This window comes from Notamacropus eugenii, chromosome 4 (genome assembly GCF_028372415.1).
Source record: "Notamacropus eugenii isolate mMacEug1 chromosome 4, mMacEug1.pri_v2, whole genome shotgun sequence".
NCBI lineage: Eukaryota > Metazoa > Chordata > Mammalia > Diprotodontia > Macropodidae > Notamacropus > Notamacropus eugenii.
This window is the reverse complement of record NC_092875.1, coordinates 110,759,897-110,820,844: the sequence shown is the minus strand read 5'-3', so window position 1 is coordinate 110,820,844 and position 60,948 is coordinate 110,759,897. Positions and strand designations below refer to the sequence as shown.

General features: G+C 37.3%; 1 long non-coding RNA gene across 2 annotated transcripts; it reads left to right on the top strand.

The window, feature by feature from the left end:
* The first annotated feature begins 5,185 nt into the window (after positions 1 to 5,185).
* Positions 5,186 to 53,928, top strand: LOC140498225 (uncharacterized). 2 transcript variants are annotated; one of them, XR_011965026.1, is made up of 4 exons: positions 5,186 to 5,419; positions 10,748 to 10,801; positions 39,720 to 39,864; positions 52,451 to 53,928. It is a non-coding gene; the product is annotated as an uncharacterized lncRNA (long non-coding RNA). The 2 variants fall into 2 exon arrangements; XR_011965027.1 differs by lacking the exon at positions 52,451 to 53,928 and adding an exon at positions 48,713 to 49,267.
* The last annotated feature ends 7,020 nt before the right edge of the window (positions 53,929 to 60,948 follow it).

The following is a 60,948-nucleotide window of genomic DNA, read 5'->3' as shown; positions in this document are numbered from 1 at the left end:
TACCTCTATCTGGACATTTTCAAGAAAGGATTTCTACAGTCAGGTAAACCTTGAGAAATATTAACTATTGAGTTATATATTTTTTTGGCTGATGAAAAGAGGAAGTATATTCACTTTAAATCTAACAGTTTAGATGTTCTAAGTAAATTCTTATCTTAACTAAAACTATTCTGATGCTGGGAGGATGTGTTAACAATAGGGAAATGAAGAATAAGATTGAAACCATCTGGTACCTTACTTGAATACTGCCAAAGAGTTGACCACAACTCAGTAATTCAGTAATTGAGCTTGTTTTAGTGGAGCACTGAGGTCAGCTATTTACATATGGCAAGTTAAAACATGTTTTAGGTTTCAAAATTCCTACAAATTTATTAGTTGAGACTATAATTATACCAAATGGATTTTCAACTCAAAGGACTGCTTTGTTCATCCTGCGTAAAGTAGTTCTTTCTAACATTTTATTCCTTTATTTTTTTCTCCAAGATTTATATGATACTAACATATACTAAAAGAAAAATAATTAAGAGCAGTGTATGTATGTGTGTATTCATATGTGCATAAAACACACATACATGCATGTATTATGCCTTTAAAAAGAAAAAAATGCAACATTATACAGAGGAATATAATCCCATTCATGGAGTAAGAGAACTGTTCCATCTTGTCTCAAATTTCTTACTAATTGTGTGATCTTGTTCAAGAGAATTATGTTCTATAGGCCTCCTCAGTTTTCTTATCAATAAAATCAGATGGCAGGAACTGGGTTTAATTATCTTTAATATCACTTAAGGGAGAGGCAGTATGGTGTAGTGGATAGAGAACTGGCCCTGGAGTCAAAAAGACCTACGTTCAAGTCCAGTCTCTGACTCACAATGAATACGTGACCATAGGTACATGACAAATTCTAAGTGAACTCAAGCAATCTTATGTGATTATGAGGTAATAGAGTGGCTCATCCATTTTGGTGAATGGAATTTCTACAGTTTATTTCCCTACACTGACGAAATCACAGGAGAAACAAAAAGACCTATTCCGTTCTATCAGATTATGATTCTATGGTGAATAGAAGTCAGGTTATATGGTAAATGGCATGTTGTTGGCATCATGGAAAGGATAACAAAATGAGCAGGTGTCTCAGATTCCTGTAATTAACTCAATGAAATTCATATATCTTTTTAATTCAAGGCCTGTCGAATATGGCACTAATCCACATTTTCCCATTTTTATCTCATTTTATCTGCCCTCAAAATATCTACTCTCCAGTTAAACTGAATTACTCTCTTCTCCAGGAATAGGCACTGTGCCCCAACCTCGACCTCCATGCTGTTTACTCATACTCTTTCCTTTGTCTGGCATGCCTCCCACTTTTTCTTTCCCTGTTGAATTCCTACATATCCTGTAATATCCAACTCAAATGTCCCCTTGGAAAAGCTGTTCTGATCCCCTTAGAAGGATCTTTCCTCTTAAACTTCACATATAATCTTGTTTTGTGGCTTTCTAAACTTAAGACAGGATGGCAGCATTATATCTACAGAGCTAGAATTAGCATTAGGAAGACCTGAGTTTGAATTCTGCTTCTGGTTGTATGACTTTGAAGTCATTTAATCTTTGCCTGTCTTAGTTCTTCATCTATAAAATGGGGGTAATAATAATACCTACTTCTCAGAGCTGTTGTGAATACCAAAAGGAATATTTGTAAAATGCTTTACAAACCTTAAAACACTCTATAAATATTGGATATTACTGTCTTATAATACTCTATATTTTAATTAATCAATATTTTTGTTTCTTAGATAGTAAACTAAATTTAGTCTGTCTTTCAGTGCCAATCACAAGATCTTAATAAATGCTTATTGAATGAATTAATGTACAAATGACTTTTATCTTATCTTCCAGGTTTATAGGATCTTTTCTAAGTGCTTGCCAATCTATTATACCGTTTCATTCTCAGAACCATCTGATGAGTGAAACTGAACCACAGTAGGGCTGGAGATCTCTCTTTGGCACGTGTCCCATCAGTCCCTCAAACTTACTTGTCCAAAATATTTTCCTTCCAAATGTGCCCCGTCACCTAACATCTAGATTTCCTTACCTTCCAGTCACCCACACTTGAACTTTAGAATTATCTTCATCTATTCCTTTGCCCTTCTCCTTCTCACCTTAATCACTCTCCTGCCCCATCAAATCAGTTGCCAAATCTTGTTCATTCTAGCCCCAAACATATCTGCCATCCATTTTCATTTGGGTTATTATAATGGCTTCCTTGCTATTCTGTTTGCTTTCATTCTTCTCCTTGAAATACATTCTTTGCACTTCTACCAAAGTATTCTTCCTAATGCACAGAAGTCATCGTACCTGCCACTTTGCTCAAGAGCCTTCTAGACTTCTCTGTTGTCTGTCCAATCAAGAGAAAACTCTTTACCTTGCCATTCAAGGCTCCAAACAACACTTTCCAGACTCTTTTTTTTTTACACCATTCCTTGCCACATATTTGATATGCTTACTAACCAAAATTCACTGGCAATTAGTTGATTATTTCCAATATTCTCCAATCTCTGCGCATTTGTCCAGGATACATTCATACTTAGAATGGATTCTCTACAACGTTGATCTTTGCAAACTGGATCTTTGTTATCTTTAATTTTTTCAAAACCTAGCTCTTTTATGAAGCTTTTCCTAATCTCCCCACCATGATTTGTAATTGGTTACAAATGATTATTCTCTCTGCAAATTTCTTATCCCTTTCTGTTGAATTCTAATAAACTTGAGCATTCTAATATGTATTTTATTTGTTTGCAGGTTTAACTTTGAAGGTGGATTGTGGTCTTTTTGAGAAGGATTATGTAATTTTTATCTCCTATATGTCAGTTTTTAATATATGGCCCTATACTTTTTTTTTAACATGGCACAAATTTATTTATTCAGTTTGTTTTGGAGCTGTGATTCCATTGCCGAAGAAAAATCTCAGTGATAAAATTATCTCTACTAATGCAAATTGGAAATTTGTATGTAATTTATAGTCTTACAGAATTGTCTGGGACAATGACTAGGCCTATAGCCTGAAGAAATGAAAAAAACAAAGAGGACCCATATGTACAAAAATACAGCAGTTCTTTTCATAGTAGTAAAGAACTAGAAACAAAGAGAGTGCCAATTAATTGGGGAAAAACTGAACAAATTGTAGTATATGAATGTCATGGAATGTTATTGTGCTATGAGACACAATGAAGTTAATGATATTGGAGAAACATGGGAAGACTTGTGTGATCTGATGTAGAGCAAAATGGAAAGAACTGGGTAAACAATTAACAACAACAACTTTGAAAGACTTGGGGACAAATAATCAAATACTAACCTCCAGATTCAATATGGAGAAAAAAAGAAACCTGTTTGAATAAAGCTAATATGGGAATTTGTTTTGCTTGACTAGGCATATTTGTTAAAAAGGTCTTCTTTCCTTCCCTCCCTCCCTTCTTCTTTTCTCCTTCCTTTGTTCCTTCCTTCCTTCCTACCTTCCTTCCTTCCCTCCCTCCTTCCATCCCTCCTTTCTTTCCTTTCATCCCTCCTTTCTTTCCTTCCCTCCCTCCTTCCTTCCCTCTTTCCTTCTTTTCTATCCTTCTTTCTTGAGAAGTAGGAAGACAATGTGGAATAGGGATAGGATAGCAAAAAAAAGTCCAATGTAGAAAAAGAGAAATAAAAGAGGGTCACTGGACATCCTTAAAAGAGACGCAGAGAGGAGAACAGAAGGAAACACAGATAACCAAGATAATTTTGAAAACTACTAGGTAAATTCATGCATTTTAAAAAAGATAGTAAGTTGTTCATAATGGAGATCTGTGGTTCCATGTGCAATCCTTTTTCTTACCTGCTATGTATACTGGAACACCCATTTTATTTGGTATTTGTTAAATCCAGAATAAAAATAAATTTAAAAATATTAAAAAAAACTGACAGTGGTTGGACATTCACACTATCACTTACATCAGAAACGTAAAGATGCAATTCATTTAAACATGTTACCCTTCACCAGTGGAGAGGTGTGGAACTCAAGCTGAATAATGAATGCATTTTAGATATGGCCAATGAAGGAATTTGTTTCACTTGATTATGCACATTCTTTACAAGGAATTTGTTTTCTTTTGACGGGTAGTGAGAGGGAAATGAAATAAATACCTGTAAATTAAAAAAAAAACAGTAAAATAAATTTTATAAAATCAATGTTAATAAAGAAAATTGCTTGGATCCCTGAGAGGTTAAGTCAGAATGGAGAGAAGGACATATACATTTATATGAAGTCTTCTAAGTGCCCAACACTGTACTAAACATTTTATAAGTATATTATATTATAATTATTACCTCATCCTATCCTCACAAAGACTCTGTAAAGTAGGTACTATTATTATTCCCATCTTATGGTTGAGGAAATTGAGGCAAACAGAGGTTATGTGACTTGCCCAAGGTCACATGGCTAGAAATTGTCTGAGTGGCTTTGAATTAAACTCTTTCTGACTTTAGACCCAACATAATCTCTGTTGCACCACTTTCCTGCTACTGGGTCACTTGTCCAGGGTCAAGTGCCAGAGACAAAAGTCGAATCCCAATCTGACTCCAGTGCTACCTTTCCCTACTCACAACAGAAACCAGACCCTCAATTTGTTATTCTTGTCTAAATTCAGAGACAGTGGCAGATGCTTCTACCATTGTAGTGTACATCTGCAGCAGACCCCAGTTTCCTGCTCTTGTATTTATAGATTCATAGAATTTGGAGATGGAAGGGACTTTAGAGATCATATAGACCAATCAATTTATTTTACAGATACAATTTGAGACTCAGAGAGGCTAGATAACTTGTCCAAAATTATATGGGTAAAAGATTCTCTGTGGCAGATACATGATTCTGGTTTCTTATTAATCAACATTGTTTAGACTTATCTCCTTCACAAGACATGGATGGCTAAACCATGTCCATTAATTAGGGATTCATCCTGATGTAGAGTCTGAGACACGTATTTTTTTTTTTATTCTGTGGACTATCTAATACTGCATTGGGCAAATAGTAATTATTCCATTAATATTCCACACATTAATTTATATATGTATATGATAAGTTAATCAAATAATTTAATGGCTAGTTAACTAGCCATTAGATCCTCTTTCTGAAATAACTTTTGCATCTTTCTCTTCTCTCAAAGAGCTCAGCAACTTGCATAGAACAACTGGGACGGTTTTCTAGCGAGCTAATGCCTGTGAAGTCATACTTCCTTCTCTGCCTTGTGATTTCTAGCTGACTCAATGCAATTATCTTCTGTTTCCATGGGCCGACCTGTGCTAAGACATCCAAAGTTACTGTGGTAACTAAGGCCCTGTCCAAAGTCCTGCCTGTGCCTCCTGGAGTCACAGACTAACTGCCCTTAACCAGGTAATCCTGCTTTTATTGTCTGGCTTGATTTTATATACATATAATATATGGGCTCCTTTGGTCTAGCAGTGGTAGAGTGTTGAGTCTTTCTACCAGAAGCTTCCAGGTATCTACCCCTTCTCTTTCAAAATGGACTTACCTGTATACTAGAAGTTACATTTAAATCTTATTTCCAATCCCTCCAACTTAATTTCAGCTTTTATTTCGCTTAACAGCCTCTCTAAATCACTCCTCATTCCACTTTTAGATGACTCTTTCTTAGAGAATTATTTCCTTGCTACTAAAGTCCAATGCTTCCCTATTTCCTAACCAGATATATCAAGCTTCTAAGATCTTCCATAATTTGGACTGATCCCAGCTATCCAAATTTATTTCCATACTACCTCTCAGCATAAATCCTTGCTTTCAACAGGCAGGTCTTTTCATGCCCCATGACCACAGCATGCTCATTCTTGCCTTCTGGTAATTTTTCTTCCTCATTTCAATTCAATCAATGCACATATACTGAATAACTTATGTGGGCAGGGGACTACACTAAGCTCTATGGGAGATACAGTTTGTATAAGAAATTATACCCCACTAACAAAAAAGTAGTTCCCATAGATATCAAAATATTTATGGAACATTTTTTGTGATAGTAAAGAATTGGAAACAAAGTAGATGCACATCATTTGGGGAATAGCCAAGCAAATTGTGGTACATGAATATAATGGGATATTATTGTGCTATAAGAAATGAGAAATGTGAAGAATACAGAAAAAACATGAAATGTGCTCCATGAGCTTACATAAAGTAAAATAAGCAGAGCCAAGAAAACAATATTCAAAATGATTACAACAACGGGAATGGAAAGAATAACTACAAAAAAATCAAAAGAGAATAGTGCAGAATTATAAAGCACAGGCATAGATAGAAAGAAGATGATAAAAGAAAATAGTCACCTCATATACTCTTCCAGAAGTAGGTCTACAAGTGTTGTACATTTCATATACTTTCCAACTTCTTAAATGTATAGATCAATTACTTTTTCTCTTCTTTTTTGTCTCTAATAAATGCTGTTTGTTATATGGGATGGCTCTGAAGGGTGGGGAGAGAAACTTTGTGAAACGATGATGATGCCAAAAAAAAGTAAACCAAAAAGCATTAATAAAACCTTTTTTGAAAAAAAAATGAGGTTATCCCAGCTATAATATGGCTTACAACATGAGAAGTATGTATATATATGTATATATGTATATATACACACGTATGTATATATGCATATGTACATATATTATGTATACACACATGTATAGACAAATATTATATTGCATGCGCACAGCACACACATCACTCTTCACCCCTCCTCCTCCTACCTTGGACACATAAAATAGAGTCATCATGCTATAGTAGGAAGAACAAGGGATTTGTAATTAGGATATCTGAGTTCAAAACTCAGCTCTGATATTTACCAGCTGAATAAATGTGGATAAATCACTTTATCTAGAAGTCTCAATGTCTCATCTGTAAAGTGGGGATAGCATATGCAGTATCTGCACCAGCAGTTTACTCTGATGAAAGTATTCTATAAACCTTAAAGGCCTATATAAAGGGATTATCATTGTAGTATAAAACAATAAAGGATATGCTCTAAGAGAAATGAATTCAAGCAATATGTTACCATAGGGTGGAATCAACCAGTGTGTGTGTGTGTGTGTGTGTGTGTGTGTGTGTGTGTGTGTGTGTGTGTGTGTGTGATAAATGGGAATGGTATTCAGAGAAGGTGGAATGTCAAAGGCTTCAAAGTTAGAAAATGTTCCCTGGCAACAAGCCTAAATACACCTCTTTGCAACCTCTGTCCCCACAGTTCCTAGCAGTGAAGTGCACATAATAGGCTACAAAATGAGTACTTGTTGAATAACTTGCCAATTACTCTACTTTATGCAATACTATACAGTCATAACTACTATTAAGTCCCTATTTTATTGCATCCTCATGGCATAGTAGGCATTGAAAGCCTTGGATCATTTGTGGGGATTGATGAGTCTGGACAGGGGTCATTCCTATTCATTCTTCATGGAGTTCAACCAACTACTATACTGACATGGAGATGAGCATCAAAGAGTATGCAGAGGGCTCTTAGAAGCTATTCAAATAGAACTCAACCTGTGATAAGTGCTTGCTAGAAAAATTGTCAGGAAAAGACTGGAAATGGACTGAAAGATGGAAGGGAGATCTAATCTCCTCATTTTATAGAAAGAAAAGTAAGCCCCAGAATGGATGAAGACTTGTTTAAGCTATCACATGTAGCAACTTAGCTATAAAAGACTTGGAAAAATTCAGTAAATAGAGGAGGGATAGCAGTCAACCTAGATTCAAAGAGCAACATGAACATGGATGAAATAAGAAAATTATATGGCATAGAAAAGACCTGGGTTTGAGTACTATCTTTGACATTTACTAACTGTGCCCCTATGAGCAAATTATTTAGCCTCTCTGCGCCTCAGTTTCCTTATTTGTGAAGCAAGGACAATAATAAGTATAGTGCTTATGTTTTATGACTGTTTTGAGACTGAACTAAGGAAGGAAAAGTATGTAAAACACTTTACAAACTTAGAAAAATACTACGCATTGTTATTATTATTTAAACAGAGACCAGATGGTTGCTTCAGGGAGATGTTACAGAAAGGATAATTTTTCAGCAATGGGTTAGCCTAGATGGCTTCTGAGGGGCCTCTCAACATTTATTCTCTGTGAATAAGGTACACATTGGAGGGAATAGTGTGAGATGAAGCAAGGAAAACAGGATGGCTCCTGATTGTGGTTGTCCTTGAATGACAGGCTGAAAAAAACCTTAATTTTATTCAATAGAAAGGAGAAGCATCAAAGGGTTTTGATGAGCAAAATCAATTAATCAACCAGCATATGTTTATTACATATTCACTAGTTATCAGTTACTGTTTAGAAAAACCAGTGATACAAAGGATACAAATGAAACATTTATGAGTTTTTACCTCTGACAACTCACGAAGTATTTTGCTGTGGTATGTAGAGATTAACATCTGCATTGATGTTGAGAATAAGTCACAATGAGAAAATTAGAGGCAGTGTGGCATTCTGGAGAGCACGCAGGACTTGGTCTAAGGAATATTTGGGTTCCAAGTCTACTCTTGACACTCACTGACTCTCTGTTCCCTAACAGTCATTTATCTCTCCGAATCTCAGTTTCCTTATTTGTAAAATTTAATTCATGAAATCTGTATTACTCACCTCATAGAGTCATTAAGATGATCAAATGAGATAATGTATCTAAATCACACTTGCAAATCTTAAAGTGATAATGAAATAACAGCATCATAGATTTAGAGTTGGGAAGTCTAAGAGGTCATGGAGTCTAGCCTCCTCATTTTGTACAAGAGGAAACAGGCTCAGAGCAATGAAGTGGCTTCCCAAGGGTTACACAACTAGTAAACGTTGCAAACAGAATTTAAACCCAAGCCTTCAAGACTCTAAGCCCTCCACTCTATCCGCTGCATCATGAAGCTTCATCCTATTAATTAATCAAGTCAAATTATTGAATTAATTTACACTAATTAACAATAATTATCAAAGTAAGCTATTATTGAAATAAGTCAGTTAGAGACCATTTGGGCCTTTGCTATCTCATTTGGTCACCCTAAACAATCCTGTTAGTACAATTTTTACCATTTTACAGATAAGAAAATTGAGGTCAAAAGATACTGAGGGACTTGCCTAAAGTTGATTAATGAAAAACGATGAGAAATGTCAGCCTTGGTATGATAATTTTGCAAACATTTTCTAGGTATGCATCCAGGGATGGAGATTAAATCTAAAAGAAATGGAATCTAGTTCAACCAAGTTAATCATTTTAAATCAAATAATAGTGAATCAATGCACAGAATATGTAAGTAAAGATTACCATATATACATACATATTTATTATATATTATTATTATTAGGCAAAGGAACAATGGTAATGGACTCTGAAGTTGCATGGCTCAAAGACAATCATGCCAGAGGAGAAAAATGGGATAAAATCTGCAATCATGCATTCAAGTGCATATTTCTCAATAGTGATTGGAAAAACAAATATTCCTCAATGATTGAAAAAGTTCATAGGTATACCTTTCACCAGTCATGCAAACTTCGGCAATGCAATTAGCTTCAGTTATCTAATCTATTGTTGAAATAATAATACTTCACTGGTCTTAAGGTAAAGGGTGGAACCAGTTCATAGGAGTTAGGACCAGAAAGGTCATTAGTGATCATATATTCTAATCCTATGATTTTGCACTTAAAGAAACTGAGGCTCAGAGAGGGACATGTTTTTCTCAAGATTAAACATAAGAGATACAGTAACAGAACTTGGCTTTGGATTTGACTTTGTGGTATGAACCTGATAACTCTTTAGTACAACTATATCTCTTATTCTATTACACCATGTTCCTAATACCTCTTGCTATAAACTTGTCTCTTTAGCTCTTAGAATCCTTCACCATCTGCCCTAACCCTAATCTTTCTTACCAACGTTACTCCCCTCTTCCCCTTTAGTTCTGACTAAACTAGACATCTTTCTTTTTCTCACACATAACTCTTCATCTTCACTCTCTTGACCTTTTCAGAGCCTAGAATGCATAATCTTCTCCCCTCCACTTCATCGAAGCCATCACTTGCAAATACAGTTCAAGCATTACCTTTTACATGAAGCTCTTCCTAATCTCCCCAGTGCTCTTTCCTGTTCTTCTTAACAATCACATAGTCCACTGCTTTGAACTTGTTCTCTTTATAAGCATTCTGCATATATGAATATGATTATTCTGTTGAAATATCAGCTCCTTGGGAGCAGGGATTGTTTCATTCTTTGTGTATGTGTCCCCAACATGGCGCATGGCATAAGGCTTTCTTGGCATAATAGTGTTTGAGAGCTACTTCCTGCTGCTGTTAATATGCTGAAGTGGCCATCTTCAGCATGGTGTAGTAGAAGGAACACTGGACTTGATGCTGTGAGTCATGGATTGAAGACCCCTGCTCCACTGATAATAATAAAAATAATCACGAGAGCCAGCATTTACATTTTGCTTTGATGTTTACAGAGCATTTTATAAATATTACTTCATTTGATCCTCACAGAAATCTTAGGAAATAGACACTATTTTTATCCCTATTTTACAATTGAGGAAACTGAGGCAAGCAGCATTTGAGTGATTTCCCCACAGCTGATAAGCTTATTGGAACTCAAGTCTTTCTGACTCCAGATCCAGTGTTCTATGCACTGCACCACCTAGCTGCTTCAAAAGCCAGTTAGTCTATTCCTCTCATTTTTTTCAGATGAGGAAGCAGATGCCCACAGAGACTGAATGACTTGATTTGGCCACACATGTTGTAAGTAATAGGACAATATTTTGATTCATTTATTATAATTTCAAAATGAATACTTTAGGTGAATCTGTTAGTTCCTTGAAAGCAAGAAACATTTTATTTTCCCCTTTATGTCCCTAGTGTCTTTCGCAGTGTCTAAAGCATAGTAAGTGTTCCTACTATGTTCCATCAATACTTGTTGATTGATTGTTCACTCTTTCCTGTGTTTTACTGTTATTGCTCCCAAATGCTTTTCTGTGAATGTGGCCTGACACAAGCAATTGTCCTATTGATCAGTGTCTTTTTACAGATCCTGGGTCTCTGACACAAATGCCTTTGGAAGGTAGAGTGGTACTGTAGAAAAGATTGTTGGAGCTAGGGCCTGGAGCCCTGAGTTTGAAATTCTTATCAACTCTATTACCTTGCACAAGTCACTTAACCTTTATGAGTCTGTTTTCTTATCTGATAAGTGGGGACAATACAAATAGTACCATTTCACTCACATGAATATTGTGAAGAAAGCATTTGGTAAATCTTTGTTTAAAAGAGCTAAGATTTGAATGTTCCTTATTATTACAGAATCTTTCTTTAGGGGCAGGAATTGGGGGTGGGGGAGAATCAAGTTTATACAATTCAACAAGCATTTATCAAGTGCCTACTATGAGGACACACTATACTAAGAGCTGGGAATACAAAGAGAAACAATAATGATCACTGCCCTAAGGGGTTAATAATTTAATGAAAAGGACAACATAAAAGCAAACATATATACATGCATACACATATATACATACACATATATACACATACATATATACATACATGTATGTATGCATATATGTGTGGGTGAGTATGTGAACATGCACAGACATACACACACACACAAGATAAATAAGGGAAAAATTGGAGGTAGTCTTAGAGGGTAGATATTAGCATTAATGGGGAGGGCTGGGAAGGCTTCTAGCAGAAGGTAAAACTTTAGCGAGACCTGAAAGAAGCCAGAGAAACCAGGGGATGGAAAAAAAGAGGAAGAAAATTCTAGGCTTGAGGGAGAGACAATGAAAATGCCTCGAGTCTGGAGATGGAAGGACTTGTGTGAAGAACAGCGAAGTGGGCAGTATTACTGGTTTACACAGTGCATGAAAGAAAGTAAACTGTAAGAAGATTGACTGGCTACTGAAAAAGTTCAGGGTGGTGGCATTATTAGAGAAGACATGGAAACACAAATGAGAGTTATCAGGAAGAAAGATAGAAAGGACAGGACTTGACTAATGAATGGTTATGGGAGAGTAAGAGAGAGTCAGTAGTTAAGGATGACATCCAGATTCCAAGCCTGAGTAAGTGGGAATATGTTGGTACCCTCAAGAGGGAAAGAGGGAGGGAATAAGATTTATTCCCTTCCCTTTAATAAGTGACTAGTCTGTGTTAGGCACAGTGCAAAGTGTTTTTAAAAATTATCTCATTTTTAACAGTAATATAGGAAAGTTAGAAATAGGGGAGAGATCAGTTTGAAGTTGATGATAAGTCAGAAGCTAGATGGCAAAGAGGTAAGAAGAAAGGAAGTGGACAAATGATATAAATTGATAAATAATGATAGGAGAACAATATATATAACAATGACATAAAAACATGAAAAGCAAAAATACTTTAAACTTTGATCAAGACAATGATCACCTATGACTCCAGAAGACTGATGATAAAACATGATCCCTACCGTCTAACCACGGAGATCATGGGTATAAGGTGTAGAATATGCATGCAGGTGTGCATATATATATATATATATATACACACACACACACACACACACAACACATGTGTATGTATATAAATACCATAAGTGTATATGTATATTATGAACATATTTATATATGTGTGTATACGTACACACATATGTGTACGTGTATATATCTTGATGAGGGAATTCATTTTTCTTGATCATACATTTTTAATAGAAGAATTTTGTCTCCTACCTAAAAAGAAAAAATGTATTTCATTAAAATTAAGTCTTAATTTAAAAAAAAAATGAAAGGAAGTGAAAATACTGATTAAAGATGGTCTTCTCAAGGAATTTAGCCAAGAAATAGGAAAGTTTTAGGTCATTGTTAGTGGGGATAGATAGATCTAGTGAGGGAGTTATCTAGTCCTTAAATTGGCAAAATACTTTACTTATGTTTTCTCATTTGTTCCACAAATATCACCTACTGCTGCCTGTGCAGTAGGTAATATCATCATCCTCATTTATACCCAAGATAACTGAATCTAAAAGAAGTGAAACAACTTTCCCAGGATCACAAAATTAGTAAGTAGTCAAGGCAGGAGTTGAACTGAGATCTGTTCTACGTCCAGCACTCTATTTGCTGTGCCTCCTGGCTTCAATGAGAAGTTGATCCCCTCTTGACTACTTTAATGATTAAAAATTCATCCTTTCCCCTATTCCATGAGAGAACAACTCTATCTGTGGAGAAGGCATTCCTTACATTGAGTTTATATAATGGATCTTGATGTACTCATCTATGAATTTTATATGCTGCTGAAAAGCTTGACCCAAATCATGATGAAAAGTTATTAGGTAAAAAGTAAGTAGATCCAGAATGTAAAAGAACAAAGGGAGAGAAATTTAGAGAATGGGGCAAAAAAAAAAAAATAAAGGGAAGAAAATGGAGACTCCATGTGCTTGTTATTTATACATTTAGAGCAAGGACTTTTTGAATGGAACATAGATATTTATGAAATTTGGCATTTATTTTTATGAAAACGGATATGCAAATTTACATTGAAGATGTACTGGGGGTAAAATCTGTTAGTCTTCCTATTAAAATAAAACATAAGGCTCTCAATTTTCACTTTGATCGTTTATCATCTTCCTGGTTTTTTCCCTTGGAAGCCTAACGGACCATAGTCTGGAGTACCATATGTATGAACAATTTCTTCCTCCCACAAGTACAGCTACAAAACTTCCCTTGACATATCACTAGATAAGAAAAAAGTCATAAGTTTTCCATAATCTTGTTTCCATTTGATTTTCTTTCATATAAGTCCTCTTTACACATATTCATTCATACATACATAACAACACATATATACACAAGCCATTCAATGAGTCCTGCTTAGGTATTCTCCATACATAATATCTTGTCTTCCACCTTTTTACCACCTATACCATGTACCTTGAATGCTGTCCCCTCTACCCCTTACCTTTCTCTAAGACTGAGTTTTCTTTGATGGATACTTCAAGTAGTACATCCTATATAAGGTCTTCCCAGTGCCCTTAGTCTTTAGTACTCTCTACCTGTTGAAATTAAGCTTATTATTTTTATACATAATAACTTAGTACATAGAGTACTAGCCTCAGCATCAGTAAGTCCTGGACTCAAGTTTTGCTTTTATCACATACTAACCACATGACCACTTAGTGTTCTAGGGTCAGGTAACTCTTTGAAATTATAAATTGTAAAGCTGGTTCTAGTCTGTATCCATAAAGGGGGTTTCTTTGTAGGGGAATTCCTCATACTAATGAAATCACAGGTCCAATTCCTATCCTAGCAACAACAACAATTGATAACCAACAACCAACCAACCACCACCCCAACTAACTATCACTACCAACAGTGATCTCTGTGTATATATTATATCTCCCCAGTACAATGTAAACTCTTTAAGGGAAGTAAATGTTCAAATTTTGTCTCTGTATGCCCAATTCCTAGCATAGTGCTTTGTAATAAACATAGTATTTGTTTAATAAATAATACTTGTTAAACTAAATTGCAAAGTGTTTGTCTTTAATTCTGTAATTCTCCTTAAAGGAAACCAGTCCTGGAGAATGTGATGAAATCAGTGAATATTAATATAATAATGGTATTGATAATTATAATTGTAGTAATAGTGAAACACATATCATGTTTATGATTTTTTAAAAAAAGCTTTCCTTTAATTGGGACACATGCATTGCTGGTGGAGTTGTGAACTTATTCAACCATTCTGGAGACTAAGTTCAAAGGGCAATCAAACTGTGCATACCCTTTGATTCAGCAATACCACTGTTAGGTCTACATCCCAAAGAGATCATAAAGAAAGGGAAAATGACCTACATGTACAAAAATATTTATAGCAACTGTTTTTGTGGTGACAAAGAATTGGAAATTGAGGGGATGCCCATCAATTGGGGAACAGCTGAACAAATTGTGTTGTATGAATGTAACATAATTCTACTGTGCTATAAGAAATGGCAAGCAGGTAGATTTCAGAAAAAAATGGAAAGACTTACATGAGCTGATGCAAAATGAAGTGAAAGGAATTAGGAGAACATTGTACATGGTAAATAGTGACACTGTGTGATGATCAACTATGAATGACTTAGCTCTTCTCAGCAATCCAATGATCCAAGACAGTTCCAAGATATTAATGATGGAAAATGCATCCTTATCTAAAAGAAAGATGGAGTCAATGCAAATTTGAGCATACTTTTTTCACTTTATTTTTTTAGTTTCTTCTTTCACAATGTGACTAATATGGAAATGTTTTACATTATTGCATATATATATATATAACCTATATCAAATTGTAGGGAAGAGGAGATGGGGAGGAGGGAGAAAATTTGGAACCCCAAAATTTTGTTTAAACAAGAATTTTTAAAATTGTCTTTACATGTAATTGGAAAAGAAAATACCATTTAGAAGAAAAAAATAAAATGAAGATCCTAAACCAGATCAAAAAAAAACCTTTCCTTATAATAACCCTTTGAGGTCAATAATTCAATTAATAGCTCCATTTAACAAGTGAGGAAAGCAGTGTCAAAGAGGTTGGGATTTGTCAAAGGTCATTCAACTAAAAAATATCAGAATCAGGATTAAAACCAAGGGCTAATGACTCATTGTGTGAAATCCTACCCTTCATAACCCCAAACCTCAAAAATAGAGACTTTTATTTTTATTCTTTATCTTAGTTCCCTACCTTAGTTACCTAAAACTTCTCTTTCTGGTTCCCTTCTTTCCTAGTCTGCCACCCTTCTCTGAGTCCCCTCCAAGCATCTTTCCTTTGTTCAACACTAGCAAGTCTTATCCCTTCCCCACCTTCTTGACATTAGGTACTTGTCAGCTAACCTGGGTCAAATTTGTTAGCCAGCAAGGACTCTGGATATTAAGATTCAATAAAAAAATATGTTAAGTATATACTGCCTGTTGAGTTCTGAAGTTGATAAAAAGATGAATAAAAAATGATTCCTTTCCCCAAGGAATGTACAATCTAGTAGGGAGACTAGGACAAGGACATGAATAGACCAATGACACACTTCTCTCTGATTTCTCCTCTTCTCCCTCTTTCTCCCATGAGCATAGTACGTAGTCTGGCACTAGGGAAGGGAACTGTGAAGAGACAGAATGTGGAACTCAAATATTGGACTACTGGTTCAATCATGTGTGAATATGTGAACTCCTTAGCCTTCTGAACTCTCCAGACATTCCTCTGGCTTTGGTTTCTTAAACTGGTGTGTGTGTGTGTGTGTGTGTGTGTGTGTGTGTGTGTGTGTATGTGTGTGTATGTATGTATGTATGTATGTGTGATATTGACCTTTTTGTAGCCTGGTGAAAACTATAGATCCCTTCTCAGAAGAGTTTTTATAAAATAAAACACATAGTATTGAATAAGAAACCAATTATGCTGAAATTCAATGATCAAAATATTTTTTCATTTAATTTTATGGCCCCCCAGTTAAGAATCCCTGTTCTAGTTGCTTCTGTCTAAAGATGAGTGAAAGGATATGTCAACAATAACTCCAGAATTCACTTGGTTTTCTGCACCCCTAGTGCTGGTCAGTTTGTCATTTTGCTTTACCTCCTCAGCAAGATCCAAAAGATTAATTTAATTTAATTTAAATTGAATTTCATTTCCTGAGGTTAATTGAAAATAAAACTAAAACTGAATGGTGAAGTCCTGTTGCTCTCAGTAAAGTATGAATTTTCAATTCCTCCCAACATCTCTTTCCTTTCTACTTTAATAGACATTGCCAAAGGCCTTTTTTTTCTTCCAAGCATCACTCCTTTCCAAGTGACAAAGGGGCTAAAGAGCCCATTTGCCCATTACTGGTTCCCACAATCTTCATGTTCTCAAGTCATTTTCCTTTTTGAACTCCTGGCTGGTATGAAACTCTACTTCTTGATATCTACATGAGTTTTTCCTGGGGAGTCTAGGCATCCATGTGGTCAAATGCCTTCGTGATGTCTTATCCTTGTGTTGTTGTTAGGCTGGTTAAACCTGCAAGATGCATCACACTGCAAGTACCAACCCTGAAAGACCAAGAGACACAGAGTCAGAGTGAGAGAGTCCCAGGGAAAATGAAATGCAAACAATCGACAAAGTGATTTTGAGATTTTTCTAAATCACAGATCTAAACATGCTTGTCTTCTTCCTTACCCTAGCCAGCATGCATAGCATTCCAATGGCTCTCTGTTACCTCCAGGATCAAATATAAAACGCTTTTTCATTAAAATCCTTCACAAACCTTCACAAACCTTACTTACTCTTTATTGCCCTCCTTAGTATCTGAGGTCTAACTACATATTTTCTGTTCCTTGAAAACAATGCTCCAATCCAGAAAGAGAAACTCCTAGGAACATTGTGGCCAAATTCCAGAGTTCCCAGGTCAAGGAGAAAATATTGCAAGCAGCTAGAAAGAAATAATTCAAGTATTGTGGAAATACAATCAGGATAACACAAGATCTAGCAGCTTCTACATTAAGGGATCCAAGGGCGTGGAATAGGACATTCCAGAAGTCAAAGGAACTAGGACTAAAACCAAGAATCACCTACTCAGCAAAACTGAGTATAATAGTTCAGGGGAAAAAGTGGTCTTTCAATGACATGGAGGACTTTAAAGCATTCTTGATGAAAAGACCAGAGCTGAAAAGAAAATTTGACTTTCAAACACAAGAATGAAGAGAAGCATGAAAAGGTAAACAGTAAAGAGAAGTCATAAGGGACTTACTAAATTTGAACTGTTTACATTCCTACATGGAAAGACAATATTTGTAACTCTTGAAAATTTTCAGTATCTGGGTACTGGGTGGGATTACACACACATAGAGACAGAGTGCACAGAGTGAGTTGAAGAGGATGGGATCATATCTTAAAAAAATGAAATCAAGCAGTGAGAGAGAAATATATTGGGAGGAGAAAGGGAGAAATGGAATGGGGCAAATTATCTCTCATAAAAGAGGCAAGCAAAAGACTTTTTAGTGGAGGGAAAAAGAGGAGAGGTGAGAGAAAAACATGAAGTTTACTCTCATCACATTCCACTAAAGGAAGGAATAAAATGCACACTCATTTTGGTATGAAAACCTATCTTACAATACAGGAAAGTGGGGGATAAGGGGATAAGCAGGATGGGGGGGATGATGGAAGGAAGGGCATGGGGAGGAGGGAGCAATTTGAGATCAACAATCATGGGGAGGGACAGGATCAAAAGAGAGAACAGAAGTAATGGGGGACAGGATAGGATGGAGGGAAATATAGTTAGTCTTACACAACACGACTATTATGGAAGTCATTTGCAAAAGTACATAGATATGGCCTATATTGAATTGCTTGCCTTCCAAAGGGAAGGGGTGGGAAGGGAGGGAGGAAGAGAAGTTGGAACTCAAAGTTTTAGGAACAACTGTCGAGTACTGTTCTTGCTACTAGCAGAAATACAGGTAAAGGGGTATACAAAGTTTTTTGGCCCTACAGGACAAAAGAGAAGATGGAGATAAGGGCAGAGAAGGATGATAGAAAAGAGAGCAGATTGGTGATAGGGGCAATTAGAATGCTTGGTGTTTTGGGGTGGGGGGAGGGGACAAAAGGGGAGAAAATTTGGAACCCAAAATTTCGTGATAATGAATGTTAAAAATTAAATAAATAAAAAAAAATGGAAATGGTAAAAAAAAAAAAAAGAAAAGAAAACAATGCTCCACCTCCTCATCTTAAGTATTTACACTATCTTTCCTCCATGCCTCAGATGGTCTGTTGCCTCACCTCACCTTCTAATTTCCCTGGCTTCTTTCAAGACTTAGCTAAAATCTTTGCTCTGCATAAGACCTTTCATGACTCCTCTTTTCCTTCTGAGGCTACCTTCTAGCTATACTGTGTGTATACATATTTAATGCATATGTATACACAGATATATGTGTATTATCTGTGTGTATGTGTACATATACATATTTGTATATGTGCATATTTATATGTCATATTGTCATTTCAGTCATGTCTGACTCTGTGAACCCATTTAGTGTCTTCTTGGCAAAGATACCAGAGTGGTTTGCCATTTCCTTCTCCAACTCATTTTACATCTGCTGTCCTTTGTGACAGCAGAGTCTAGGATCTCTATGACTTCTTGATGAAATGGAAGCTGCTTCAGGGGTTACTTCTAGATCATAAAACTCTGAAAGGAACTTAAAGTTTATGAGGTTCAATTCCTTTATTTTATAATTGAGGAAACAGGTTCAAAAACATGAAAGTTGTTTACTCAGAGCTCCATAGTGGAAGTAGAGTACAGTTTTCCCAGTAGTAATGTTGTCAGAGTTGGATTATAAGGAAAGCTGAGAGCCATAGAAATGACATTTTTGAATTCTGGTGCTGGAGAAGACTTTTTAATTTCTTGGACAGGAAGGTCAAGTCAGTCAATATTTATAGAAATTAATTCAGAATATTCACTGCAAGGTCAAATACTGAAGCTTAAATACTTTGGCCACATAATGAGAAGATGGGACTCAGTTGAAAAGATGTTTGGCAAAATTGAAGGAAAAAGGAAAAGGGCATAGCACAGGGTGAGGTAGGTAGATAGTATCATGAAAACAATGAACATGAACTTGGATAGACTTTGAGAGACAGTGATGGATAGAAGTGACTGGCATGCTATCATCCATGGATTCATGAAAAGTTGGGCAAGGCTGAATGACTGAACAGCGACAACAATAAGAAGGTAATTCTCTTTACTGCTCACTCAATGTTCTTTAATAACGCTGATGACAGCAACAATAATTCAGATTTGTATAGTGCCTTATATAATTTGATTCTTGTAACAGCCATGGGAGGTAAGTACTATTATTAATCCACCTCTTACAGTTGAGGAAACTGAGGTACAGAGAGGGTAAGCAGCTTTCCCAAGGTCACACAGCTAGTTAGTGTCTGAAGCCAGATTTAAATTCATTTTCCTGAAGTCAGGGCCAGTGCTTCAGTCACAGTAGAATCTTTTGCTGTTTTTGTTTTACTAAAAGTGCCTCTGGTTGAATAATGTGATTAAAGAAGATCTTCCCCACACATTTATGGACCTGCCTATTGAGGCAAGCTTGATTAAGGGTATTGTTTTGTAGGAAGGTCTCAAGTACCTTTTGTTTTTTCTGTTGAGTCACTGGGTCAGAGGGTCATGCCCTCTGGCTCTTAAAAGTGTATAAATACTCTGAGGGTGAGGTTTTACTTTGGGGCTTACTGACTAGAAGTGTTTGTCTGGTCAAATGAGGACTCTGGGAAGCCGCTAAGGAGACACCCCCACCTTTGAAAACCCAGATGTTGGTACTGCCCTCTTTGGTAACCATGGTCAGACAGTCTGTTGAATTGCAATGTATGTACTGAGTGTGGTCAGACAGAGGAAGCCATATCTGTTGATCTTTGATTTCTCAGTGTTTTCTCTGAAGTTCAGGGTGCTGACTTTTTCCCCTAAACTAACTGAATGACACCTGGGCTTGATTAAAGTTATTGTTAACCCCTCAAAAGTTGCCTTTCTTTTAGAGAAGCAGATCAAAGAACCTGTAATAACAGGCCACCCCTGTGTATGTTGGGGTGCTTGCTGATACAAGATAATTTTGTTCAGAGATTCCAGCCCTTAACACTAACTAAACACAAGTGAGTCACATTTATATAGTGTTTTAAGTAGTATAGTAAAAGAAAAGAAAAAGAAACGTATTGTAAACTTAAATATTAAAACTTAGATACAAAATAAGAAACAAAAACAGCATTGCCATGTGCACAGCAGAATGTAAGAGAGGATTAAATATATATAGCAATAAATTTTGATATAAACTGACTAAAATATCAGGTCAAAAATATAAAGCAATAAATTTCCATTTCAAGAAAGCCTTTATAATAAATACTATACACTGTGTTCAGAGCTGTCCATGTTTTCCTTGCTTTCTTGTAAATTTTCTTTTGTTTTCTGCTGTGCACTTTTTGCTTTGTCCTTTGTTCTTTCTTAAGAGATATTTCACATATATTTTTTTTAAACTTTCTCATTCTTTATATTTTGTTCTATTATTTCTTGGTCTCATAACTTCATTGGCTTCTCCTTGTCCAATTCTAACTTTCAAGGGGTCATTTTCTTCCTTAAGATTCTGGATCTTCTTTTTCAGGTAGTTGACTTTTTCTTCATAATATTCTTGTTTTTCTTGGTTTATTCTTATTTTTTTTTTTTTAGTATTTAACCATAGTTTTATTTAGAGCGTAATTGTGACCAAAGAGAATAGATAGGTTGCTGTTGAATTGTATTTGATTCTTTCTTTCCTTTGGCAATCAAGGTTGAGTGACTTGCCCAGGATCACATAGCTAGAAAGTGTTAAGTATCCGAGGCTGGTTTTGAATTCAGAACCTCCTGACTCCAGGGTCAGTGCTCTGTCCACTATACCTCCTAGCTTCCCTGATTTATTCTTCCTTATAATCACAAGACTCCAAATATAGTTTATAGGAAACCATAGACTTCTCAACTTGGAAACACCTTTAGAAGTCACCTAGGCCAATGGTCTCTAAAGTGGGTACCCAGAATCCCTAGTAAATTCATGATATGACTCTAAGGTGTAACCAATCAGAGAGTGGGACAATGGATTACATTCATTTTATCGTCTGCAATAGACATTTATGGAACCTGTCTCCAAAACAAGACCACCAAGCTTCAAACATTACCACCCAACTCTGCTGTTTCCCACTACTGCCATCCAGTGACTGTGCAAGGTCCCAACCCTTCTCTCCTTCTACTTCAGGCATTGGTGCCTCAAGATTTAACTTCCATAGAAGACCTACTCTGGTAGTTACACAGAAAAATTCTGCCTGCCCTAGACTGTGTCCACACCCCATATATCCAAATGATTGCATAGCCTTATTGATTTAATATTTATATCTCACATCCAGCTTATTCACTGTACTCACATGGCTGTCACTCTCATTCAGACCTCATTATTTCTTACCTGGACTATTGCAATATATTTATGTTGCTGGTGGTAGGACGTGTGTTTGTGTGCATGTGTGTGTGTACGTATGTATATACATATACATGTAGAGAGAGTGGGAGGGGCTCTTTATTTCATGGTGGTAGTCCCCTCTTTTCAAAGCTATTTCCATTTCTTTAGCAGTTAGTATGTGTGTACATATATATATATATCTCCCCTATATATTATACGTTTATATGTATTATATTGTATATTATATTTATACTATAATATATAAAGATGTTTATATATTACATATATACATATATATGTATATATATATATATATATACATATATATAAATATATATGATCCACAAAAGTATGAGACTAACACATATAGTATTTACCCTTAGTTTTATATACAGAGTAACTATGACCACAGAAAATAGAAGGGTTGCTGTTGAATTATCTTTGGTATTTTGTCTTTGACACTTTGATGTTCTATCTGATATGCAACAAGTTTTTTCCTGATCTCCAAAATAGAATTTTGTAATCTACTTTGTGTTTTATTTTTTTTATTATATATATATATTTTTATTTAACTTTTAACATTCATTTTCACAAAATTTTGGGTTCCAAATTTTCTCCCCTTATGTCCCCTCCCCCCACTCCAAAACACCCAGCATTCTAATTGCCCCTGTCTGCCAATCTGCCCTCTCTTCTATCATCCCTCTCTGCCCTTGTCTCCATCCTATACCCCTTTACCTGTATTTCTTATTTCCTAGTGGCAAGAACAGTACTCGACAGTTGTTTCTAAAACTTTGAGTTCCAACTTCTCTTCCTCCCTCCCTCCCCACCCCTTCCCTTTGGAAGGCAAGCAATTCAATATAGGCCAAATCTGTGTAGTTTTGCAAATGACTTCCATAATAGTAGTGTTGTGTAAGAACTAATTATATTTCCCTCCATCCTGTCCTGTCCCCCATTACTTCTGTTCTCTCTTTTGATCCTGTCCCTCCCCGTGAGTGTTGACTTCAAATTGCTCCCTCCTCCCCATGCCCTTCCTTCCATCATCCCCCCCACCCTGCTTATCTCCTTATCCCCCACTTTCCTGTATTGTAAGATAGGTTTTCATACCAAAATGAGTGTGCATTTTATTCCTTCCTTTAGTGGAATGTGATGAGAGTAAACTTCATGTTTTTCTCTCACCTCCCCTCTTTATCCCTCCACTAATAAGTCTTTTGCTTGCCTCTTTTATGAGAGATAATTTGCCCCATTCCATTTCTCCCTTTCTCCTTCCAACATATTTCTCTCTCACTGCTTGATTTCATTTTTTTAAGATATGATCCCATGCTCTTCAATTCACTCTGTGCACTCTGTCTCTATGTGTGTGTGTGTGTGTGTGCGTGTGCATATGTGTGTGTGTAATCCCACCCAGTACCCAGATACTGAATAATTTCAAGAGTCACAAATATTGTCTTTCCATGTAGGAATGTAAACAGTTCAACTTTAGTAAAGTCCCTTATGATTTCTCTTTGCTATTTAGTTTTTCATGCTACTCTTCATTCTTGTGTTTGAAAGTCAAATTTTCTTTTCAGCTCTGGTCTTTTCATCAAGAATGCTTGAAAGTCCTCCATGTCATTGAAAGACCAATTTTTCCCCTGAAGTATTATACTCAGTTTTGCTGAGTAGGTGATTCTTGGTTTTAGTCCTAGTTCCTTTGACTTCTGGAATATCCTATTCCATGCCCTTGGATCCCTTAATGTAGAAGCTGCTAGATCTTGTGTTATCCTGATTGTATTTCCACAATACTTGAATTGTTTCTTTCTAGGTGTTTGCAATATTTTCTCCTTGACCTGGGAACTCTGGAATTTGGCCACAATGTTCCTAGGAGTTTCTCTTTTTGGATCTCTTTCAGGTGGTGATCGGTGGATTCTTTCAATATTTATTTTGCCCTCTGGTTCTTGAATCTCAGGGAAGTTTTCCTTGATAATTTCATGAAAGATGATGTCTAGGCTCTTTTTTTGATTATGACTTTCAGGTAGTCCCATAATTTTTAAATTGTGTCTCCTGAATCTATTTTCCAGGTCAGTTGTTTTTCCAGTGAGATATTTCACATTATCTTCCATTTTTTCATTCTTTTGGTTTTGTTTTGTGATTTCTTGGTTTCTCATAAAGTCATTAGCCTCCATCTGTTCCATTCTAATTTTGAAAGAACTATTTTCTTCAGTGAGCTTTTGAATCTCCTTTTCCATTTGGCTAATTCTGCTTTTGAAAGCATTCTTCTCCTCATTGGCTTTTTGAACCTCTTTTGCCAATTGAGTTAGCCTATTTTTCAAGGTGTTATTTTCTTCAGCATTTTTTGGGGTCTCCTTTAGCAGGGTGTTTACTTGTTTTTCATGCTTTGCTTGCATGTCACTCAATTCTCTTCCCAGTTTTTCCTTCACCTCTCTAACTTGATTTTCAAAATCCTTTTTGAGCTCTTCCTGAGTCCATTGAGTGGGCTGGGATACAGAAGCCTTGACTTCTGCGTTTTTCCCTGATGGTAAGCATTGTTCTTCCTCATCAGAAAGGAAGGGAGGAAATGCCTGTTCACCTAGAAAGTAACCTTCTATAGTCTCATTTTTTTTGCCTTTTTTGGGCATTTTCCCAGCCAGTGACTTGACTTCTAAGTGTCCTCTCCACCCCCACCTTGCCTCCAGATCCACCCAGCCAGCACTTGGGCTCTGAGATTCAAATGCTTCTTCCCAGCCTCAGGGCTATGGGTGGGGGCAGGGCTGCTATTCAGTGTGAGATTAAGTTCAGGTGCTCAGGTCAGGGCAAGGCCGCCTCTCAGGCTCAGTTCCCTCAGGGGGTTTATGCAGAGACCTTCAACAATGGATCAGGGCTCCTGCCTGCTTGGGGAGCCCTGGTCTGCTCCCACCTCTGTTGGTTCCTCCCAAGGGGGCCTGAGTTTTGGGGGCACCCCACCCCCCTCTCGACCCACCAAAGAGACCCTCTCACTGACCCTTGTCACCTGTGGGTGGAGGGACCCGCGCGGCTGCTGGAGATTCCGTCCCTGAAGCCTGCTCGGATCTGCTCCTTTTGGCGCTGCGCCGCTGAGGCAGGGTTGGGCTCTGCTCCGGGTCCGGGGTGTGAGGGACCTTTTGCGAGAGGTTTTCAGGCTCTCTGGAGCAGAAATCTCATCTGCTCCTTTCTGTGGCTTCTGCTGCTCCAGAATTTGCCGGTGGTTCTTTTTTTTACAGGTATTTTATGGGCAGTGGGTTCGGAGGTAGTGTATGTGCGTCTTTCTACTCCGCCATCTTGGCTCCGCCCCTCGGTTTATTCTTATTTTTAAAACATTCCTTAATGTGTCTCATTTTATTTTTAAAGTCGTTTTAAAATTCTCTGAATTCTTTTTAGGCTGGTGACCATTTGACATTACTCTTTGGAGTAGGCTTTTTATTTTTTGCTTCAGTATTCTCCTCTGAAGATGAACCCCAGTATTCTCTATTCCTACCTTTCTATAGTTAGGTTCTTTCTCCTTTACCTGCTCATTTTTTTGGTTAATTTGTAATAGCTTATTGTTGTAATAATCTCTAGTTCTAGGGCATGGGGAATGGTGCCTCTGGTCTCAGATTCTCCTTCTGTTCTTCCCCTTTGCCCTGGAACCAAAAACCAAGAACTCTACCCTCCTGTAAGTGCCCACAGCCAGGGGCATCCCTACCCCACTGCTTCCTGTACTCACCAGGAGTGTTCTGGTTCCTTCTTGCCCAGGACTGCATCTCAACAGCACAGAAGAGGTTTTCTCCACTTCCCCTATCAGACACCAGACTCTACACAGTCCAGGAAGTGAAAATTCCTGTGATTGGGGCCAAGGCTACTTTCCAACCCAACCCCAGGGCTCACTTACTACTTCAGGGGAACTAATCTAGAGGTGTTTAGACTTCACGGGAACGAAACCTCAGTCCTGGGATTTTCCTTCAGTGGTCCAGGGAGAACCACTGTTCTGCGCCAAATCTTGTTTATTTATACTGCTCGACTTTCACCTGAAGTGCTATTTTGTCTTGTTTGTGGGCAAGATCTGGAGAATTTATTTTCTGACCTACTCGTCCATCTTCCCAGAATCTTCTCAACAAAGTTTTATTGTATTTAAAAATGTTTAAAAAAAAAAAGAAAAGAAAAACATTCTTTGCTCCAAGGCAGCAAGTGGGTAAGATTTGGACCAGAAGGTACATATTTGGCCTTCTCCTGGATTAAAGTAATGGAGAAAAAGAGAGTAATTGCCTATAAAGAATCCTGTGTGTGACTTCAGAGATTAAAAAAATCTCCAGAACTCTTTCAGTAACCTGAAGGAGGAAATCACCTGAGGCCATCTTTCAAAACTGCCCTTTGAGTGACAGACAATGCATTCAGGCTCTGAGATTACCCAGGGTTTCTGAGGTGACATTGTTTTTCATCTAAGGAAGAATTATTCTTGGGACTTGTTCTTAAGTGCTTAAGACAAATGGGCCCATCTTCCAGTGTCATATGGGTTTTTTATTTGTCTCTTAAACAGATTCATTGTTATGTTTTGCATCAGGAAAGCCCTTCTGGCCCTTGGTGTTTTGAGTTTTTCTTTCTATCCTTTGGCAGACACAGAACAGAATAGTTACACAATTCATCTTGAATCAGTCATTCAGTATTCCCTTCTTATACTATCCCCCTGCGGAGGGGGAAGATTCTCTTATTGTTTTTATTATCTGTAGGGTGTTTCCCTTGACAGAGTGTGAGAAAACTCGGGAAGCCACTCATCTTCAGTGGATTTGAATCTACTCCCAATCCCTCCTAAGTCTCAGAAGAGTGAGTCTATAAAGATGAAGATAGATATCCTTGACTTCCTTCCTTCTCTGTGTAAACAGGGTCTGGACCCTAGTTCCTGCCTTCACTCCTCCCACTCCTACATCCAAATCATTTACTAAAGAATCAAACAACTGGTAGGTTCTCAAGAGAGAGTAAAAAGGAAAGCAGTAACTATTACCACTAGTACTATAGAAAGGCTCAGCTCTCGTCTAACTTTGAGAATGCTTATGTGATAAACCAGATTTCTGGGCTGGTTTTTTCTAAATTGGAACTTGCACCATACTGTGGTGCTTAGTATGCTGATAGGAGAAATAATAAGAAAAACCAGGTGAGATCTCTGTGTAGTGATGTATCACAGAGCCTGGGTACTTGGGAGTTTTGTCCTCCACAAACACCAAATTATTGTATGCCTCTCCTCCCCCATGGTGTATGAGATCCTGGTATCTAGTGCAATGGATTATGCAGAAAATGCTATAATGACTTCAGTTTATTTAACAGTTTAAGTTTATAAAACACTTTTTATCCACAATAGCCTTGTAAAGTCAGTTGTAGTAGTACCCCATTTTACAGATAAGAGAAGTGAAGCTCAGAGAGATGGAGTGTGGAGCCCAAGGTTACACAACTAGAAAAGTTCATCAGAGTTGGCAATCACAATGTAAATTCCTGACTTCTTCTTTGGTACTCTTTCCACAAAATCATGTGACACCATGGAAAAACTGCTAGGTTTAGCTTGAAAGGACACTGGTGTATAGATCATTTTTGTTGCTAAGTAGCTATATGACCTTGAACATATCACTTCTTTTCCTGTCTCAGTTTCTTCCTTTGCAAAATGAGGAAGTTGTCCTTTACCATTTCTAAGTCCCTCTCACTGTATAAATCCATAATCCTGTGACTGTGATACATCTAAGGCTTGCTTGATTCTCTCTTTAACCCAATGACATTGCTCTACAGCAATGACACAACTTTATGACTATACCTCTTTGTTCTCTAATCTTAGTTTCTTTAGGGAATGACCTAGACTGCCTTTACACAATTCTTTTTGTGACTTACATTAGTCACTCAGATACTAAAATACTTAAAACAAAACACTGCTTTGTTCCGATGGATACAGGCTCAATAAACTGGCCTTATTGCTGACTATTTCCTCAGAGTACAACTGTTGTAGATTTGTTTTAACAGAGACCTAAGGTACACAACCATAGACAAATCACTCTGGAAAAAAAATCTCTCAGAGCTGGAAAGAACCTCTGAGCTTCTCAATGTCTCCTCAAATCACCATCATCCTTCCAGTTACTCAGTCTCGGTCTCATGATCAATTCCTCCTTCCCACTCAACCAACATGGGTAGTCAGGCTTTTGTCTGGTCTATGTGGTCTATTTCTGCAACATATCTCATTTATCTCTTCTCACCATTTGTACAGTCACCATCCTACTTAATATCGTTATCATCTCTTGCATGAATAATTGTGACAGCTTTCCTACTGATCTCTGCCCTAAGTCTTTCTCTTATCGAATTCATCCTCTATTCAACTTTCAGAGTGATTTTCCTAAAATACAGGTCTATCTATGCCATTCTTCCAACTCTAGTCTCTAGGATCTAATCTAATATAAGGTCCCCTTTTTGCTATTGGAACCTCTCCCTTCCCTATTTTTTCCCCAGAATCTTACACATTACTCCTTGTACTCTACAAAACATCATCCTATTTGCTGTCTTCACATATGGTGCTCCACCATCTTTCTCTGTACTTTTGCTCTGACTTTCTTGTATGTCTAGAATGTATGTCCTTCTTTACCTCCTACCCTTAGAATTGCTGGCTTTCTCTATGACTTGGATCATGCCACCTTACACAGGAAGTCTTTTCTGTTTCTCCCAGCTGCTGGTGACTTCCCCTCTAAAGTCAACTTTTCTCAACTTTGTAGGTCTTGTATATACATATATATGTATATCTTTATCTGTCTATCTGTCTATCTATCTATCTATCTATCTATCTATCTATCTATCTATCTAATCTATCGACCTATCGATCTATCTATCTATCTATTGTCCCCCTGTTGAATCAGATTGTAAGCTCCTTGTTTTTATTGTTCTTTATATCAACACAAAGCCTTACTCATGATACATAGCAAGTGCTTAATAAATGTTTGTTGCTTGATTGATCTAGTCTAATATATGAACAAAAAAAAGTCCATTTTACAGAATTCCTGTAAAATAATCATCCAAGCACTGCTTGAGAACCTCCATTGATGGTGCAATCATTAGTCGATCAGTCAATAAATAAATATTTATTAAGTACCTATACTGTGTCATGCATTACACTAAGCAGTGGGAATACAAAAAAGAGAAAAGACAGTCCCTGCCCTCCAGCAGTTCACAATATAATGGGGAAGACAACATGTAATCAATGATGTACAAGCTCTATATGGGATAAATGGGAAGTAATCAACAGCAAGAAGGTATTAGAATTAAGAGAAATCATGAAGGGATTTGTGGTGGTATTTTAGCTGGGACTTGAAGGAAGCCAGGGAAACTCTGATAAAGCTCTGATTGCCAGAATGTTTTCTCTCACATTAAAGTAATGCCTACTTCTCTTCAACTACCACACATTTATCATAGTTTTGCCTTCTGGGGACAAGCAGAACACACCTAATCTCTTTTCTGTGCGACATTCCTTTAAATACATGAAGACAGACACCATGAAAACCATAAGTCTTTTTTGTCTTGAGGTTCAGCATCCCTATGTCCTTCATCTAACTTTCATCTAACCTGATCTCAGGTCCTTTTGCCATGTCAGTTACCTTGGTCTAGCTGACATTACAGTCTATCTTGAAATGTAGAGAGTATAATAGAGTGAAATGTTAAGGACACTGCATCTTTATTAATGCAGCCTAAGATTAGACTTATTCTATGTGTCCCAGAAGTAGAACCAGGAGCAATGGATGAAAGTTGCTAATAGGCAAATTTAGATTCATTTGACCACATTTTCTGTTATGTTCATACATAATAATTGTTATAATTGTTCTGTGTGCATCAATGATTATAGTAAAGTTATTTTTTATAGTTCAGTTATTTTTTTTTTGTTATCAGGCCTTTAATAGTTATTTTTATAGCTACTACACATCTGACTTCCTTGGACTTTTTCTGCAATGCCCAAGTGACCTCTATACCCTGGAAGCTCCCATTGATCTCTGTAATTCACACACTGGACATGTACTTCACCCTTGTAGTATCTCCATTTAATTGGCTGGTTTCTCCAAGATCCTCCATTTTAAGGTGGAAATCCAAGTCAGCCCTGTCTTCATTTCTCTCAATGCTGCACTTCTGACGCTTCAGAAATTTCTCTATAATACCCCTGCGTGGGGGATCTTCATCTCTTCTTTTTTACTTTTTAAGGTACTTCCCTTTTATGTCTTATCTTCTAATGATGAAAGCATCATTAGAAGGCAAACTCCTTGAGAACAGGAATTGTCTTTCTTTTTGCTTCTATTTATATTCCCAGCAATTAATATAGTGCTCAGCACATAGCAGGCACTTAGTCAATGCTTGTCAACTTGATTTGCCTTAGTTATCAATGCTTTGCCCTGCTTATGATTGATTTTTGTGTACTATTCACAAGTATCTATTTTTCAAATGTACGTGTTATGTTATGTATGTTGTTAGGCATGTTGTCACTGCAATACTTTTTCTGGTGATATTCTGCATTGTGCAATGTCTACTGCATTTTTTGTTAACATATCTCTTATATTCATTTCAACAATGCCTTGCCTCAATTTCCTAGGATGTTAAGAAAATCACCCTTTTTATTTTAAGGTGTCATGTATTTGCTGTGTATATTTTAAGCTTGGTCTGGCTGATTTTTGGAAGGTATTGAAACAAATTGCAGCCCAGAGAAGAAATGTAACCTGGGACTCAAAATTATTTTCATAACATTTTCTTCATTGGTAGGGAGCATTGGTGGATGGACAAAGTTGATGAGACCTTAAGAGAGAAGAACTGCTAGCATTCTTCTAATTGCGTTCATCCTTTGCTGCCAAAGAAGACCATACTATCAGAGAAATGATTATTATATCATAGTGTTCTAACTTCTGAGAGAACATATGTATCTTCACATTCTATTCAAGGAGAGGTCCCAGTAGGGAGAGCAACACCTCAGAAATAAATTTACATATAGAAGACTTGCTAAATTTGTTACATACCTATTAGTTTACCAAACTAAAGGCTCCAGGAAATTTCCCCTTGGATGAAATTAGGGTCTCTCTTTGTCTCTGTCTCAGTTTCTGTCTTTGTCTCTCTGTCTCTGTCTCTCTCTCATTTGGTATATATTAATCTGCACAACTTTCTGTTTGCTTTCAGCTGGAATAAACAGATTCATTCACTATTTACTATGTCATGAATGATAGTCTTTGGGTAACTATATTTAATTGGAAGGTCATTAAGACTTCACTTGTGACACACCTTTCCTATTAAAGCTGAGAGACCATGAACATAGTTTGAACCTAAAATTATTCCTCCAGATTAGCAATATTTAGGGGGTACAAATAGTTATAATTCTAGCCTTGTACCCATATTCTGAGTAGAAAGGTCAGTCTCATGGCCCCAATTTTCCTACTCTACTCCTGGCTAGAATCAGTGTCTCCTTTCAGGAAGGGTTGACAAAGGACATTCCAGTGACATTTATGTTCTGTGAGCCATCTCTAGATAGACCTATGTGAACACGTATAACCCCTATAGGCAATGCATGCAAGTACAGCCATCCAGAAGTGGGATGACTTTTCTTCAGGGGATGATGAGTCCCAGTTTTTAAAGGAAAGGCTAGATTGGTGTCTATTTATCAAGTGTAATAGAGGAGATTCTTGTTTGGAAAGAGGTTGGAACAGGTGGCTCCTGGTTCCAAGATTCTATGAGTCTCTGACACTCCTTACAGGACAAATATTTGTACAGTGAAGTAAATCAATACAATATTGAAGTTGTTCAAAAGAGGGTGTCCCAACCTTTGAGATAAAAAAGGACTGTTGAGAAATCATCTGTTGTGTTCCTAAAGAAGATAATATTTCATCTGGATTTATCAACTCTGGACTATTTGTTAGAGAACCAGTCACAAGTTTTGCTAGGATGACTGAATGAGGAAAGAATTAGAATTTATAGCCCTGCTTTATACAGGTTTCTTCCATCTCCATTCTCCCTTCTCTCTCGTTAATATGATTTTTCTCCCCCTTTTCCTGAACTGCTAAGCTAGATGACAAGAGTTAATTATCCTATACCTCCTTCCTAACCTGCCCAAACCTAAGGGATCTAGTCATTAGGCCATGTTGTCCTTACATGAAGGCAAGGAACAGGAAAGCAACATATAATCCTGCTTAGCTATTCTGATAGAGGTGATCCTGAAATATCTGGTGCTCATCTTTGATTTTCATAAAGCATAAAGTAAGGTTTCCTAAATTTTGTTTTCCATGTAGCTTATGTGTGGCCTCTTAGATTTGTCTAGATGGGATCTATAGGGAGATATCAATATATGTATGTCTATATATACATATGTATGTATATACACACACATATAACACATATATACACATGCATATGTATACATGCATATATACATACACACATATCTATTTCTCTATTCTCCTCCACCCAACCTTCCCTAAGAAGGAATTTTATTTCTGCCAAGAAAGAAAGCAGAAGTTTGAAGCCAAAGAATGGACACTCTGATCTCTTTAGGGAAAGAATACTGGATTGAAATTATATCTACCAACCCCCTCTCTCAATATTATTCATCTAAGTGAAACAATTTTAAGGTTCAAGCTGAGCTCTTGATCATTAATCTTTAAAAGGAATGGAATACCCCAAACTATAGTTTGACTCTCTGCCAAGGCTTGACTCTCTACCAAATGGAGATTCCACAATGAATATACTTAGCAAATACACTCATTTATCCAATATAGTAGAAAACAGAAGTCAGCAAAAGTATGCACATGAGAATATATATAACAGATAATAATCAGACTGAATGAGTTCTCTCATTAAGAGTGTGATATTTATGTTCAACCAAGAGACAGAGTCCTAGATTGCATCCACGGGGAAATTCCCCAAATGCTCTAATGTAGTAACCTAGAGATCACAGCATGATTGAACTTCTGACTCGTCTACATGTAGGTTTCTTTCTACATTTTATCTCTCCCTTCAGGGACCTTAAGAAAATCTGAAATCACAAGTCTTTCCTCTCAAGGCTGGAAGAAAGGACAGGATCTTTTTTTTTCTTGAGCTCTTGCCAACTCTCTCTCTCTCTCTCTCTCTCTCTCTCTCTCTCTCTCTCTCTCTCTCTCTCTCTCTCTCTCTCTCTCATATAGCCAAAAACCATTAAATAATGAATTTTCCAACAATAAGGAGAACCCTATTGTTCTCCTTATTGGGAAATGGGCTTTGAGCCACAGATTACATTAGAATATTAGAATTTCAGAGTTGAAATGGATATTGATGGTCATTTGCTCTAATCCCTACTCAAAGCAGCAATCCTTTTCTTTTTTTCAGATCAGCTTTTATTGTGGTCTGCTTTCTTTCATAGTTTTCCACAGTATCAATCTCCATTACCTCTCCCAGAGAGGCTTCCCATTTAACAATTTTTTTAAAGACAGGGAAAAATCATCATAAATGATCACTATGTTGAAAAAGTCTGAAAACATGCATTGTGTGACATTTGTGGACCTCTGGCCTCCAGTAAGGGGGATGAGGAGAGTGTCTTCTTAAATCTCTTCTTTTGACCAACACTTTTTGTGATTTTTCAATATGTACTTTTGATGAGTGAGAGGTGGTTCATTTAATTTACATTGGAAGTTTTGGTGTTGCAGTCGTGTGTGTGTGTGTGTGTGTGTGTGTGTGTGTGTGTTTTGTTTGTTTGTTTTCTTTGCTCTCTTTGATATGCATCAGTTCATATGGATCTTTACATGCTACTCTGTATACATCACATTTTTATTTCCTTAGATCATAGTAATATTATAACACTCATGTACCATAATTGATCTGGCCATTCCTTGATCAGCGGAATCTGTTTTGTTTTCAATTTTTTGTTACCAATTACAATGTTGCAACACATATTTTAGTGAATGTGTTTACTTTCTCCTTTTCAAGACCTCCTCAGGCCATAAGCTTGATAGTGGAATCCCTGTGATAAAAGGTATGAACATTTTAGTCATTGTATTTGGATCACTCCAAATTGCTTTCCAATAATTCCAGAGATTCACAGCTCGTGCACAACAATGAATTAATGTGCCTATCTTCCCACAATCCCTCCAACAATGACTAGCCCAATCTTTTTTTTCCCCTTCTTGCTACTAGTGATTTAGAGCATTCTTTCATATGGTTGTTTAGAGCTGGCAATTTTATTGAGGACTATTTTCATAACCTTAGATCACTTCATGTATCTGTTGTTTATATATCTTGGACACCAAAGGCTTATCTGAGAAATATGATGCAAAGACTTTTTTCCTATTTGACTCATCACTTCCCTTATCCTAGTTGCATCACTGTTATTTGTGCAGTTTTTCAATTTCATGTAATCAAAATTATCTACTTTGCTTTTTGTAACTGCCTTTATCTCTTGTTTAAGTAAAAATACATCTCCTACTCATAGCTGTGGGAGGTGTTTGATGCTTAGTTCCTATTTTTTTAGGTAAGATCTTTAATATTAAAGTCTTTTATCCATTTAGAAAGGCATAAAGTGCTTGTCAAAGCCTAATTTCTGCCAGACTGTTTTCCAGTTTTTCTGGCAGGTGTTTGTTTTTTTTTTCAAATAGCTCTGGAACTCTTTTTTATGTTTTCTGATTTATTGAACAACGGATTATTGAGTTCCAGTGCTTGCAATTCTCCCTGTCTAAGAGAATTGGGATTATTCCATTATCTAATTCTCTATTTTATAATATATAGTATATTATTTTATTATATTATATAGTATACATATAATATAGAGATATATTTACATATTCTCTATTTATCCATAACTATAAGATAGTTTGATGTCTACTGCTTTTATAATATAGTCTGAGGTCTGAAAGTGTTGTTTCCATAACCTCTAGCAGACTCTGATTCCCTTCTCCCCTGGGGAGAGAAATCTGGGGGCCTTTTCAGAGTATGATAGCTCATGTCCCATGGACACCTTGAAGCCTGCAATGAGTATGAAGGTGTTCTTTTCCTGCAGGAATCTACCAAGAGAACTGCCTGGTTCCTGGATCCCACTAGGTAGGCATAGTAGTTCTGTATGGGTTAGTAGCCCCTACTAGATGTTAGATACTGTCCTAAGGGTGGAAAGTGGCTGAGAAGTCACTGAATCCCTGTTAGAAGATGAGTTTGAGGAATGGGGAGGAGTAGTTCCCTGACTCTGGCACTCAACAACCTGGTCCTCTCCCTGAGCTTCATCTATCCAGAGTAGAAAAGGAGTCTCTTTCTTCTTTCAATTTTGCCCACATTCACCTCATCTACACTGCTGTGCCCATCTATAGTGCCAATGCAATATTCACAGTGTCTATGGCATCCATGAATATCCCAGCACAATACAACAGACTCTCCACAGCACCAAAACATTTATTCAGACACCAGAGAGCCAAATCCATCATAATAACAAAACATACACAATAACAATGCAGAGGACAACACCTTAAGCTTTCCCCTTGCTAAGCTTCCCACTAACCAGCTCCCTTAAAAAATTGCAAGCAAGCTCCCTCAAACAAAATCACAAACAAGCTCTTTCACTCATACTAGTCAGATGCCTGCTTGCCTGCATCCTTCCTAGCTCTGACTGCTCATCCTTCCTGACCCCCCATTCAGCAAATTCCTCCCACAATAGACTCCAAGTAACTCAGACTTCCATGTGACCCATGCAGGCCACATGGGCCTATTAATGAATGGGAAAGATCTTCCCATTTAAATTACCATGACACCATCAAGATGTACCATTGCTCCTTGTTTGCTCTGCTTGGGTGACGAACCAAACTGGAGGAAGGGTCCTTCATCACTCTGTGTTGCTGTGCCTCAGTGGTCAGATACAACACTATAGCCTCGCTTGAGTAGGTTGGCTATAATTCAAGGGAAGGGCCATTCACCTCTCTGCTTCCTCCTTGCTGTACCTCAGAGGACAGATATCCCACATCACTTTTTCTTAAGTATGATAGCTGGAGGGGTATAGGGGGATACAATCTGATGTAAGGAAAGCCTCAGAAGAGCTACAGCATTACAACCTCTGCTTGCTAAGTTAGTTCCCATTCTGGAAGCCCCAACCCCAATGTTCATGCAGCCTCTGGCTCATATATCTCAAAATCTTGAACACAAACTGAAATAATTCATCTAAGGTTATTTAAAGTCCTAGAGGCTTAGCTAATTTATTTGCTGAGCCAATCATATTATTACATTTTATATTCAATCAGAGAGGCATTTGGGCCTCATAAAGGGATCATATTACATTAACACTTTATTACCACCTTATGATTTTGTTCTGGGACTGTTGTGACTATATTCAATGAGGTGGGGATAAGGAATCCCCTCTCTTACAACAGAAATAAAAAAACACAAATAAGTGAAAGAATACTCAAATACTCATGTCTGGTCAAGTCAATATAATAAAAATGGTATCATTAAATTTAATTAATAGATTTAATACTATATTAGTTAAACTATCAAAGGGAAGTGAGAGTTCAAAACTTGAAGAATAACTAAAAATTGTCATATAGGAATATATTGGGTTATTATTGTATTATGAAAACTACCAGTATGAGGATATGAAAGGAAAAAAAGAAAGACACATGGATGCAGTTGAAGGTAAGCTGCAACAGGAAGTCAGCATACATGACAACTATTAAACCATAAATGAAAAAAAAAACAGTAATCTGAAGGTCGGCGTTATTGCATTGTAATGAATGCTGATGGCCCTGGAGAAGAGATAAGAACCTATATTCACCTTTCACATGAGACGTGGAGATCTAAAGATGGGGGATATTGCATATTTTGTCTGATGCAGTGCATGTAGAAACTTATTTTTGTAACTGATATTTTTCTTTTTTATCTAAGAATGTTTATAAAGGAAATTATGTGGGGAATCGTTATATCAGGAAAAATATTGTAATATAAATGCAAAAGGGATCCACAAAACTTTTTTAAAATGTGGTTGTTTTTCTGCTAGAAGAGACAGCAAAATGAATAGAAGACTTCTTCATTACTATCTGATTTTTTAATGAGAATGGAGTGTTTCTTGGAAAAAATGGAAGGAATACCTGAAGAAGGAAAAGTTTCTGAGGAAAGAGAGAGGAACCTAACTAATGTCCTAATCTCTCCCTTTCTCTTTCATTCTGCCTAAAATGGGCTCAGCTCTCTGCCATCCAGGGGCGTGCTGGAGACAACTGGCTATGGAAGTGATTGTTAAGTTTTCAGTTTGAGTTTTTATATCATCGAAATAGGCAAATTCTACAAATTAGGGACTAATTTATTGTTTTGTTGATTTTCTAGATTTAAGAAAGTAGTACAAAAATAATAAAGATGAAAATAATCTTATTTGACCCTTCTGTTACTTTAAGCTACATCTTATATCTCTGTTAAACTCAAAGAAAAAGAAAAAACTGGTATAGACTTGAAACCTTTATTTTCTCCCCACTCCATTAATTTCAATATACCTTCTAATCTGTTTTCCCTAGCTCTCCACTCAGGTGAAACAGATCTTTAAGATGTCAGCAATAGTTGTTTAATTGCTACAATCAATACTCCCTTTTCAGTCCTCTCTCTTTCTTGGCCTTTCTGCAGAATTTGACACTGTTAACAGCTCCTTTCTCTTGGCTACTCAATCCTACCTAGATCATTTACTTTTAATGTAGGATTTGGGGTAAGAGGTCTGTCTGAATCAAAGAACAGAAAAAAATTTGGAACATTAACTCTATGGAATATCATAATGAACAATAAAGGTTGGATTAAAGTGTCAATGATTGCAGAGCCCCAGTAAAGGGTAGTGGTTGAAATCAGCTTGATTTTGTGACTTTCTCTAGTCATGGTAAACATCCCTCCTTGTAGGAATGGAGAAATTGGATATGAAGGTAACCCAGGTATGAAGATTTATGAGTTTGGAATGGCTTATAGCCATTCCAAGTTTGTAGTTATAACAATTCAAACAATGGGGTCAAGATTGGGTATGGAGACTGTAGTGGATGAGATAGACCAAGAGAGAATTTGAGTGGACCAAGCTACCAAAGGTAGCAATGAGAACAATGAGTATGGTTAGTGTAAGAGTCAAAGAGATCAAAGTATAGGAGATAGTGATTAGAGAGTAGAATTTCAAAAGTTGGAGATAGTATAAGTACAAGAAATATGGAGATTTATGAGGTGACCATGTCAGTAAGTGGGGGTGGGTGAGCAGAGAAAGAGGTTATTGGAATTGAGGAGTATTAGTAATCATGAAACCAAATTATCATATGAATATTGAAGTACTGGAGTATGACGGTAGATCACATGGTACTGAGAATGACAGTGAGACCGGTACTAAAATAATTGAGAACATTGCAGGGAGAATAACTTGGCGGCAGAAAACAACTCAGCCTGGTGGAAAGGGTAAGATTAAAAAGGTATAGATATTGAAAGAAAAACAAAAGGTTTTTCAATCAAGGGGGTAAAAATAATGGTCTGGAAAAGACAAGGAAGAGCCAAAGATATACCAACCCCATGTCCCTCTGGCCCCAATAGCCGAGGGCAATGAAAGAAATAGCCACCAGGGGAGAGTTTTCCAAGAGGTGTGATTCCCTAATACAAGAGACATATTTTAGTAAGGAAGTGGAAGGAATGTGGATTAACAAATTTAAGGATATAGGGGAATCAATAGTGGAGCACAGGAGAGCAGAAGCTCCTGTGGGCACAGTGGAATGAGCTAGATGATGGATGTATTGGATTGGAGCAGGCTGGATAAAAGTAAACATGATTTTAAAAGGTCAAGAGTAGTATCACTTGCTTTTTGGACCTAAGGTCAATTTCATTAGAATAGAATTAGACAGCCAGAACAAAAGATAGATTGACTTAATGTTTTCTGTTGATGGGAGACAGAAAAAATCAATCTTCTCCAAGAATTCTCCACAGAAATTGGGCCATTGCTGTTCTAATTTTGATGTGAGTTCTCTTTTGCAGTCTTCTTCCCCGGGTATTCTTTGTTCTTTATTTGATTGACCCAAGCATCTGAATTCTGGGTCAATGTGGGTGAGAAGAGAGGCTTCCATGAGGTGGACTTTTCTAGGTGAATGCTGCCCATGAACTTTGAAAAATCACTGAGAACAGAAAATGTGCAATAGAACGGGAAGGGTCAGTCAGAAGTCAGAGAGCCCTAGAGAGGAGGATATCTCAGGAAATCACATAAGGTTTCTAGTACCTCAAGAAACTAGTATGCCCTTGGACCAATACTGCCTAGGTTAACTTGGGGGATGAGAAGCACTGTCTCTGAGAGGGAGGCACTGGCTAGATATAACTGGTCCACCAAGACTGTTTAGGAACACATCTTTTTAGCAGGCTGTAATTGTTCTTGTTGGGTATATTTATTATCATCTATAAATAAGCAGCTTCTAGTCCTGTTCACAGACAATAAATTGCTTTAATCTTAACTAAACCTTGCTTCTTTTTTGAATTTTTAATGAAGGACTATTTTAAAAACACTCCTCTTTTTCTCTGGCTCAAATTTATGCAGGCAAAAATTCCCTTTTAACTGCTCTTCTCCCTCACCACCTCTACCTCTGATTTAATTGCAGTCAATTGGATCTTGGCCTTTCATGGTGGATACTTTTGAACCCTTTACCATCACCAGACATCTGCTGTCCAAGATCAGCTCTGCTCCTTTATATGTCTGTCCTCCTGTCTCTCTTTTTTCATTCAACTGTGTAAAACGATGAAAAAACAGATGAGGACAATTCAATTAACATGAGAAACAGTTTATCACTCATTTTTCCCCCTAGCACCTTCTGGAGACACAGACTAGAGGAAATCATCTGCCAGAACAGCAAAAGGCTCCTACTTAATAATAATAACCAACATTTTAAGTGCTGTGAAGTTTGCATCTCATGTACATTGTTTTATTGGATCTAATAACAACACTTATAGGTAAGTAATATAGTCTTACTTATAGTAAGTAATACTTATTATAGTATTATAGTATAGTATTATACTATATTATAGTATAAGTATTACTTACTTATAGTAAGTAATATAGTAAAAGTCATCCTTTTTATATAAATGAGGAAACCAATGCTTTAAAAGGCTTAGGGACTTACCTGTGGTCACAGTGTGTGTGTGTGTTCATCTGTTGCTAAAGAAGACCATGCCATCAGAGAAATAATGACATGACTTGCACTTGACTTTGTTTTGAGTGAGGGAGGGCTGTGCAGGTCACCAGCCTCATTTCTCCTCCACAGCCATCTGAATCCAGTGACCAGATATTCATCAGGATGACTGGAGATGACCCAGAATGAGGCATTTGGGGTTAAGTGACTTGCCCAAGGCCACACAGCCAGTGAGTGTCAAGTGTCTGAGGTGACATTTGAACTCAGGTCCTCCTGACTCCCGCACTGGTGCTCTTAGCACTCTATCATGTCACCTGGCAGCCTATAGCAGTGTATTATGGAACACTATGATATCAGATGACTTGCAGTTTCAGGTCAGTCAAGGTACAGTAAGGCATATCTTGAAAAATGTTGTTGTTCAGTAATGTCTGATTCTTTGTGACCCCGTTTGGGGTTTTTGTGACAAAGATACTAAGGTGGTTTTCCATTTCCTTCTCCTACTCACTTTACAGATGAGGAAACTGAGGCAAAATGGGTTAAGTCACTTTGCCAGGGTCACACAGCTAGTTTCTGAGGTCAGATTTGAACTTAGGTCTTCCTGACTTCAGGCCCATGGTCTATCTGCTGTACCACCTAGGTGCCTAGTTATGTCCAAGTAGTGCCTCCATCTGTTTTATGTTACAAATGAAGACTAGAATCATTTTCTGATGTCCAATTAGAAGTATCTTTAACATCATCAAGGGCACCATAAGGTACCAGAAAAAGAAGAAGACCCATATTTAGTCAAAGAAAGATAATTGGGTGGTCCAGGTTAGATATGACATGGGAGGTCAGGGAAGGAGAAGATAGTGGAGGAGATGAGATCTTCATTGAATTTGTATAGCTTTAAAGGTGAGTAGAAGGCACTTGATCTGGCCAGAGGTGGAGAGAGGAGTGAACCAAAAAGGTTAAGAGGATAAAATGTAAGGCATGATTTTGGTGGGAGGTGTAGCTTAAGTTTAAATAGAAAGTGCAGCTTAATTCCAAATATAGTAAAATTTCCAGCACTATTGTTATAGCAAGATTCTATTGTATTTGTTTAAAACAGAGTTGATCCAGTAGGGAGGCTGCATTCTAGGACCTCAGTGCCAATTGCATACCAAAAAAAAAATTTTACCCATGAAAATCTGCTGTTTCTGCTTTATAAACAAACTCACTGGGGACTTCATAAAGAAAATAGAAAGGTATTTAACTCCTCTCCTCATGCCTGTTTGGTTGAGTGGCACTCTGAGTGGCCTTATTACTCATTGTGAGCCTCAGAAGGACAAGAAATGGCAAGCTAGTTAAGAGCATCTCTGTCAGCTGATCCTTGCTCATCAAAATAGAACCTCCCCTCTCCTCATTCTCACTCTGGTTGAGTGGGAGTTTGAGGGATGTCTCCTGGGACATCCTTTCAGATAGACTCTCTCAGTCCTAATTTGGGGCATGACCTACATTTGGAAATCATTGATCTGGAAGAATCATTCTATGAAGAACTAGAAGGACAGAGAGAATATGAAGAGTATTTCCAGTAGGCCTGTTAGGGAGTGGATATAATGTAATCTAGGAGAGGGGATCTTGAGATATAGTTAGAGGGCAGAATGCTATATAGTGAATTAGTAAACAATCATCAAATATTTATTAAGGGCTTTTTTATGTCAGGTATGGTGTTGGACAATGGGAATAGAAATACAAAAATGAAACACTCTCTTCTCTCAAGGTGTTTGGTGTTTGTCCTTCATTCTCAAAGAGGACCAATGATATCCCAAGACTGGAGATACTTAACTCCTAGAGAAGTATATGTATGGATCAGGGCAATTCCCCCAGCACTTACTCTATATGGGGAAAAGGGGAGAAAAGGAATTTCTTGGTGAATGGCCTCGTATTTTAAATTGAAGTAAGGGGCAAGGTTGGTTATCAGATGTAAGGGTTAATTGAAAGTTACATAGGAGCCTTGAAAGGAGAAGATGTTTAATAGAGAATTAATTATGACAAATAGTCAATAAACGTTTGCTAAGCTCCTACTAAATGCTAGATACTGTGCTTAGCACTAGGGACACAAAGAAAGACAAAATACGGTCCCTTCCCTCCAGGAGATCACAATACAATCAGAAAGTTGTTTTCAATACCATGGAAACATCTATGCACAAGTAATTTATAGAGAGAGTAAAGAGGAAATAGGAGATGAAGCACTGGATTAAAGAGGGATTGGGAAATGCTTTTTATAGAAGGTAGAATTTTAGTTGAAACTGGAAGGAAGCCAGGGAAACTAGCAGGTAGAGATGAGGACTGAGAACATTCCAGGCTTGGTGAAAAGCCAGTGGAAATTTATGGACTCAGGAGATCAAGCACAAGGATCACCTTGTAGCAAGGTCCAGTTGCGATTTAGTAACAAATCTGTACTGAACCTAGTTGGCATGGTTTTTGTGATTTCCTCTAGCTCTGCTGAGCAGCACATGAGTCATGGTAAAAAAAAAAAAGGCAGATGGTAGGAGTAATCTATGGTATGTATTTGTCAGTGCAACCAGTAAGAGGACAAGGGAACGAGAGATTTGGAACTGAGCATACAATAGAGTCAAAGTGGTTCACCCAAAGGTCAAGACTGAAAGGAGAACAGTGTGGTCAAAGCAGTGGTGAATGCCTGGGAAAGTACTGTGGAGTAGAGAATGTAGAGGTTGTATATGGGTAAAAGAACTGCATTAGGGGCATAAAGCACATGGAAAGATGAAATGATAAATTATTATGACCAGAGAAAGAAATGTCAGGGTTCATGAATATGAAAGTGAAACATTCATGGGACATAACATAATTAATGATATGACTAGTCTTTTATATAGCCAAGATAGAGGAAGATGTAATCAGAGTTGAGTGGACTGAGGAACTAGGAACTGAGGGTATCTGAGGGAACATTGGTATATACATACACATTGAAGACCTCTAGTACAAGGGCAAGATTTTGAATAGAGGGGGAGAATATGATCCAGGCAGTAAACTCATTGTGGGATGAAGAATCTGCAGTCTTTGTGAGATGATAGAACTTGGATTGTGAGAAAAATTAGGCTAGCATAAATCTTAAAGGAAGACATTATTTAATGATGTTGGTAAAGGAAGAGTCTGGATGTGAGAGTGGGGATCAAGGAGTATTTGGACTCTGACACCAAGCTCAATGAGCCCATACTAGAAGGGGTAGCCAGGGATGTGGTATCCTCAAGAGGGAACCAGTTCTCAGTGAATGCCAGAAAGCAGAAAGAGCAAAAGAGGAAGATGTTTAAAACGAAGGGAGTCTTGTGAATTATGGCGCAAACATTTCAGAAGACACAGTGGAAGGGGTGTTATGTGGGAAGCTATGTGACCAGAGAAAGAAATGTTAGTGTTCATGAATATGAAGTTGGAAGACTTGTAGGGTATGGCATGACTATCCCAGTATGGATAATATATCTGACTTGGAAGCAGAAAGACCTGAGTTTGAATTCTGCCTCAGATACTTCTTAGCAGTTTGATACTGAGCAAGTTATTTAATCTTTTGTTCTCCATTTTTTCATCTGTAAAAATGTAGTTGATAATAGCACCTACCTCAGATGATGGTTGTGCAAATAAGATGAGATAATATACGTAAAATCTTTTGAACCTTGAATCATTATACAAATGTTAGAGATATTACTATCTGTAATGGGACATGTGGGGAAGGAGGGCTGATTTGAATGTGAATGAGGTACAGTATGACTGGTGGTGGGAGGGAAATTAGCTTTTTAGCAAATAGTAGTTAGTGTATCACCAGGACGGGGATAATAAGAGGTAATAAACATTTATTAAATTCATACTATGTGCCAGACACTGGGTTAAGTGCTTTGCAAATATTATTTAATACTCACCAAAGCCCCATGAAGTAGATGCTATTATTTTCCTAATTTTACATTTGGGGAAACTAAGGAAGACAGAGACTAAGTGGCTTGTCCAGGGTCACACAGCTAGAAAGTATCTGAGGCAAGACTTGACCTTACCTTTCTGACTCCAGTCGCAATGTTCTATCCGCACAATTTTAGGATTATATTAATCATCGGGGAACTTGCAAGATATTAGCCCATGGACAGTGGTGGTCCATAAAGGAAGACAGGTGATTGGAAGGCTCAAGGCAGTTTATAGAGGGTGGGGTGCTATTTTACGACTTCAAGAAGCCATCCTCACAGCAGGCATGAGCAACAGAAGGTATGTCTTGGAAAAAAACATGGAGCCTAGCCCTATGAAGTAGATTTTAAAGACACCATTATCTCCATTTTGGAGAACAAAGTACTTAGTGCAGTGGCTGCCAAATGGCATATGCTTAATCAATGCTTGTTGTATTGACTTGTTCACTTGAGTCCAGAGAGGTTGCAACATCATAGTCAGAAGTATCTTTGTGATTTGATTGTCAATCTTGTTTTAAAGTTCTACTTTTATTAATCCTACCTAATGCTGACAGTCTAAAGAGGTTCCTGGATAAATTAATCAATCCTTCATTAACAACAATTGTAATAATAAAATTTACATAGCACTTTAAGGTTTGCCAAGCAATTCCCAAACATCTCATTTGATTCTCACTAAATCCGAGTGAGGTAGGTTATTTTTATCCCCATTTTACGGATGAGGAACCTGAGGTTAAGTGACCTGCTCAGGGTCACATGGCTAGTAAATATCTGAGGTAGGATTTGAACACAGGTCTTTCTGACTCCAAATTTTATGTTCTATCAATTGTTTCACATAGCTAGCTGCCTCAATTATTTATTAGTTGCCTATTGTGTAGCAAACACTGTGCTAAGCATTGGTGCTCCCAACTCAAAAATGGAACAAGCATTATTCCAAAGTAGTATGTATTTATCCTCTTGGGAAGACTTTGTCTTCACAGGTGAGTGAAATAAGATATGTACTAAATAATGAGTATTTCTGTTAAAACATGACATGAAGCTGGCCAGAGAAATAGCAGCATGGTGCTTTCAGGTTAAATTAGTTACAAAGATATCTAACGCTGGAAGCACAGGACTATAAAAATAGCCATGATCTCAATAGAAATTGGGGTGGCTTCAGGATGAAACAATGATTTCAGTTTTAGACATGTTGATTTTGAGATCCATAGTCAAGGATTAGAAAGTTCTGCCTGAAAGTTGTCTTATTTCATAGAAATTTGCTGATTATGGTGTGCTTCTTAGACTTAATCTAAGGAAGAGAACTTACCTCTCTGTTTTTCATCTCATGACAGGGAGGACCAGAGGAAAGCAGATGTCTAGATGAGGCAGTATAGTTGCTTCAAGTACACACCCCTGCAAGCAAGATCTGATAGCTTTATAAACAATTATGGTCTCAGTAGGAATTGCAAAGTTTCCTTTGAAAACATGATTCTCTCCAGAAAAGAACAGAAAAGGATGGTTACACACTGAGTTCCTTTGGAGTGCAAAGAATAGTGTTTTATAATTGAAGGGGATTTGTTCCAAAGATGATTTTCTTCCTGTTGTGATCAGTGATGGCTTGGATAAAGACAGAAACAGTAGTTATTGAGAGGATAAGAAGAAATCTTATCCTGTAAGCACATTGGTCCTCATATTTAATTGGCAGGGGTAGGAACAAAGAGGACTGTGGAGTTGCTGATATGGGCAGCTGTATGGTGTTTCCAATATTGACTGTTTTGCAGATGACCTGTTCAATTCAACTGATGTAGGGAACGCTAGAAAAAGATAGGTAAGTTACTGGTCAGTTTCCTGGCTAGTTCATTACTAACTATAAAATGGCACTAAGTGTAATTCCTGTTTATGTGTGCTACAGCTGAGGGAAGCCAGCAGAACAAAGATGTGGCCTTTTAGTTCTCCTGTGGGCATCTTCTATACCTGTTGAGCTTAGCGGGACTCTACCACAACAAAAATTTAGGGTCAGTGTTAGGCTGTGAATAGTTTATATCTTTCTAGGATGTGTACAGATAATGAAAATTGAATGTGGTGTAGTGGAAAGGGCTCTTGATTTATAATCAAAAGACGCAAATTTGAACTCTACTTACCAGTTATGGAACATTTGAACAAATCACCCACAGTACCTCTTTGGATCTCTTCTGGACAATGAAAGGACTAGACTATATGATCTCTAAGGATCCTTTCAGCACTGAATTTTTTATTTTCCCTAAAGGCTGTGTAAAGAAGAGACGGGAAGGAGGCTGGTTTTTTCTTTTATCTTTTTCTTTTTTTTTTTTGACATCCACTGTTTCTTTTGAGACTAAAAATCACATGAGGTATTCATCATTCAGGTATTCTTCTACAAGTCAGGAAAACAAAGGTTTATTGTGGTTAAGTAACTTGCCCAAAGTTAAACACATATTGAGATGAGATTTTAACTCATCTTTGGCATGATTCTCACCCAAGTATGATAGTGATGTGGGAGTTTGAAAACTGCCTCAATCACACTAGCTGTTTGATTCCAAACAAATCACTGCCTGCCTCAGTTTTCCTATATATAAAATGGAAGTAATAATAGCATGTACTGCATAGGGTTGTTGTGAGGATAAAAGAGCATGATATATGCAAACCACTCTTCGAACTTTAAAGAACTATATAAATGCTATTATTATTTTCATTATTATGAGAATTATATTTTGAATTATGGATTTATTATGAATTAAGGATTATGAGAATTATCATTATTATGAGAATTAAAATCACATCATCAGAATTATTATAATCATTACAATAATAACAACAGTTATTATTATAATATCATCATCATCATCACATATTCAATTCTCCTAATTGGATTATAATCTTGTTGAGGGAAGAAATTATATTTTATTTCATCTTTGTAGGTTTCCCAGGAACTTGCATAGACTTATATCTGAGTGGCTCTCTGGTTTCATTGTTGTGGATATTTTTCTTATCGGGGGATATTACAACCTCCCCATGCATACTTTTTCTATGTGCTTCAAAGATGCCCTTGTTCTTTCATAGATCTTTCAAGTAGGAGCTTTCCTTTGTATGTTTTTGCGTGGCTTAGGTGCCAGGACATTGCATGTCATACATCAAAAGTCATGCTTTCCATCAATGGTCAAAACTTATCCTTCTCTATGGCCATGACCACTCACTATCCCTTCAAGGTCTCGGAGTGAAATGACACTTTCAGTCCACAATCTATGACAAGTTCTGATATAGAATGTTTTCTTTCAGGTCTACACTGCATGAAGTCATCAGTGATTAAAGAGATCCTGCTCAGTGAGTCCCAGAAGCTCTCTTTCCAATGCCATCTCACAACCTGAACATCCCACAACCAGTCTCCTTCCTGAGACTTTTTCTTTTGTTGCAGGTTATTCTGAGGCACATATTCGGCATGTTGCATGTGTGTTTTTGCCAGTCAGGCAGACCTGCATGTGAACTGGTTAACAAAAATAGGTTTTAATAAGAAAGAGAAGAACTAAAAAGGATGGGAGAAGGAACCCTACTTTACAATCCCAGTTCAAAATCTATGATCCTATGAATCTCACCTTGCTGCCCAGGCATATTCAGAAGTAGCTATTTCCTAGCATATTCCAAGCATTCTTCTTGAGTTAATGTACTAAGTGCTCTCTGGAAATAGCCACCTCTTCATCAAGCCATTTAGCTTCTGACAGCATTCTTAAACAGGCCTATTCAATGAATGGGCATTACCTCACCCTAAGTGAGTACCTGCAAAGACCTTGGCCTAAATGGCCCAAGGTCTCCCAGTGCATCCTGGGTCATCTCCAGTCATCTTGATGAATGTCTAGTCACTGGATTCAGATGGCTCTGGAGGAGAAATGAGGCTGGTGACCTTGCACAGTCCTCCCTCACTCAAAACAAAGTCATGTGCAAGTGATGTCACCATTTCTCTGATGGCGTGGTCTGCTTTGGCAATGAAGGATGAACACAAACAGAATTCTGACAGTGAAATTTCTTCCTAATGCCTCATAGACTCACAAGGAACTGGGCCTAATAATAATGACATTTGAAATTGGGTAAGGGAGGGTCATTGGGGGAGCCACCAACCAATCTGATAAATCCTCCTGTCATCCTAATGAGATTATGGGCCATGCTCTTTTATTGAAGGGGCTTTCCTTGGGGTAAATAAGCTTACAAACCTATACTTTACTGATTTGCTTCAGAGATTAAGGCCTTCTGGTCTGGACTGATTAACTGAGGCAGTAGATAAATTCTTGCATCTTCTATCTCTTGGTCTTCACATTGACTATCCTTCATGCCTGAAATGTACTATCTTTTTTTTTTTAGCATTCCCAACCTCCCTCAAATTTCAGCTTCTGTATGACATTTTCCCTTCTTTCCTAAGCTGTTAGTGACCTCCCAATTACCTTGTAATTAGTTTGTAATATATATATGCAAATATATATTTTCATAATATAGAAATATATACATGTACACATATAAATACATGCAAATATATATGTATATATGCGTATGTGCACATATAAATACACACATGTATATGTATGCATACACAGACACATAGCAGTTCCAATAGAATATCTTTGTATATTCCCAGTACCTGGCACAATGCCTATAAAATAAAGGATATTTGGAATGTTCATTGATCAATTGTGAAACGAGCTTTCTACTATGTGGCCCCAAATAGTCTTTTCTTTTCCCCCTACATTCTTTTCTTTGAACATCTAGACCAAAGGTCAGAAAGAACAGAAGAGACTTCTCCTTGCAGCAGAAAAACCAAAGCAAAGTCATCAGGAGCCAGAAGAATGGGACATGCCAACCTTCCATGATATTTTAAAAAATGGCTCCTAAGATATGTTCTGAGGAGAAGAGGAAGTAGTTGTTGAGCAGTTCCACAAAGCATCTTTGCCTTTTTGGAGAGAGTAGACTCTAATGTCATATTTAAGTATGTATGTTCCTGTATTTGTTTATAGGTTCCTATGAGTCTTCTGTGTCTTATGCATTTTCTATAGTGACTTAAACTGGTCCATACCCAATAAACATATTAAACATTGTTTGCCATTCAGACCCTGAGAACCATAGAACCAACATGTGGGGAAACCTTGATAGAAGTTATTGTTAAGTTTTATTCAGATTTCCCTGTCATTTTCTTCTGCAATAGGGACAAAAAGTCAAAGAGATAATAAGAGGCTCCCAGAATTGTACCTTATTTGTACAAGTCCAGGAGTGAAGGTAGCAAATGTTTATTAAGCACCTATTGTCTGCCTATATAATGGTAAGCTCTTTGCAGCTATTATCCTATTTGAGCCCCACAACAGCTCTAGGAGGTGAGGGTTGTTTTATCCCCATTCTACAGCTGAGGAAACTGAGAGAGACAGAATTAAAAGATTTGCCCAACTCCACAAGGCCAGTGATTGTTTGAGGCTGAATTTTAACTTAGGACTTTCTGACTCTAGGCCTACTTCTCTATCTACCGTGCCACTTCGTTGCCTCCTTCAGGATTGGGCTAGGCCATGGGTGATAAATAAAATTTTCAAAGCATTTTACATATATAATTTTAACTTTACAGAAGTGCTAGGATATAGGTAATTATTGGTATTATTATCAATATTTTACATGAAGAATGAAGAGGTAAAATGACTTACCCATTTTCACAGATGTTAGGTAAGTCTTAGAGACATGGCGTGAACTCATGACTTCTAGTCTTCAAGCTCAATAATGGATCTGTTGAGGCAGCTCATGGTCATGTCATGGAGAGGTAGGATGGGAATAAGCATTTATTCAGGGCTTACTATATGCCAGTTGGGCAGCTAGGTAGTGCAGTGGATAGAGTACCAGTGCAGGAGTCAGGAGGACCTGAGTTCAAATCTCACCTCAGACACTTGACACTCACTAGCTGTGTGACCTTGGGCAAGTCACTTAACTCCAATTGCCTCATCCTGGGTCATCTCCAGTCATCCTGATGAATATCTGGTCACTGGATTCAGATGACTCTTGAGGAGAAGTGAGGCTGGTGACCTGCACAGCCCTCCCTCACTCAAAACAAAGTCAAGTGCAAGTCATGTCATTATTTCTCTGATGGCATGGTCTTCTTCGGCAATGAAATATGGACACATCCCATATGCCAGTCACTGTGCTAAGTGCTTTACAAAGATTCTCTCATTTGATCCTCAGAAGAATCTTGTGCAGGAGGTGCTATTATTATCTCCATTCTACAGTCTAGGAAAGTGAGGTTAAATGACTTGCCCTGGGCCACACAGCTAATAAGTGCCTGAACCTGGATTTGAACTCAGTTCTTCCTAACTCTAAGCTCGTTATTCTGTGATTGAAATGAATTCATTGACCTTGAAATCCCTTCTTGCTCTAAATCAATGATTATATTAACTGAATCTTTTGACTTAGGATACTTTGGAAATTGGTTGCTGGGGATAAGAAAAATTCTTTTTAATTCCACTACTGTTATACTTAAGCCAGAAATATTATCTCAGCCCACTACCCTTTCAGTTTTTTAGTTCCTTTATTTTTCACAATTAATATTTTCATGTTTACACTGATCCATGAATTCTTTTGTTTGAACCCTCCCTCCATTAAGCAGACCACAGATTGCTTTTGGTAGTTGATGTGGTTAAATAGAATAGATGTCAAGCAATTAAGGAATGGCTAAACAGACTACAGTGCACAAATATCATGGTATATTCCAAAGCTCATATGAAAAATGGGTATGATTAATTGAGAGAAGTTTGAGAAGACTTATGGAAACCAATGCAAGGAAAGTAATAAGAATGAGGACAACACTGTAACAAAGATTAGCACGGTGCAAATGAGGAGAAAAGAAGCATAACAACAGAGAACGAAATGAGGGAAACTTATAATGACCAGAATTATACACAAACAAGAGATGAGAGGATGTTCTTCTATCCCTTTTTGGGGGGAGTTGAGCAGGTTGGATGTGAAACATTATACATATAGTTATACTCATTTGATGGGCTGGTTAATTTTACTGAACTGCTTTCTTCTCTTTCTTTTTCATTCTTTGTGATAAAGGTTGACTCTCTGGGAAGGATAAAGAGGAGGGAAATATTGAGAAGTGAAAGTGTTATGAAGACAAAGATATCAATTAAAAAATTTGGTAAAATAAAATTCACCTCCCAGTAGCGAGTCTGGTAGTGAGTATCTCTGGAGTTAGAACTGTGCTAGTTTCTAGAATACTGCCATACATTTAGTCACCACCTCATTCTTGGAGACTTTTCTGTTGGTTAGGACCTGTCAGAGTTTCCACTCCATTGTAATAGTGTGGCTTCCTTAACAATCCCAGGGGCAGCTCCATGCAGCATAGTCACTTTAATATGAAAATTGCACTTCTAAATCTGGAAAGAACTTTCATAGTTGTTACCTTATAGACAGGTCATTAAATCTATCAACCTACTAATAAAGTGAATACAGAAAGGAGGCTATAGATGATTCCTGATCTCTAGGAACTTGCAATCCAGTGGGAAGATAAAACATAAACAAATGTATAAAAAGCAATTTATATACAGGATAAAAAGGAAATAATCAAGAAGGAAAGAACCAGAACCTAAAAGAGATTAGGAAAGGCTTTCTGTAGGAGGTAGGATTTTTACTGAGACTTCAAGGCAGCCAGGGATGTCAGTAGTCAGAGAGGAAAAGAGAGAGTGTTCCAGGCATGGGAGACAGCCAGAGAGAATGCCCAGGGCTGTGAGATGGAGTGTCTTGTTTATAGGAATAGACAGAAGGCCAGTATCACTGGACTGAAGAATTTGGAGATCACTCCTTTTATTTTTTAGGTGAAAGAACTATGCTTCAGAGAAGTTGAAGTACTTGCCAAAATTTACAAAAAGAGTAAATGGTAAAACCAGGGTTTTTAAACCTGGTATCATCAGTAGCACCGATGATGCTACTAGTGCTGATAGCAACACATTGCATTTTTATGGTACTTTAAAGTTTACAAGGCCCTTTCTCCCTAAGGGCTCTGTGAAAATTGGCAATATAAGGACTCTTATGCCCTTCTGCTCATTGTCAGCCAGTAGCCTCAATTAAGTTTTAAAACAGAAATGTTTAAGGTATTAAATGAATGGTTGAAATACATTATTTCTCTTCCAAAATCTGGGGTACACTCCCAGAATTTAAAATTTCAATTTAATAAACATTTCTTAAGCTCTTGCTATATGACAGGCACTATGTCAAGTGCATATAGAAAGCACACATATTCTCCAGGTAAGAATGGTTTAAACATAGAATATGATGTAGTGAGACACATGTATTGAAGATGTATGTGATCAAAATTTAAACTGCTTTTTGGAAGGTCCTTTTTGAGTTCATAGTCAGAATTTTTTTCTGATTCAGAGAGTCATACCTTGAAGTTGCCTTGCCTTTAGCTGGCTACCCTTCAGCCTGTGTCTTTTCCTGTGTTTGTTTTTACTCTCCATGTTCCTTCCTCTCTTCTAGGCTGTTTCCAAAGACATGGTCAATGGAAAGGATGGAGGGGAGAAGCAACAGGGAGACATTTTCTTCTCTTATCAAGAGCAGTTGCCTTTGGCAGTTTGGTGCAAACTGAAATCTACAAAAAAGTTTAAGAACTCCTGCCCTATTGAGAGCAATGATATCTGTACTATATGTCTTGGAAACCTCAAAGTTGTGTTGTGAGAGTTAAATGAAATAATGTAAGTGAAGTATTTTAAAACTGGAAAGTCCTATATAAGTAATATCCCACAGCACTGAAAAGTGCTTTCCCCGTAATATCACAGGGCTGCTTTTGCTTAATTGTTTCCAAATGGAGGTTAATTTTTCTCCATCACAGTATACTCCAGAGATATAAGAGCCAGAGGGGCTTGAAGAATGGTCTTTTCCATCCATGGAATAGAAGAATTAACAAAGGCAAAAGCAGTGATAGCTTCAATAGCTTCCAGGAGTGCACCAAAGAGTTCCTGTGCCAATCTCAGAACCATGAGACCTGGGATAACTGCCACACTGAAAAATGGCAGTGGTGGCTGAGAGTCAGGGTAAATAAAGTCAGTGAATGGCAAAGTAAGGGAGATGGTACCTTAGGGAGAAGCAGGAGGGCAACTAATACTACTAGATCTAAGAGCCATAACAGCAGAGCATATCATTAAAATTTTGCTGTCTTGCTGTGAATTTTGTTGAAACTAACCTGAAGCACTGGGTTGGGGAGGAAAGAAGTAGCATTCACCCAGAGCAGCTCACCAGCTAGGATACTCACATATTATCTATTCTTTATTGTTTCTCAGTAGTTTTTCAGTTTTGTCCAACGTTTCATGACTCCTTTTGGGATTTTCTGGGCAAAGATACTTGGAAAGGTTTTCCCTTTCCTACTCCAGCTTATTTTATAGATGTGAACACTAAAACAAACAGGATTAAATAACATACCCAAGGTCACACAGCTTGTTCATCCTTTGTTCTTGAAGAAAAGCAGTAACATCACAAGGGTGATGTCTTTGATGGGATAATAGACTCTATGAGCCCCCTTGAACTCTCCTTGAATCTTAATCTAGCATTTGCCTGAGGCTATAAGTTTTTCATTATCACTACGCCCCAATCTCTGTTACCCTTAAGGGAGCCTAGACCTCCATTGTCTGTTGCCTCCAGATTGCCTCCAGCTACTTCCCATTCTTGATCCTATCAAAATTCCATTCTCTTAGTTCCTGGAGTCCAACCTCTAGTTACCTAAATCTACAGACCACTCCCACCAAGACCCTCCCTGTATCCCTTCTCCTATCACTCCAGACTTCTTGACTACCCCTAGATCTCTCCCACAGTCTTTTGTATAGAAGATCCATTTTGCCTCCTTGAAGGTGTTCAGACTCAGTCTAGCTCAGAGTTTATCTGGTACATTTGTCAATATAAGAGTGACAAATGCTGAGATTCCTTAAGAGTCTACCCAATAGGATGGATTTAAATAAACTTTCTTTTTCTTTGGCTGAAAGAAGACTTGAGTCGAATTCTTTTGGGCAGGACCTGGTGTGTTGGTATTTTGGGGTCCTGAGCAGCCCTAAGCCTCAGCATCTTGACTTTCCAGTGAATTGAGTTTCAGTGAGGCAGAGTTTGCTAGTGAGTCATCAGCCTCAGTCTATCCTCCAGAGTCATCAGAGTCCAATGGTAAGCCAAGAGTCAAGATGACTAGAGGTGGCCCAGGATACAGTGGGTGACTGTGGCCTTTTAAGATCTTTCCCAGGTCTCAGTTTGTCAGTTTGATTACTAAGGTCTCAGTAAGAACTGAGATGAAAGATGGCCTAGTTTACCATCACAGAAGTATCAGTCTTGGAGAAGAAGACCCTCAGAGTTTCTGATCAGAGTAGAAAACAATTGTTGTTTGCACTCACTCTAAGTCATCAAAACCCAAATAATGAACAACAAAGGTTTGGTCTGAGCACTGTTATTAGTCATTCAATGAAAGCCAAAGTCACACAGATGATAAGTGTCTGAGGTCAGGTTAGGAAAGATGAGTCTTCCAGACTCCAGACCTGGTTCCTTATCCACTGTACAACCTAGCTGCCTAAACCTTTTAATAAGCATGCATTATGATTAAATGATTTTTGGTAGCATTCTGTTTACAGGGGAACACAAGACTGTTCTTGCCCTACCCTGTTTCCCAGCTAAGGAGAACTAGAAATGAGTCAAGAAATTATTCAGATATTCCCAGTTTTTCCTTAGATGGGGTTGAGTATTAGTTATGGAATTTTTAAGAAACCTTTGATATTAAGCTTCCTTCCTGAATTACTGCCTCATCACAGTGGAGCACTTGTGTAGATCAATGAAATCTGAGTTATATCATGCAGGGTTCCCCAAGATGGACAGGTCATAATGTAGAGTTTTGTCGAAAGGTGATTCACTGAAGAAATAAGTGGCAAACCAATCCAGTAAATTTGCCAAGGAAACTCCATGGACAGCATTATAATGTATGACATGGGAAGATGAGCCATTCAGGTCAAGGGTCTCTTGTGCTATGGTCCACAGGATCACAGAAAGTCTGACATAACTGAACTACAATAACAAAGATCAAAGTGAATCAGGGGGATCCCAGAACTGTAAGTCAAAGGTAAGAGTTACATAAATTTCAGCTTTCAGAGTGACCAGTACTTCTATGACAGCAGCTCCAATGCAAGTGGTTATGTGGGTTATAGAAATGTTCCTTTAAATTATTTAGGAACAATGTTGTTGTTATTCATTCATTTTCAGTCATGTCTGATTCTTTGTGATTCCATTTGGGGTTTTCTCAGCAAAGACACTGGAGTCATTTTCCTTTCCTTCTCCAGCTCATTTTGCAGATGAGGAAACTGAAGCAAACAAGATGAAGTGACTGACGCAGAGTCAAATAGCTAGTAAGTGAGTGAGGCTGGATTTGAACTCAGGAAAATGTCTTCCTGTCTCCAGGCAGGCACTCTGTCCACTGCACCATCTATCTGCCCATTCATTAAACAATATTGAATAGCAATGAAATCAATTCAACTTTTTTTTTTGCAGTTATATTTAAATAAGTTAAATTCAAGTCATTTGATATCATAAGAACTTTTTATTATTCCCTATAATATCTCAAAGCATTTTTGTCCACTTATTTCTATTCACTGTTCCTCTAAAGTAGCTACAATTAGTATGTACTCTGTTCTTCTATTTAGTATTTGTTTTTTAGTTCCGAAACATTTCTTAAGGGTCTTTCTATATTGCCCTATATTCTTCCCACTTGTGCTCTCATTAGTTTTAGTATTCTATTACATTAATGTGTCACAATTTACTCAACTTGTCTTCCAAGATGCATGCATTTTTCATGTTTCTAAATTATAATGCTATGAACATCCTGGAATATATACATCTCTTCTTCTTTTTTTTTGGTTTTGTTTTTGTTTTTGATAACACTTTCAGGGTATTTTCCCAACCAAGGAAAAAGTGGGTCAAAGGATGGAATTATTTCTGTAACTTTTATAACATATTGCCAGATTGTTCTCAAAAAAGATTCAACAAGTTTAGAGTTCCACTTACAAAGAATGTGTGCATTTTTACTTTATATTCCTGCCAGTAGAGAGCTTTATTGCTTCTAATTTTTTTTTGTTATTTTGATGGATATGAGGAGGTAACTCAATCTAGTAAGGCTGGGCATTTTAATGTGATTATTAAAACTTGCCATTTTTCTTTCAAAAATTTATGGTATATTTTAATATATTTTGATAGTTCCTTATGTCATAGACATCACATTCTTATCTATCCCATCTGCCATAAACATTTCCCCTAATCTGTTATTTTTCCTTTGATGATGATGATTTTGTTTTGGTAGTAGCGTATTTTTCTTTTCATATAGTATACTGAAGAGACATTAGACTCTGTTTCTCTGGAGCCTCCAAAACACTGAGCTAGCTCTGACAATGCGTGCATCACCCTCATTATCAATGTGTACATCTCTGGAAAGTACACTGCCAAGGTAAGTGAACTTATCCACAACACTCAAAACTTTTCCATTTGTTTTAACTGATGGTTACACATATGGATGATATGGCTGATGGAACACCTGTGCTTTCTTGGTCTTAATTATTAGACCAAAATTAGCACAGGCAGCAGAGAATTGATCCATACTTTGTTGCATCTCAGCTTCAGAGGCTGCAGTGAGTGTACAATCATCTGCAAATAGAAAATCATTCACCAACATTTTCTCCACTTTGATGTTGGCTCGTAACCTTTTCAAATTGAAGAACTTACCATCTGTATGGCAGTTGACCTTGATGCCTTGTTCATCCTTGTTGAAAGCATTTGACAACATGACAGAAAACATCGTGCTAAAAAGTATGGGAGTAAGCACACAGCCCTATTTCACTCCATTGGTGACTGGGAAGGCACGAGAGCATTGTCTACTGTCCAGAACCCAGGCAAGCATGCCATCATGAAATTGATGTACAATATTGATGAACTTCTTCAGGCAACCACATTTTGACATAATTTTCCATAAGCCCTCATGACTAACAATGTCAAAGGCATTGGTCAGATCTATAAACCTTGTGTACAGACCTCTGTTCTGCTTGTGGCATTTCTCCTGGAGAAAATTCTTGCCAGGGATGACTAAGAGAGAGATCCTCTGGTGATTGTCACAGGACAATATATTCCCTTTACCCTTATAGAGATGGATAATGGAGGGGTTCTTGAACTCCTGGGGGATGACCTCCTCTTGCCACATAACCTGGAAAATTTCAGTTGACTTCTGTACGAGCAATAGTCCCCCTACCTTATAAATCTCAGCTGGAATAGAATCAGCACCAGGTGCTTTGCCACATGAAAGGAGGTTAGTGGCCCTCAAAACCTCTTCTTCAGTTGGAAGTTCAGCTAAGGAGGGACTGACTTCAAACTGAGATAAATGGTCAGTGGTCTCAGCATTGATTGATGATGGTCTGTTGAGAACACTATGGAAGTGTTCAGCCCATCTCTCTAGGATCACATCCTTATCACTAATCAATGTGACTCTGTCAGCACTGAGTAGTTGTGATGTACCAAAGGTTTTGGTCCATAAATAGCTTTCAGGGAATCATAAAAGCACTTTGGATTGTTACTATCAGCACAAAACTGAATTTCATTTGCCTTCTTACTGAGACAGGAATCCTACATCTCTCTAAACTTTACTTGTACTTTGCTTTTGATGTAGTTAAATGCTGCTTTCTTAAAGGTGGATGAACTATCCTTCTGGCAAATCCTGTGGAGTTCTTGTTTTTCATTTAGCAGCTTCTGAATCTCCCCATCATTTTCATCAAACCAGTCTTGTTGTTTGTGAGTGTTCTGACCCAGACGAGCAAATGCAGTGCTGTGCACCAAATCTCTGAAAGCTGCCCACTCCTTTTCTGCTCAAAAATGGGTTTGAGAACCCTTGTTTACCCTAAACCTGGTTTGGCCTGTCTGCTGAAACAGTTTATCAGGGTGTGGCCACTGTGCATACTGCAGCTTCTTGGAGTCACAGATGAGAGTTAGGTGGAACAGGTGGACACCAAAGGTGGAAAGAGCCTGAAAAGGGCTCGGCAGCCATCACACCAAAGGTACTGGTAGCCCCTTAATGCACCCTACACCTCAGTTAAAGCAGTAGTCAGGGCAAAAATATATAAATTTTGGAATGGTTTCTCATCATTGTCATACTTTTTAAGGAAATTGTTAATTATTTCAATGATTTTTTCCATTGAGAAATTTCACAATTTCTTCTGTTTTTATTTTTATTCTTTGGAATGTTTTTATTATTTTTTGATGTTTCATGAAGTCAAATGTTTCATAATGTCTAATTTTTAAGGAATTATTTTCTTCTTCAATGAGCTGTTGAATCTCCTTTTCCATTTGGCATATTCTTTTTTTTTTCTGTGTTATTTTCTTCACTATATTTGCATTTTTTTTTATCAAGCTTTTAATTACCTTTTTGTTATTTTATTCTTTCATTCTCATTTCTTTACTTAATTTTTCCTCTCCCACTTCTATTTGATTCTGAAAAAAAAAATTAGCTTAATGAGGAATTCTTGTTTGGCTTGTATGCAATTCACATTTTTTTCTTTATTGCTTTGCTTGTAGCTGTTTTGCCTCTTTTGTTTTCTCCTGAGTTCTTGTCTTAATCTTCCCTGTCACCATAGTACTTTTTCATGCTTAGGTTCTCTCTCTTTTTATTTTATTTGCTCATTTTCCCATATAAGTTTGAACTTTATGTAAAAGTTGGATTCTGTTTCTGGCACAAGGGTAAGGAGAATTATCTAAAACTTCAAGCTTTTTCTCACTTCTATTTTCAGAGCTAGCTCAGGGGGTTTGGAGATTTTTTGGTGTTTCTAAAGTGGTATGATCTAGGGAGAGATATGATCATTGCTCTCCTCATCTACTTTCTGGTTCTTACTCAGGAAGGTCCCTTGAGATTGTAATCCATACTACTTTTCTGGGCCCCAGCTTCCTCAAGATCAAAAACTATACTGTTCAAGATCCCTCATTCTTTGGGACCACAAGACAGATTTTCCTCAGTATCCTTGATCTCTTGCAACCAAAAATGGTATTGCTTTTTTGGACTCTCACTCCCTCATGATCAAAAGTATTTTTCTTTACCCTAGAACTATGTCCCAAAACTGGGTACAGGCAATGTATTTGTCTGGTCCTACATCTAGCGCTTAGCACAGGGGTACCCTTTAATCTCTTTCTGACCAGTTGCCTGATCTCTTTACTGTCTCTAGCTTGAGAATTCTTAAAGCCGTGACTGCTTCTGTCACCACCAACTAATCTCTCCACTGCTGTTTCATTAATGTAGACTCTGGGTCAGCCTCCACACATATCACTGATCTCTCTTTTTAACCCAAAATGGTGTGAAGGATGTCTTTCTCTGACTTTTTGTTGGCTCTGGCACTCCAGAATTCAATTGGAACCATTATTTTAACGTTGTTTTAAGCAAATGTTGGGAATAGCCAACTGAGTACTTTTTCTACTCTGCCCCTAGAAGTCCCACCACTAAAAGTTCATGCAAAATAGGACTTTAAATAGCTTAACCCTTCTTGTTCAAGGAGAAGTATCCTGTGCTGATCCATAGGATTTTTTTTCCAAATTAGACTGGTAGGTCAGAAGGAGTCTTGGATTTGAAGTAAAAAAACCTGTGTGGAAATCTCAGCTCAATAATTTCCTAGCCATATGGACAAACCATTTAATTGCTTTATGACTTATTTTTCTTCTTTACCTTTAAAATGAGAGTGATATTTCCTTAGTTATAAGCTTCTAATTTCTTTTGTGAAGATGCATTTTGATGTTGATTTAAAATATTACATCACTATAATATTAAATGAATACTAAGTTGTCATTCTTTTAAAGTATTTTATTATCTAAAAACTGGGAGACTTCACCACAGTGTTGTCTTGTTACTGGTAAAATGGTGAAGACATATAGCAACAAAATAGTATAGTAATTGACAAATATTACTGATTCCCCATTAGCCTTAGAGATCTTTTAATATCCAATTTGAGGACACTGGTCCACAAACAATGATATAGTTCTCATGGTAAACTCCTAGATGTTACAGTTTGCCCTTGTTATAGGAGAAACACTAAAAATCGTAGTTTTCCCATTCTCATATTTTGGTAATTGGGATTCTGATCACTGATGAAAAATGCATAGTTATTAACTTGTCTTGTTTGAAGGTTGTAAATAAATTTTTGAAAAATGAAAATCAAACAAACCAATGTATTAAAATTTCATTCCATCAACATTTTTGGAAAGCTCTTTGCTTGTCTTTATCCTTCTCTGTCTTTTGGTCAGAAGGTTCTTTTTCCACTTATTTTGGTTTGTCACTCTTCCCTTATTCCCTTATATATACAGTAGTACCTAGAGTAATTCCCTGTATTCCTTTAAATACTAGCTAAAATCGCACTTGCTATGGGAAACTTTACTGGTCTTCTTTAATCTGATAACTTTCTTCTTTTGATTATTTTCATTTTTTCTTTACATTGTTTGTTCATATACATTCATTTCCATGTTATGTCCCCCATTAGAATGTGAGCTCCTTCATAGATGGAACTATCTTTTTTTTTTTTTTTTAATCCTCAGCACTTACTTGGCAGATAGTGTATCTTTACTAAACATTTATGGACTACCTATCACTGCAGCCCCAGAGATAAGTGAACAGAATTTGTGACTTCTTTCAGCAGAGGAAACTCAGATTACAACTTGCAAACTCAGTAGAGAAGACTCAGGGAAGAATCTGAGGCATGAAGAGGTTTGTGACAGGGTCATACTTTTGGTAAGTATCAGAGGGGAGATTTGAACTCATGCCTTCCTAGATTCAAGCCTAATTTCTTAACCTTCTTCATAATGCTATAAGGTAGGGTTCAGTAAAACCAGAAAATAGAGTCAATACTTCCATTTTATTTTGTCCCACTTTTAAGAACTCTATCCTACTTTAAGAACAATCCTACTTTCTTTGGGATATGGAGCCTGTAAATAATTGTGGTATG